This window comes from Vitis vinifera, chromosome 10 (genome assembly GCF_030704535.1).
Source record: "Vitis vinifera cultivar Pinot Noir 40024 chromosome 10, ASM3070453v1".
Classification (NCBI taxonomy): domain Eukaryota; kingdom Viridiplantae; phylum Streptophyta; class Magnoliopsida; order Vitales; family Vitaceae; genus Vitis; species Vitis vinifera.
Genome location: NC_081814.1, coordinates 19,015,887 through 19,077,808, shown reverse-complemented (window position 1 = coordinate 19,077,808; position 61,922 = coordinate 19,015,887). Strand labels below are relative to the sequence as shown.

Sequence of the window (61,922 nt, the reverse complement as noted above, 5' to 3'; positions counted from 1 at the left end):
AAAAGCCGTAAAGGTGTTGATGGATTATAAGTCCAACAATCCTCTTTTTTCTTTCTTCTCTTCCCCTCTTCCTTTTTCCCTTTTTCTCTTATCTTCCATCAAACTTCTTATCAGAGCCTGCCATCAATTTCTAGAGGCTTCTAACCTCGTCTGTACATGCTTATATTACTATTATAAAGATGCTAAAAATTTTGAAATCTTGTGTAAGAATTGTTAAGGGAGTTCAAATTTGAAGTTTCAGTCCTTTGAGGACAACTCATCCTTCTTGCACTTTATGATTCATGATTGAATGAATTGTTGTTTGTGCCAATTAAAAAAAAACCAAGTAAATAAATAAATAGATAAATAAAATCAAAAGTCAATAAAATTTCATAAAGTGAAAGTAGCAATGAATTCAGTAGAACACCTGACTACTTATATCGGATAAAAGGTGTATAAGCCAACTCACAACCTCTGTTGCTACATCATATTAGTACACTAATCAGTCTTATTATTATCTTTTAAAATATCTTTGAGAATTAACCTGTTATGAGACTGCAATTGGTTTTTCCAAAGATAAGCAATTTCTTCCTTTTAATCAAGTATGAAAAAAGTTTAATGTAAATTTGCTGAATTTCCAATTTTTTTTTAGGATGAAAAGAAAACAAATTATGATATTTTCCTATAGAAGCTTTACAAACACAATTGTCCAAAAACTGAATCCACTTTTTTAGTTTTGTATCACCTCCCAACTGATTTTTATAATATTTGAGATCAATTATGATCAACTGATACCACCACAGCACTATAAATGTGGCCTTTTAATGTTATAATGTTGTTAATTAGGAATACATATTTAAAACTGGTCATTTCATTGTGCAGGTACAATAGCTGCCCCTTATATTGTAGTTGAGACGGTGAATGCTCCATTCAAAGTCTATTGGTGCAGAATTTTTCCTAACTCCTATTGTCCACCATTGCTGAAAAGAGTCAATCAAAAGAAGCACTCCATTTAAGAAAATCATGGACACCACACAAAGGAAATGAAAAAACCATGTGCCACCAAGATATGTTCCGATAAAATATTAGAAAATCCTTTAACGTCTTTTTAAAACTATTGAACTTTAGGCATAAATCAGATATTGTGACATATTTGTAATATTTTTTCTTGATTTCATGTTGTAGGCTAAGTTACCGAAATCCTGCTGCTTAGGGAAAAAATATCAATCAGTCATAGAGACACTCCTAGCAGAGGAAAAAATGTCATCATGGATATGGGATTCGGGGGATTGTTGCAGCTGGGTTGTAAAGAGTTGCGTTATGAGCTAATAACGTGGATAATAGCCAATTACGATATTGGCTACCACCGCTTATGTATGCATACAAATGTTGTTGTCCTAGTGACTCCCCAATATGTTAGAGAGGTGCTAGGCATCCCGAACAATGGCATGGACATTCTCATTTACAATAGGCGCAACACACCCAACCGCACATACGACATTCAAATATTAGAAGATAATATGCGTAATCTACTAGTTGGCGAAGAATTAAGAAGTCCTTCCTCATTTTTTCCTGTGCCACTATCCTTGCCCCCAACTCAAAACAAAAAGGTATGCATGACTTGTGGGACACAATTTGGGACAGTGATGTGGGTGTCCGCAAAAATTGGGCTAAGTTTGTTCTACAATATGTAGAGGATGGAATAAGGGACTATCGTAATAGTCACCTGACATATATTAGAGATTGTGTGTTGTTTCTTCAGGTATTGTGTTATCACCATCTACACATTAATGTGATAAGCATCTTTCATATTAATTTGTTATGTTGTTGATCTTCAAATAGCTTCTCTAACTCACTTATATTTTCTTCCCACTACACAGTTTTTCTATATGACCAAGTTCTACATGACGTATGTTCAAGTTGAAGTGCGAACTTCACTATGTGCTTCATGGATAGATGACCAAATCAAGCGGCGTTTAGCAGCCGAAATTCAAACTTATGGCAAGTATGGTCATGTCCAGGTATGGTCAAGCTACTCCATAAATGTAGATTGGTTTTATCATTATTTTATGTTTCAAACGTAATCATCAATGTTTGTTTGATGTATGAGCAGGTTATACAAGGAAAAGAACCAGTTGTACGTAATAATGCACCTCCATACGAGGCCACAAGCTCACATTCCGATGACCCCACCAAGGTACACCATGGCAACACGACTTTATAAATTCACAAACAAACTAGAGCACCATGATTATTATAGTTGACCTTGCTAATTGATACTCCATGTGCCTATCACTAGACCATTGAAGCACGGGTGATTCGAAAATCAGAACAACTTCTAAGCCTCGCTTCATTTTTGGCACAAGACATTGCCACACTACGTTCAAGGTTCAGTGGAGGATAAAGTGGTTGTGCAGTTCCCCCACCAGATGCAACAATAAATGTGGAAAGAAACAAAGAGGAGACAAACAACGACGTGCATCCTTGTAGTGATCAAGTTTTGGGAAAAGGAATCGGTGCAGCAAGAACACATTCTGCGCAGCTAAGGGGCACCACTACAATAGTATATGATGGTCCATTTATTGGCCCACAGTCATGTCCACCTTCCAAAAAGGGTGTTGAATTTGATTCACCTAAAGGAGTAAAAATTGGTGTTCAAGAAGGCAGTGGCAGCAACCCAGTTATACTTACCTCTAGGCGGAGATATAAACATACAGTGAAAAGGCTTGTCAAGCTTGTAACCATTTGCAAATTCTCCTTCGTCTCTCAATGTCTTAGACTATTTCTTAAAATCAACCATCAAGAAAGGTTGGTTGCTGATTATGCATTGATGGAAGACGATGAGTCGAGCTACTTCACATGAGTTCACCATATATTGTTAATGCGAACATTATTTTTGCAGCTTTCGGCTATTGACTTAACACATTTTTTACATTGCAGTGAGATATTGTTATATCCATGGAGCATACATCACATGGGATGAGCTTTCTTCACACAATGGAGGTCGTTGGGTTAACAGTGTGGTATGTGTTAAATGTTTCGACTTGGTCCATGGTGGTTAAATAAGAATCACATTATTCTATTTTTTTCTAATTAACATGTGCACATATTCAGATTATAGGAGTGGTGTGCCGCATGTTGAATGTAGAATAAGCAATACCACCACGAGCACACAACTTTGACCCATCATTCTCGATGAGGCCTTAATCAGAATTCTTTAATGTGTTTCTCTATTATTTTTAATTGGAGACTATGTGTTGAGCCGTAAAAACAAATGGACAGGTGGTGATGGGCAGCTTTACTAACAAGGCAAAAAACACATGAAATAAGAGACTGGTGTTGAATGTTTCTTGATGCTGAAAATATGGGACATGATTTCTCAACTTGTGAGCTGGTATAAAAAAACTTGTTACAATGGAATTAGAGGCAATTATCTTTTTCATTTATTTAAAATATGATTTTGCCCTACTGACTTATTAATGGAAATGTCCTCAATCCTCATGCAGCTTTTTGTTCTAGTATGTGACAACAACCCTTGGCACGTCCACGTGATCAATATTCCAACAACGAGAGTCGAAATATTATATTCGTTGCCTTTACGAAGGGGTAACGAGATAAGTGTCGTATCAAGAAGAGGTGATTGATAAAGCATTTCATGCTCAGGGAATGCACAGGCAATTGGAAGTCTCAAAATTTATGCATGTGCAATCCCAGATTGTGTAGCAACTAAATGGGTAGATTACTTTCATCGTTATAATTTTGCGTATCATGAACTATGTGGTAGTGATGTATTTGTATTTTCTCTTTGATGTATGCATATGATTGGTGTAATGCAATTGGTGGTATAGATATGATTGTGGGATGTTCGCAATCAAATACATGCAATATTGGAACGGGGCTGCACTAGCACATTCAATCGCAGAGGTAAGCATAACCAATACATTATTGTTTGGTTTTGTCGAAGTTATTCCAAACCAACCTATGATTTTGGTGTGTGTTGTACAAGACAAGATGCATCTATATAGATTGAGACTAGTCGTGAACTTGCTTACCAATGTGGCTAACAATGCTAGAGAAAAGGTCATGAAGGCATGTCCAATGTGACGTATGAGGGTTGTGCCACTTTTGTTGGTTGCAATTTATAATAAACTAAAGGTTGCCTATAAAAGACAATGTCAAAGAGAATGGAAAGACAACGTGTTTGTATATAATCATGGTTTGTTTTATTTGTTTATATTAGTGTCTGCCACAGTGCACCAATTTATGCTAATGCAATTATGCACGTTGGGACAACAGTGGATACATTTGTTAGGGAGAATTTGGTGGGATTTGTTGAACTTCTAACCCTCCCTTTGTCTTTTATTCCATGATGCTCCATTAACTTTATTGTTCATGCTTATTGTATTCTATTTTACAGGAATGGCTAAGTAGAGCCACAAATTCGATTATGTTCAGTGCAACAGTAGGGCTAGGTATGATTCATAAAGACCACCTGCAATAGGGAAGGTCACTGACACTATAAGAAATAGGATTTTTGGTAACCGTCACCAAATCTTATATATCTGTAAGGGTCTCCAACAGGCCGGGCCGGGACGGCCAGCCCGGAGAAGTAAGGCCCATGGCCCAGCCCGGGGCGGGCCACTGAGCCCGTTGACTGGTCAACGGGTCGGGCCCTTGGTAAATCTAAGGCCCGTGGCCCAACTTGTGGGCCCTCAAGTTGGGCGGGCCTTGGCTAGGCGGGTTGGACGGGCTTTGGGTAAAAATTAAAATACTTTTGAGTTTTGAAGGGAAGGGGATTTGAATCCCTTCCCTTATGGATCCATAAGCATTCAAGGAGAGTTAGGCACCAACTGAGCTGACCCTCTTTTGTGTAACTATTTTGCATTAGTTATATATTTATTAGAAATGTTGTATGATTTTTGAAAAAAAATAAAAGTGAGTTGGTTGTTCAACGGTCACATGACCATTGAACATGCCACTCATAATTCATAAATATCAAATATATGACCGTTGAACGGTCTTGACATTTAAAAAAATAAAATTAAATCCTAATATTTAAATCCCTATAAATATTAAATACCCTCAATTTTTTTCTATTCTCTCAACTCTTAAGCTCTCTCCCATTCCACAATATTTCTAATTATTGCATTTTGTCTCAAATTATTCAATATTATTGATGGTGAAAAACAAGCATTGGTGGTTCAAAAAGTTCAAATTTGAAGGAATTTCTGCTTTGGTTCTCCAATTTAGTAACATACTTCACTTTTTCTTTTATTTGTTACATTTTAATTTTACATTTATTATTTTTAGCATAATATTTTATCAATAATTATAATTATGGCAAGTGGTTCTTGTTTTTCATCTAATGCATGTGATAGCAAAAAATTTACTTCAAATATATGGAATTTTTTTGATAGAATAGAAATAAATTTAGAAAATAATAAAAAAGAAATAAAAGCAAAATGTAAAATTTGTAACAAACTTCTTAGTGGTGGCTTAAATGCAGGTACAAGTCATTTAAAAAGGCATCATGAAAATTGTAAAACTAAAAATAATGTAGATATTAAAAATTATATGCAATTAGGTAAAGATGAAAGTGGAAATTTAAAAACATTTTCTTATGATGAATCTTATTGTCGTGAAGAAATGATTGGTTATATAATAAGAGCAGAACAACCTTTCAATTTCATGGAAACTCATGATTATACGAGAACAATGCAACGAGTTGTTAATCCTCAGTTTCAAGGTTGCTCTAGAAATACAGTTAAAAGAATTCTTATAAAAAATTTTGAAACACAAAAAGAAAATTAAAATTTTTTTTTTGCAAATTTTGAAGGAAAAATTTGTTTAACATCTGATATTTGGACATCTTTAACTCACAGTGGTTTTTTATGTATAATTGCTCATTATATTGATAATGAATGGAAATTAAATAAAAGAATTATTTCATTTAAAATAATAAATGCTCCACATAATGGTAAAAATATAGCATCTTTAATAAATGATGAAATTATAAATTTTGGCATTCGTGATAAAATATTTATAATAACATTAGATAATGCTTCTAATAATGATGCAGTAGTATCTAGATTAAAACAATATTGGCAAATAAAAGAAGATCAATGTAAAATATTTCATGTGCGTTGTTGTGCACATATTTTAAATTTAATTGTAAAAGATGGATTAAAACATGTTGATGATACATTATAAAAAATTAGAGGCATTGCTGCGGGTCTTAATAGTTCTCAAGCAAAACATGAATTATTGTTGTTGCAAAATGTTAAATATGAAAAAAAGAAATATAAATTTGGATATGCCTACTAGATGGAATTCCACTTATAAACTTTTACAAACTATTATAAAATATAGAAAAGTAGTAGAACTATATGAAATACAATTAATTAGCAATGATTCTGAAGCAGATATTGATGTATTAAATGATTATGATTGACATATTGCAGATCTTTTAAGAGATCTTTTTGAAGTATTTGATACTTCAACAAAAAAATTTTTGTGGTGTATATTATCCATCTTCAAACCGAGTTGTCATGCAAATAACTAATATTTTTATTGTACTTCAAAAATATTTAAATTTGGATATATTTAATGATGCAATATTTGCAATGATAGAAAAATTTAGAAAATATTGGGGAGAAATACCTTTAATTTTTCATCTTGGTTTAATTGTGGATCCTAGATTGAAATTTGAAGCTTTGGATGAATGGTTAACAATTATTTATTTTAATGACCAAATAAAAATTGAAGAAATTAAAAATGAAGTAAATTCCTTATTATATAATTTATATAACTATTATAAAGAAAAATATGGTGATGATATTAGTTCTATTAAATTACCACCTACATCTACAAGCTCTTCATCTTTTTATAAAGGAGCTCTAGAAATGTTAAAAAGTTGAAAGAAGGCAACAAATAGTTCTCCAAACAACACAACTGATTTAGATAGATATCTTAATATTGATTTAATTTTATTTGAAGATGATGAAGATTTTGATATTTTAATATGGTGGAAATCACAACAACACAAATATCATGTGCTTTCTATCATTGCTCGTGATGTACTAACAGTTCCTGTGAGTACAGTTGCATCAGAAGCTGCTTTTAGTGCAGGTGGAAGAGTAGTTAGTGATAAACGATGCAGCTTAGCGCCGGATTCTATTGAAGCAAATATATGTGTGAAAGACTGGGCAATAGTAGATAAAAGGATATTTGATTCTATTCAAGAAGAAAATATGCTTGTCGATATGGAAAAACTAAAATCATCAAGATCTTCATGGATTTGCGATAGTTCGCCATCACTGTCAAGAGATAATGATTAAAATATTTTACTAAATGTATGTCATATTTTTATTTTTATTTTTGTGGTTGAAAAGTACAAATGATTGACAAATAAGTAGGTGTCAACCTAGTTGGGATGTATTTATTTTGTAGTGATGTAAACTTTTCCCACATTTTCAAATGTAATGTATACATTCAATGAATAAAATAGTTAGTAATGAATATTTTTATTAATGTAGCCTTTTCTATTTCTTGAATATATTTTTTTTATATATATATTTTTTTTAAGTGGCGGGCCTACGGGCGGGCCAGCCCGCCGGGCCGGGCCGGGCCATGGGCCGCGGGCTTTTTGGAGACCTTTATATATCCGTGACCAAAACCTATTGTCACGGTCTTATGAAACCGTGACTGAGCTTCACAGTACGAGGTGTAGCTAAAAGTATTGGTCACGGTTTTCTAAGTGATCGCGACCATATGATTTCCTTTTTTGTGACGGTCAGACAAAAGCTGTGAACAAAAGTTAAGAATACTTTGCTATTTATTAAGTTGATTTAGTCACGGTCAATGCCTTAATTGTGACTAAATGTAATGTTATGGTCACAATCAAATGCCCTAACCGTGACTAAATGTAATCTTATGGTCACGGTCAATTCCCTAACCGTGATTAAATATAATCTTATGGTCACGGTCAATGCCTTAACCGTGACTAAATGTAATCTTATGGTCATGGTCAAATGCCCTAACCGTGACTAAATGTAATCTTATGGTCACGGTCAATGCCTTAACCGTGACTAAATGTAATCTTATGGTCACGGTCAATGCCTTAACCGTGACTAAATGTAATCTTATGGTCACGGTCAATGCCCTAACCGTGACTAAATATAGGTATATGGTCACGACAATTAAGTGACTGTGACTAATTATTAGGCCTATTATCACACAATGTACACTTATGGTCACGACTATTAATGACCGTGACTGAAATTAATCAATGGATGGTCGTCCTATCCCCAAATTTTGGTGACGGTTCATTATTGATCGTGACTAAAATTTGTTATATTTGGAAATTGATTTTTTATAAATTCAAATTTCCTAAACCTGTTATAAACCCAAACAAACCCATTTTAAACCTGTATATGCAATTAAGCAATTAAAACAATTTCAATATATTACAATCAATTATCCCAAGCTAGTTAAAAACTTATATATCAATACAAGTCATTAAATAAAAAAAACATAACATAACAAAAAAAAAAAAAAAAAAACCAAACAAACAAATAATAAAAAGATTCAAATTTAGTTTCACATTCTAACATAATATAACAAATCAACCAACCAAACATCACATAATAGTCATCGAAAGCAAAAAAAGTTAGGAGAATCTATCATATAAATAAGTAGCATAATCTTCAAAAAAAGTTAAGAGAATCTATCCTATAAAGATGTAGTAAAATCTTCAAATTTCTACTGCTTTTGCTGAAATTGTTTCATCATTTGCATCATCTGTTCTTGAATTTGTGCTTGCATTTGTGTTTGCATTTTTCTTTGCATTTCCATCATTTTTTCTTCAAACTCTTCTTTCACTTCTTCCCGTGTCTTCCTTTGAACTTCTATCAACCTCTCTTCAAATGTTTCTTTCACATGTGAGAGTTCCTTTTTCACATTTGAGAGTTCTTCAGTTGCAGTTGTAAACTTTTGTTCTGCAACTATTAGCATCTCTTGGGCGTTTTCAATTTGGGTTGAAAGAATAACTCATGATCGCCTTCTACTAGTAGAACCAAAGATTGAGGTAGGAGTAGGACCAAATCCATACCCTCGAACACGACCATGCCTCTCTGGACCCATGACTTGAGTATATATCTCATCTACATATGTAAATGCTACAGATGTAGATGCTCCAGATGATGCGGAAGTAGAAGAAGATGTCCCCTCAGGTTGGGATAGTAATTGCTGAAATTGATCCTGGAATTATAAAAAAAAAAATTAAAAAAATTGTTAGACTTTTAAAATAATTTAGTATGTGGCTATGATTGAAATACAAGTATATAAATTTATTTACTTCATTACCATAATCTCCTTAGAATGATCATCAACAGGCGTCCCATCTTTTCTTATGTGTGTCAGGGCAAACATCTCAATTCTATTGGGCTCACTTTGATTCTCCTTCTTTTGTGCCTATTCTTACAAGTAAAAAAATTGAGTTATTTATGATGAATTATTTATGTACAAACAAATCACATTAATAATAAATTTTCAACCTGTTCATATCGAATTTGAGCATAACTTTTTGATCTCGATGTATGCTTTATCACTTGTTTTGCCTTATTTGCCTTGTTTTTGTCTGAGATATCCTACATCAATTAAAAAATAGCAAGTCACCTATATAGATAATAGAATTATAATAAAAGTTATATACATGAAGTATTAGGTTAGATATAACTAATAAATATCATTTTATGTGAATATGAGTATCATAAGATACATTATCAAGAAAAGATCATTATCTTTACCTTAGCCTCCAGTGTACCCCAAAAGTGGATGAGCCACCTCCAATCATCATCTAATAAGTGTGGAGGTCGATGGCACAATCTCTCCTCATCTGTATTATAAGGGTTATAATACTTGGCCTTCATTTTACTTCTATAGCTTCTAAACAAATTTCCACAACATTGAAGAATGTAGCTCTTACATGTTTCTTCTAGTTCATATTTTTCCTGTATTGCATTAAAATGTCATGTATAAATAAGAGGTATCATTTTTAAACAATAACATTACAATTTAGATTGAACAGTAACTAGCATATACCAATACTAAGGCCCAAATCTTTTCCTTCACATCTTCACTAACATGATTCCAATCTTGAACTTGGATGGGTACATTGTGTTGAGATCGCACCAATGTTCCCATATAGCTTGACAATCTTTCCCATTTTCCATCATAAACAACTTGCCCTCTGGTATTGAATCGTGTAGTTTTTTTTTTCCCCAGGTTTCATACTAAGTAAATCTAAGTTACGCGTTAGGCCACGTGCCCTCTTTTTGCTAGAGGATGAACCTATTAAGAGTAATAATGAAATTAAAAGAAAGATAATTTACTTATCTTATATAAAATTAAACATTAAAAACCTATCATTCAAGAAATTAAACACATGTAAATTTATTATATGTAAAGTTAAAGTAAATTTATTATATGTAAAGTTAAATATAATCTTCTTAATCATACCAACAACAGAAGGATTTGAAGAATCAGAAGGATTAGAACTACTAGGAGTAGTAGTTGCAGCAGGTTGTATGTTTGAGAGTTGTTGTAGATTGTCCAACTCATCTTCTAGAGACACTATTTGTACTCTTCCTCTTCGATGTGACATTTCCTACATGATAAAGTAAATTAGAAAAAGTAATACAAAATAAGTTACATAAATAATATGAAATAAATTACAATTTGTATATCTGGTAAGTATATATTTATGTACTTACCAATATTATTAGCTACACATCATCTATATCATCATCATGAATAAATTCATTATCTCTTTCAACAATGTTTTCTTGTCGTGATAGTAGAACATCCGTTTGGATAGTTTCTCCTGCAATATCATTTCTATCCCAATTGATTAAATCATTCTCGACCAACTCATGCACATCACGTTGACTATGAAGTGTTATAAGTTGTTGATATGGCTCTGGATCATTAGTAGATATTTTCTGATTCATATCATAAATCCCTCGAGTTTGTATCTCTACAATGGTGTGCCAATTTTTCTCATTTGAATTTTGAACATAAAAGACTTGTTTTGCTTGAGATGCAAACACAAATAGTTCATTTGTGCATATGGTACGTTCAAAATTCAAACATGTGAACCCATATTCATCCTTTTTTATTCCCCTTCCACTATTGATTACATCCCACCAGTCACACTTGAATAAAATAACTCTATTCCCACCAAAGTAATGTAACTCAATTACATCAGTTAGCATACCATAGTAAGAAACATGACCAAGAATTGGGTTCTTATCTCTTGTGCTTGCAAAGCTTAATACCTCTGCGGTCACAACAACTCCACTATTTTGAGTTTTTTTTTTTCCTTTTTCTCGCTCTCTTATGTGAAATCTGAACCCATTAATGATGTATCCTTTATAACGTGTAACTAATGTACTTGGTCCACGAGACAATGATAGTATGTGTTAAGAAATTGGACCTTCATGTCGCATTTGTATAATATATAGATTCAAATATAAGATGTTAATACATACATGTGTATTAGATAATAGAACAATTTATATGGTGAATGAACTTACACGTTCTTCAAACCAACTAATGAATTCTCTTGTGTGAATCAAATCTACATCTTGTGTGTGAATACGAGGCTTAACCCTTATAGATTGCTTATGCTCTCTAATAAAAAAGAAAAAATTAATTATAATGCTCACAAAGACCAAAATTAGATTTTTGTATGAGAAGTAGTATAAAGTTTTATTCAAATAAGTGTCTTACTCAATAAATGACGTCACTTCCTCACAATTAGTCAACACATATAAATGTGCTAAGAACACGAGATGTTGACTTTCCTATTGTACGTCCCATGCATTTGAAAATGGTTAACCCTCCACTATTTGTTATGTTATTTTCAATGACATAATTTCTTTTCACGGTCATGCTTCATTTCAACATCATGCAAATATCTTGAACAAAAGGTTGTACATTCTTTTTCTATGTACCCCTCTGCAATAAAACTTTATGGACGACTCTTATTACGAACATAAGACTTTAATGTACGCAAATACCTATCATTTCACAACATGATAGATTTGTTTCATGAACTATACGAAACCTAATATACATAAGATTAATTGAATGAGAACATACCGCTCGATATGATACATCCATCGATATTGCACTGGTCCAATGACCTTTGCCTCACTTGCAAGATGAATAGGTAAATGCACCATAACATCAAAGAATGATGGAGGAAATATTCTTTCTAATTTGCGAAGTGTAACTATTATGTCATTCTCAAGGTGCTCTAATTGATCAATCTTTAACACTTTAGAACACAACTGTTTGAAGAAACTACATAGTTCAACTATAACAACACAAACATCCTTATGTAGAACTCCTCGAATTGCAAGTGGAAGGAGTTGTTGCATGAGAACATGACAATCATGAGACTTCAACCCAAATATCTTTCTTTCATTCACTTGTACACACCGAGAGATGTTAGAAGCATAACCATCTGGAACCTTTACTTCTTTCAAAATTTTATAGAATTCCTTTTTTTCATTTGAAGTTAGTGAATAGCATGCAACAGGCAATATAACCCTATTCCTTCTTTGTATGGGGTGAAGTTGATCTCTGATACCCATAGCTTGCAAGTCAAGACGACTATTGAAGTTATCCTTCGATTTACCATTGATACTCAACAAGGTGCCAACTATACTATCACATATATTCTTTTCAATATGCATTACATTCAAATTGTGACGCAAAATGAGGGTTTTCCAATATGGCAATTGGAAAAAAATGTTTTTTTTTTCCAAGTGTGCTCAAGTTCAACATGTTCTCTTTTTATTTTTGCTGACATCTTATTTTTTTTATGTCTTCCCTAAAGTAATATGTTTCATTCCATCTAATTCATGCAAAACATCTTCCCCAGACAATTGTTTAGGTACTGCTCTATGCTCTTCATTTCCATCAAAGGACTTTTTATCACGTCGAAATCTATGATCAATTGGCAAAAATCAACGATGACCCATGTAACACCATTTCCGTCCATTTTGTAATCGAAATGAAGAACAATCCTTATTACAAATAGGACAAACAAATTTCCCTTTAGTACTCCAACTTGAAAGATTTGCATATGTGGGAAAATCATTGGTGGTCCATAATATAGCTGCACACATACAAAAATTTTGTTTTGTTGAAGCATCATATGTTTCAACTCCAACGTCCCATAAGTCATTCAACTCATCTATCAATGGTTGTAAGTATATGTCAATGTCATTCCCAGGTGTAGTTGGACTAGGAATAAGTAGTGACAACATGAAGAGTGTCTGTTTCATACACATCCAAGGTGGTAAGTTATATGGAATAAGAACTACAGGCCACATGCTATATGAAATTGACATATTCCCAAAAGGATTGAACCCATCACTTGCTAAACCGAGCTTAACATTTCGAGGTTCTAGTGCAAATGAAGGGTGTACGATATCAAAGTTTTTCTAAGCCAAAGAGTCCACTGGATGCCTCATCATCTCACGTTCCATGCGACCATCAATATGCCATTTCATGTGAGAAGGTGTCTTAGATGACATATACAACCTTTGAAGCCTTGGTTTTAAGGGAAAATAACGCAAGACCTTAGCAGGAATTTTCTTTTTCTTTACTGAATTAGTGAACTCATCTGTAGAATGATCATCACTTGATTCCCATCTAGAGACATCACAAACAACACACTCATTTACATTTGCATGCTCTTTTGAATACAACATGCAATTTGAGGGGCATGCATCAATCTTGATATAATGAAGGCCAAGGTCATGAAGTATTTTTTTTGCTTCATAATAGTTGCTTGGCAATGTCTCACCCTCAGGAAATGCCTCCTTCAACAATTCAAGCAACATTGTAAAGGACTTACTGCTCCATCCATTAAGACACTTCATATGAAATAATCTTATGATAAAAGACAACTTTGTGAATTTTTTACACCCTGGATATAGTTTCTACTCTACTTCTCTTAACAAATTATAAAATTTGTTTGCATCCTCATTTGGTTTTTCAAACTCCTCATGCACATGTGGACTTCTTTCAGATTCCTCATTTGGTATTGGCATTCTAAATGCATCATTTAACATTTCTTGCATCTCATCATGCATAATAGACTCATTAGTGCTAGTATTTGTAGGTTTGCAAAACCCATATTCCCCATGCATCAACCATTGCACATAATTTCTAGCTATCCCATTGTCCAACAAATGTTCATACATGATTTCTCGCTTCTGCATATGACAATTATTGCAACGAATGCAAGGACATGGGAGCATTTCTTTTCCAGGTGCATTGCTAAAGGCAAAGTCTAAGAACTCCAAAACTCCTTTATGATATTCACTACTTACTCTTGACTTCTGCATCCAACTCTTATCTATTGGCATTTTTCTCGTACTTCCGGAAATTAAACCCTTCAATCACATAACAATGAATCTTCATATCAACTTATAATGAATGTGATATGTTTTTTATCATCTCAAATTCCTATATTTGGTAGTGGTTCCTATCCCATTTAGAAATACATAATCCCTATGAATCAATCACTAACATGCTTAGTTTCATTTTGATAAAATTTCGACAGCATTTCCTCATAGTTCTCCAAGTACATGAATTGGCTAAGGTATAAACAAACCTTCTCCAAATATGCACCCAGAGAACAAGGGGAATCACTGTCAAAACTTATCAATATGCTAAAGCATAGGTGTTTGATTTCATAGATATTATGTATTTCCAAACGGACAATTCAAGCATCATTTGCAGACAATTCTACCAATCATATACAAAACATATAGGTTGAAAACTTGAATATGACCACAATAAATAATCATATCCACAATTCTACAACTTATATGTCTTTAATATATGATAAAAGAGACATTTGTCAAGCAAGGATACTTGAACGGGAATTCTAGGGTTTTCTAAAATGAAAATGAGTAAATGATAAAATTAATGACAAATAATATTAGAAAAGAAATAGATAAAAACACACAATGAGACTAACACATTCGATAATTTATAGAAATGAATTACTAATATTTCTATTGCATAAAATCAACGAGGTTAGTTCACAGATAACAATAATAAAATATAAAATCATAGATAAGGCCTCACAATAGATGCAACATATGCATATCTTAGATCATGAAGTAACGAAAGGGTAAGGTATGAATAAGATGAAACAAAATACAATAAACATGCTTAAAAATTCATAAGTGGCTAACAAGTATGCAGTATAAAAAATTAGTCTAAATAAAATACCAAACAAGAAATTATAATCCTAAGTGTGAACAAAATTAAAATTTGTAACTAAAAATCCTAACCTTTATTACACCCCGAGTAATGTTAGGAATCAAGATTATATTTTGGTATTATTCTCTTTTATTTTTTTCAATAATTTTGATTTAAAATCGAATTGTAAAAAGTGTACAAAGTTATAAATATTTTCAAATTTTCAATATGCACAAACTTGTAAGTATTTGGAAATTTCATAATTTTCTAATTTGGGTACAAAACAAAAATTTTCTAAATATTCCTATTCTTTTTCTAGAATAGGTTTGATATTGTTTTTTTTTAATAACAATAAAAAATGGTTTTTGTTGAGAAGTTGTTTTAGAAGTAGGATATTATTTGAGAGTATATTTAATTAAAAATATAATATAAGTTTACTATCTTTAAACTTTAAAAACTAATTACTTTATTTTTAAATAAAAAAAAACACAACTTATAAATTAAATCATAAAAAGAAAGATATAAATTTGAGAATAGATTTTACTTGTATTACTTTTAAAATTTTTATTTTTTATTTTTTACTATTGACAATAATTAAAAATGTAAATATTTCACAAAAGTCAAGCATGGTTTAATTAATAGTTCTTAAATTATATTTGGGAATTCAAAGATAAAAAAAAAAAATTATTTTCTCCATCTATTTTCATGAAGGTACATACAATATAATTAATAGTTCTTAAATTATAATTTTTTATATATATATTTTCTATTTTTTTATCTACTTAAAATATCATGAATTTTAGATTATAATATATATGTAGATTTAGGGCCTATATCCAACTCAGCATTAGTGGGTGTAACGTGTAGCTCATGTGGAATGGGGGTCTGGTTGATTGCCAACTCAAACTCTATCCAAAAAAAACAATTATATATATGTATATATTAAAGGAATTTGGAATCAATGAAAATTAAATGTATTTGGTCAAAATTTTAATAAATCACGTATAGGAAGTCTTACTTTGGTATTTGAATCATTTGATCATATTCTCTCTCTCTCTCTCTCTCTCTCTCTCTCTCTCTCTCTCTCTATATATATATATATATATATATATATATATATATATATATATATTTAATAGAAATCGTTTTAGATTTCATATAAATAAATAAATACATGGGTAGAAAGTCTTACTTTGGTATACATCCAGTCATGAGGTGTACTTATATATTAATTTTATATTTAAATATTATAGAGTATAATTTTATATTTAATTAATTTTGCATTTAAATAATATATGATAAAGATATAAGTTTTATATTTAAATAATATAAGATGGTAATAAGATAAAAATGAATGTTTTTATGGTTATAGGAATAAAGAAAAATAAAATAAAAAAGATTTCAATTACTTAATCAATAGTAATCCTAATTTAATTCCAATTAATATTAATCTTATTTATATCTTTCCTTTCTTGAATATACCACAAAAAGATTTAAGTAGTAAATAAATACATGGGTAGAAAGTCTTACTTTGGGATACATCCAGTCATGAGGTGTACCTATATATTAATTTTATATTTAAATATTATAGAATATAATTTTATATTTAATTAATTTTGTATTTAAATAATATATGATAAAGATATTAGTTTTATATTTAAATAATATAAGATGGTAATGAGATAAAAATGAATGTTTTTATGGTTATAGGAATAAAGAAAAATAAAATAAAAAAGATTTCAATTACTGAATCAATAGTAATCCTAATTTAATTCCAATTAATATTAATCTTATTTATATCTTTCCTTTCTTGAATATACCATAAAAAGATTTAAGTAGTAAATAAATACATGGGTAGAAAGTCTTACTTTGGGATACATCCAGTCATGAAGTGTACCTATATATTAATTTTATATTTAAATATTATAGAATATAATTTTATATTTAATTAATTTTGTATTTAAATAATATATGATAAAGATATTAGTTTTATATTTAAATAATATAAGATGGTAATGAGATAAAAATGAATGTTTTATGGTTATAGGAATAAAGAAAAATAAAATAAAAAAGATTTCAATTACTAAATCAATAGTAATCCTAATTTAATTCCAATTAATATTAATCTTATTTATATCTTTCCTTTCTTGAATATACATAAAAAGATTTAAGTAGTAATTTGGGATAGATATTAATTTTATATTTAAGAAATATAGGATATACTGTAGAGAATAGAGATACACAAACAAATTTTATATTTAAGTAGTAATCTCCATGAGCTTTACACAAACAAAAAACTTAGATGTTTACATCATCTAGAAGCCCCACTCTGCCTCTCTCTCAACCCTCAGCCCTTAACCCTTAGGCTTAAGAAGTTGTGTGTCATGAGAAACCTAACACAAACCTTTCTTATAATTTTTGTTCATAGTCATAGCTATCAAGAATTCCAAGTTAGGAAGAAAAAAAGAATCATAAATACAGCAAAAAGAACTTCCACTACATGCGGCAGCAGGGGTACCAAATTAGGGAAATTAAGAAGTAAACCATGCCCAATCGATTGCTGGGAAATATTATTTGGATATTAGATTAGGGAAGCTATTAAGTGTGGTTTTTGTAGTGTTAAATCAGAGAGAAATTTAATTATATTATGAATTTAAAATTTAATTATTCTAAGAACAATGAATTACTCTAATAGAATTTAATGTATAAAAACATTTCAAACACTCACAACATATATCATTTTCAATTTTTCCAAAAGCACCAAAACCCTATAATAATGAAAATAAACCCAATAACAATGGAAATAAACCTAATAACAACGGAATCTCAAACCTAATCACAAACATTTCCAAAATACCAACTAACAAAACCCAAAAATAAATAAATTCCCAAAACTCACCAAAACCTAGAGAGAAATGATTTTCACGGGAGTTTCTTGGAGGTGGCTTTAGCTTTACCGACCATAGCTTCCATGGGGCTTATTCAGCATGGCTTCCATAAGCTTTTTCCGGCAATAGCTTCCTCCAAGCAATGGGGGTTGTGGGTAGGTTTTATGGGTTTTATGGCCGTGGGTTTTGGAGAGGAAGAGAAAATGGGTAGGTTAGTTGGCAGGAGAGAGAAAGAAAGGCTTTATATTCAATTAGGAAAGTGATGTGGTCGTGGGTTATACCCACATGGTTAAAAGAAAGATATTTTTCAATTAGAAAAAAATGTCTCATGTCTTTTTTTTCACTATAGAGTTTTTTTTATAAAAAATTTGATGTCTTGATTTTTTTTTTGTTTTGTCTTTTTATTTTATCCAATTTATCTCTTGGATATTTTATAATTATCACATGTGTATTTAATCACACAAAAAAGAAAAAAAATTAATTTAATTTTATTGTTATTGTTCTGTGTTCAGAACTATTAATTTTAAAAGTTTTTCAAGTTTTAAAATTATCAAGTTTTTAAAATTTACAATTATTTTAAAATTTTAAATTTACAATTATTTTTAAATTTTAAAATTTAAAATTTAAAATTAATTTTGAAAGTTCAATGTTTTACTCAAATTGATATTTTAAAAATTTTATTAAGTTTTATCAAGTTGTTTAAGTTTTAAAATTATCAAGTTTAAAATTTAAAAATTTTATATAAATACAAAGAATAATTAAAAATAAAATATAACATATAAAAGTTATTTTTTAAAACATATTTAAAAACATAAAAAATATATATTAAGAATATTTTAGGTTTCTAAATCAACTTTTATTTTAAAATACATCGACAAACAAATTTTTAAAAATGTTTTAAAAAACTGTTTTTTGTATAACTGCTTATGAAAATGTCAAAATACTTCACAACTAAACCAGTTCGAGTCCCCTCAGGGCCATTGGAGGTTTACCTGATCGTTAACTTCAGGGCCTTGTGGGATTAGTCGAGGTGCGCTTAAGCTAGCCCGGACATCCACGGTTATAAAAAAAATAAATAAAATAAATAAATAAATAAAAAATACTTCACAAATAAAACTATAATTTATTGGTATTTTTGTGGGCCTTAGGTGCTAGGAAATATTACATGTGCATCCTATTCCTACTCTGTCTTCATTATTTTCAGTCACGTGTCCCTTTATATCTTATATCAATCTATTATTATTTTATCATATGGTACAATGGCATGACTAAAAGTCACAAAATATCTATTTAGTGACAGTTTCACAAAAACCTGTGACTAAAACATCTTTTCATTACACTTTTTGTCACAAATGATAAAATAACCGTGACTAAAGTTATTGGCGCCAAAATTTCCCTCCATAAATTTACAAATAGTCATGGTTTTAAATAAATCCGTGACCAAAATACCTCTTATCAATCCTTTTGGTGACAGTTGATAAAATCATTGTGACTAAACATGTTTTTTTTTTTTTCCCAAATTTGATTAACACATATAGTCACAGCCTTATCCTGGCCATGACAAAATAATATCTTTGGTCACGATATTTGTGGCCGTGACTAAAGATTCGTCATTAAAAATCTATTTTTGTGTAGTGTGGTGGCACCTTACTTACCTCAGAGTGGGGCTGGTGGTGGCAGCAATCCATAATTAAAAGGTGGAGGCCTCTATGCTATTGGTCTGATTCATGCCAACCACGGAGAGGGACTCAAGCAATTCTTTTGTGATAGCTTGCGTAGTAGCAATTTGAGGTGTTTACTTGTATAATACAGTTCTAGCCTTTTTAGAGCAATCTACAAGTCAATATTGAATCTAAATTGGTCAAATATTTTGTTTGTTCAGGTTTTATAGCATGATGCAGGCTTGGGTCTTGGTTGAGCTGCTCTTGGGACTGCTAATGAAGATATCTATGATGATATAAAAAACATGCTCTATACAAACAATGTTGTTGCTGGTAAAGTGGCTGACTTCAATATCGGTTTACTAATGGTTAGTACTACAAGTGAGAAGGCAATTGAGATGCTTGCTTAAGCACATGAGAAACATCATGGGAAGATTATTAGGTAAAATTTTATGCAGTTTGGGTGTTGTACTGGTGCTTTGCTTTATTTATTTTCTCATCTTGTTTTTATGGTTGCTTTGTGTTACAGGGGTAATGCATTGAGAATAGCCTTTACGGTGTATGGGAGACAAGAAGAAGCTGACATATTAATTGAGCAAATGACTAGGGATCAGGATCCTATACTACGTTATGGTGGTATGTATGCATTGGCCTTGGCCTACCAAGAAACAGCAAACAACAAACCCATTCACTAACTGTTGCACTTTGTTGTATCAGATGTGAGTGATGATGTCAGAAGAATTGTTGTTCTAGCAATTGGGTTTGTCCTATACTCTGAACCAGAGCAGGTTAGGGTTTAAATGTCTTCCCAAATTTTCTTTATGCTTCCTACTTTTCTCTATTGAAATTGTCATTTGGATATTCTGTCAATTTTTTCTTTGTATGATGAATTGCATGATCCCATGGTGTTGTTCAATTGTAGACTCCTCGAATTGTCTCCTTGTTATCTGAGTCCTACAACCCACATATTCGATATGGTGCTGCTATTGCAATCAAAATATCCTATGTTAATACTGTCTTGAGCGAGGTAATACCTTTGCTAGAGCCTCTGACATCAGATGGTGTTGATTTTGTTCATCAAGGTGCCCTTATTGCAATGGCTAAGGTTATGGTCAAGATCAATGCAAGTAGTGATTCCCGTGTTGGAACTTTCAAGTATTGCACCTATTTTGTTTGACATTTTATGTTCTTTTTTAGTTGTTGCTTGTTATTTTATTATTTTATGTATATTTCTTGTGATGTTCATATTAGATTCAGGTTGCAATAATATTATCTACAATTTTTTGTTTGTTTTTTAAAGAACTCCTTTTTAGCTCATTGTCACCTTCTTTTCCCTTCTTTTTATTCTCATTATTCTTAATTGCAGGCAACAATTGGAAAAAATAATTCTTGACAAGCATGAAGACGTATGAAGACACCATGAGCAAGATGGGAGCAATTTTCCGGAATCCTGGCTACTGGTGGAAGGAATGTGACCATAAGACTTTCTCATCATCACTCATACTTGATAATATAACTGTTCTTATTTTGCATTTGGTTTGTAAATTTAGGCATGCCCATTTCCAAAGCTCTCTAAAAACTATCTAGATACATCATAATTGGTGTTTTAGAGCAAGTTGTAAGAAATAGTTATAATAAGGTGCTAGCATACTCTTGGTAAAGTTTCTAGTGTGTACTAGAGATTTGAGATTGACCCCTGCTTGCATTAGGAATTTGCGGTTTGGACATGTACACAGCTCTCAATCATGGATCTTCTAACTGTCATTGAATTATTATAATTTGATCTTGTTACTACCATCTAATTATTATAATGTGATATTGTGTTTTTTCTCTTATAGGTTCATTGTAACACATAATGGATCTGATCATAATGTAGCTGGTTTGAGGTAAAAGCACTTGCACTATCTAAGAGCATCAGTCTTATCATGTCTCATTTTCATTTTAGGTTAAAGAATATGACTGCTTTAGCAATTCACTCCTTGACCTCTCAATTTGAGCTATAGTGAGGAGTAAAAGGAGAAAAATACATTTAACAATCCCACTCTCTCATCCCTCTCTCTCATGAGAGAAATGAACATGTTTGAAAACCTAATCTATTTGTGAAAGGAATGTATTTAGAGACTATGAAAAAAAAATGGAAAACATCTTTCTCTTCCTCTTATTTTTCTTCTTTCCATGAGTGTGCTAGTAATCGCATAGCAACAGTAGTTAATCTATTTTTGTCTGGCCAGGTACAAGGAGTATCAGCTTCAAGATTACAGTTCATGGTTTCTAAAATAGGTGACCGCATTTTTATCAGCATTATAGAGTATCATTATCAGATTATCAACTCTAGAGTACTCAATTTTACTCTTTAATTTCAACGGAACAATACATGTAACTGGAAACACTTGAAAAGTTGTCTCATGAAATTTGAAGACTGCAATAACCTGTCAAAAAAATATAAGGTCCACTTTTCAACTAGAAGTTGTGACCGCCCAGTTGTTTTCTTTGACTCCAATTATTGTGTATTCACTCATTCCATGCAGAATCTTAAGCAATATAAGATTGCAAAATTAACCCCCATTGAGGCTGGTTACTGTCGAGCACCATCTGAGTAGGTTCCTTTTTTTTTTTTATGGTCCATTTGCATGTGTATCTGTTACTGTGTGGGTGTATGTGTGTGTTTGTCCTATTCAAACAAAAAAATCTGATTAAGTTGGCTATCAATGAGCATTTGTATATGATATTTTTTCTGGGATGCAACATATTCTTTAGATGTGGATATCTAGATGTCAATGCTTCATACTATGACTTGAGTTTTCAACCCATCAGCTCCAACAAAGACTGAAACTCAACAAGATTTTCCTAGCAATCAGGTGCTAAAATTGTCATTCTTGCAAGTAAACGCCATCATCTTCATGTTCTCTGTTTCTGTGTTTTCCTCTTACAAAAGGATTGTCATTGTTGTTTGCTTTTCTTGTATCACATTTCTAGGGCTAGAGTTGCATAATACATGAAAACTGAATGGACAGTGGTTGCTATCTTTAATGTGATTCTCTTGGTTGTCTTGGTAAGATAACCGCTCTCATCCATATTATGACAATGAGAGAGAACTGATGAAAAACTATAAAATCCAAAGTTTCTTTTCACACTTAATTTTGGGGATTATGTCTTGTTAAGTTTTTTCATTTATTATCCTTTCTTGATTGAAAAAATGAAAAATTTATAAGAAAAGGGTATCTTATAATAGTAAAAGGGTTGAAATTTGATAAAAGTGCTTCTAGTTTTATATGATGAGTTAAACATTTACTAATATTTTGGTAGCAATCTGTCTTTTCGATATCCCTCTAATTATTTTTCACCTCACTTTTGTTTGTTATGCAATCCTAGTCAATGGTCTACTTGGTGAGATGCTATGCAAGCCAAACTGCTACAAGCAGCCGCTCTACAGCTTGAAGATTGTCAGTATATCTTTAGAAATCTTTCCTGATACATGTACAAGACCATGTTGTTAGATTGATTGTTCAATTTGTAACTGGGAATTCTTTTCATTTATCAAATGAAACAGGAAAAAAGAAAGTAGGTTTTATTGGGTCATGTGTAAATAACATTGGAAAGCCATCATGTAAAAATTTGTCCATGGACACCAGCACCCTTATTCAGTCTGAGGAAGAATGAAGAGAAGGGAAAATCCTGTGCTGAGTAGGATGGAGACTCTATGTAGGTAAATATGACATACCATCTGTTTCGACTGTATCAATGCATGCACTACATCATTCTCTTACATGGGAACTTTGGGTGTGTTCTTTTTTTTTTTTTCCTTTTCCCAGTTGGAATTGATATAATTTAATTGGTAAATAATTATATTTTATTGACTCAGCAGTGACTCAGCTCCAGAAACACGTCCTGGGGCATACGTTAAGCAAGCCGAATTGACAAACCCTATTTGTAGATCATCCTTGATCAATGGAGAGTTGTGCAGAGATCGAGAATGGGCCAGTCAGTGATGTGGAAAACACGATTTTTGTGGTGGTTGGTAAGAGGGCGGAGAAGAGCAAAATGACGCTATTTTGGGTTGTGAAGAACTTTTCAGGGAAGAGAGTATGTGTACTTCATGTTCATCAACCTGAGAAAACATACGCGTCCAGTAAGTTTGTTGTTTTTTGTTTTTTGTATTGAGAATTGATCTACTTGGTGTTAATATTTGTTGAAAATGCTACGTTTGGTTACCGGGAAACTGAACAGAATGGAGAGGAATTAGAATTTGAGGGGCTTATGGTTGCAATTGGTAAGTTTTTGAGTTGAAAATGATATTTGATCTCAGCATTCATAATTTGTCGAGACCCTGTATGCACATCGAGAAAGTGGGAGGAAAATAAATGGAACGAAAATTTTGAGAATTATGTTTTATGTTGTTTATGTTGCTATAAGGATCAAGTTAAGCAAGCAACATATGTTTGGATTCGAAAGTTTAGTTAAAGTAATCTAACTAACATTGGGAATTCCAATTATTTTCTTTTTCCTACATTTTTCTCAGAAACCAAGTAGAAAATAAAAAGATATGCCATTGAATTGATTAATTTTTATTTTAAAATTGTCTTGTATTTTGAGTATAGTCTTATTCAGTTGGTTGTTTGATTGAATTGGTGACCAATCCTTTTACCAAAATCCATTTTTTCCTTGTGGGGATGGTATGTCTCATTATTGACACCTTCGTGAATGGTTGGATTAAGTAGTATCTTCATAAGATCTTACTGTCTTGAACTCTCTATGAGATTTGATTTTAAACTATGGTTTTACCTTAATAGTTTTGACAGAGCTTCGAATCATAGACATAAATTCATTCAGTTTTCCCATTTTTATTATTTATTTGCTTTACAACTATTCTCATACAATAATGTAAACAAGGGAGGGAATGTTACGAAAATCTTAGTTGAATAAAAGGTAAAAGAATATTTATCAATATTTAATGTCACAAAGTGGAATGAATATCTTTGGGTTCAACTGTAAGGGAGTGAGTGTCTCTATACTGAACATATTCGTGTCGATATTTTAGCATATCTTCGTAATACAATTCTTTACATTATTTAGCAAAAAAAGTTGAATGACTATCGAAACTGTATATAGGGATATATCACAAATAACATCAGAAGTTTCGGGATTTGCTATTCCACTAGTTTTTTTTTTTGTTTTTTATTTTTTATTTTTTATTTTTTATGATCAAACAAGCTAATACATTAATATAATTCCAATTAATTTACTTGAGTGAGACTGGTTGTTTTGGCATGCAATACATGATAAGTTTTTGCTAAAAAATCTTTAGTTTTTGTAGATTTTATTACATAGGTCTTATTTGGTAGATTTCTTAGTACTTTTAAGATAATAACTATTATTTTTTCTTTTATTTGTAGTGAACTAAAAGGTTTGAGCTAACAAATGGAAACAATAGGCAAGCAAGGCTTCCTACGAACATGAAAGGCAAAATATGTTGAAACTTCTCAATCAATACCTTCTTATTCTTGCCCAAATGAGGGTATTATTTCTTCTCATTATTTTCCTTGTTATAGGGATTACAATTCTAATCTGTCCAAAAGAAAAACAGTGGAAAGTTCAAAATTCTAAACCATGTTTACTTCATCTTGGAGATCCTTCTAGAAGACTAATTTTCACCCAAATGATTAGATGTTGTTAAATATAATTTGACTGTGTGGCAAATTTCTACAGGTGCGGGCTTATAAACTGTGGATTGAAATGGAAAATATTGAGAAAGGGATTGTGGAAATCATTGCTCAGAAGAATATAAAATGGCTTGTTATGGGAGATGCAACAGATAAATATTATTCAAAGTATTAACCATCTATTACAAGTTCTTATTGTTGATTGCATTGATTTATTTGATATTGTTGTAGAATTACTCGAGGCTTCCACTTTAGGCATTTGGGATTAAAGTTTTGTTGAATTTTGTGGAATTTCTTGAAGTTTCTACAAGAATTATCCAATATTAGTGCACAAGTATTGTTGCTCTGTAGGAGGCCTCTTGATGTAGCCTAGTCGGTTTTAAATTGCTATGAAACTTATTGGTGTTAGAATTATATAATCTTATTGTGAACCTTTTATATCACTGCCTTCTAACTAGATAACTTCATCCTCTTAGTTATTTAATATTTTAGAAGTATGAATTCTGGAAAAGAATTTGAAGAATGGAGCCTGTAACAGCATGAATGAGAATGAAAATTCCAGCAAAAGGAAGAAAATGTTTATTTAAAGTCAAGTCGCTTGTTAGCGTGCTTTTAACTCAAGGCATCAGCTTTGGTATGTGCCTATCCAATTAATTATAATTAAGGTATTTTTTTTAGGTTGATAACATTAAAATGCCTTGATAACCTTAAAATGTGCAAATATCAAACAAGCTAAAACTTATACCAATTTAATTGAACTTGCATTTGCTTTCAGTTTCTAAATTTACTGATCCAGAATCATGAAGATTGTAGGAAAATGGTTGAGCTCAAGTCCTTCAGAGAAGAAGCCGGAGCCTGAGGCATCTTTTGAAATTTTGACCAACCTAGTGAGGGTGGTTCCTGCTCAGGAGAAGTTCATTAAATTTCTGGAAGAAAGCAGATATGTCCCAGGGGTAAAACTCAGAAAGAAAAAAAAAATTTGCATTTGTGTTGAGCTAGTACAACATGATTAGATTCTGTAACTCTTTTATATTAGTGAACTATGTTTAGTTTTTCACTTACCTTACCATCCCCTCTCCACATTTCTCAGAATCCAAATAATGCTCTGAAATCTCTCCATCATTGTAACTGTGTAAATGTGGATCTAATGGAAATTGGTCTTGTTTGTTTCAATCCAGTAGCTTGAGTTTTCTTTGGGTTTTTTATGATGGATTTGAATGATGCTTATATGATAGAGTGTGAAGCAAATAATTTTGTGTTCACAATTGGGGATAAATAGTTTTCATTGAAAACAAATCTCTATTGCCAAGTGCTTTAAAGTTTTACCTTATCCCTTAACTTTTTCAATTTGTAAAAAAAGTGTTAAAATCTTATCTGGGTTTTTTTAACATATTTCATCCAGTAATCTCTTTTTATGGAGTTTCATATTCCTTGGATGGAAACTCCCCCATAGTTCCCTTTATTCCCCATTTTTAATACCTCATCCCAAGGCAATTGGCTTCTAGATCTAAGCTAAGGGACTGAAGTTACAAGATGTGATAGATATTGTTTTCAATCCTCTCCCATGAAAACAAAAACAAAAACCAAAACCTTTTTTTTCATTTCTTTCACTTTGCTGAGAAATTACTGTTTGGGATTCTCTTGGTTGTGTGTGTCTATGTGGAGAACTAAACATTACATGGGTACCTCTCTGGAAGACAACAACTTTAGATAATCTTTTTGGTTCCCAATCACACACCACCACAAGAACAGAATCTCATATAAGAGATAATGAAATTTTAAGCAATTTTGTATTTTGGTCTGGCCAATAGGAATATCTCTGATGGTATTGATAGGGAAAAAAAATATATGCGGTTTTCAAATAGGAAGTTCAAAACAAAGCACAATGGTTATTTGAGATAGACATATATGTATAAACAGTAATCCCCAACAACATGACAAGGGACACAAAGGTTCCTTTTTGGGTTGGAACTCAACTTCTCCATGCTTATCTCTTCATCTTCTTAGGTTCTTTGTTTCTTGCTTTTTCAATCTTTCCCTCTTTCTTATTCTCTATATGCAATAAATGTCCTTTATGACTACCTTGAAGTTAATGATTCCCTACACATCGCTCTCTCTCTCTTTCCCCCTAATTGATTAAGCAGGTGTCTTTGTTGATTGCCAAAGCGATATGTAGGGAAATTATCAGGGTTGAGAGGGTTGTGCTTGTAATTTTTGTGGCAGTATGGTGAGCAAACAAATTTATTTCCCAAATGGAACAGACAAATTAAAATGAAGCCATAAAGGGTGAAACTTAGTAATCCAAGGATAGAGAGTGCAACATGTTTCCCATAATTAGCACCTACTCATCATCGTACCACCCATCATACAATTGCTATGTTATTTGGAATATGGTACGCTTAGAAACTTGAACTAAAATTGCCATGAACCATTTCTCAACTGCTCTAACTAGATTTAATGGAAATCGGGAAATTCATGGCACATCTAGCATTACATGTTAGCCTAATTTCAAATTTGGAAAATGCTAATATTTAATTTGGAAAGTGTTAAAATTTAATTTCTATAGATATAGTTGTTAGCTTTACATTTCAAATAAAATAGATTCCAAAGCTTATCATGTGTCTAAAATGTGAAATTTCTCTAATGGTATGACCTTTAATGAACAAATTGTCTTATGCTCAAAACGGTTGAGTGAGCATTTTTAGTTTAACAAAGCTAATAATAATAATCACAGAGGTCCTTGTTCACACTACGACAAATACATTACTACACATTGATATTCATAACACATTTCCAGAACCCATGTTAAGCTAGATATTACAATAAGCAAAACACATGCTACAAAGAAGCCAACAAAGAAAGTGATTAGATATGGATATGAAATAATTTGGAAGGAATGTTGATCATCAACTGGAAGTTCAATCTTTGGTTCGCCAGCTGCTGAACTTTCATCACTTCTCTTCCATCTTGGTGCATAGAACACCCAAGCTCGGACAACTTCCTCTCTAGAAGTATGTGATTTGTAAACACTCCCCTTATAAAGAAGGACATTCTTTTGACATTCAGCCCATGAATTGTACACTCCATGTCTACGACTGACAAACACTACATAGTATGTTTGATTGTTTGTCATTTGATGACATAATTGCTGTTGGTTAATTTTTGATAATAAAAAAAGTAATAAATATTGAAAAATATAGTGAAACGTATATAATTCACATATGTGTACCACATTCTAGGATAATAACAGTCATAATAAACTACAAAATTTAAAATATAACAAATTATGTTCGGGAAAGGTAGAACCCAACTTTAGCTAAGGTAGTACCTACGGTCCCTTAAGGTAGCACCTAAGGGCTATTAAGGTAGTACCCAAAGGCTATTAAAGTAGTACCTAAGGTACATTCCCAAAAAACCAAAGGTTAACCACCATATCACACAAGAGAATCACATAATGGCAAGGTTTAAGGGTCATAAAGGAAGGTCTAAGGCTTGGGAAAGGTAGAGCCCAACTTTAGCTAAGGTAGTACCTAAGGTCCCTTAAGGTAGTACCTAAGGGCTATTAAAGTAGTACCTAAAGGCTATTAAGGTAATACCTAAGATATAGTCCTAAAAAACCAAAGGTTAACCACTTGATCACACAAGAGAATCACATAATGGCATGGTCTAAGGGTCATAAAGGAAGGTTTGAGGCTTGGGAAAAATAGAGCCCAACTTTAGCTAAGGCAGTACCTAAGGTCCCTTAAGGTAGTACCTAAGGTACAGTCCCAAAAAATCAAAGGTTAACCAATTGTTCACACAACAGAATCACATAATGGTATGGTCTAAGATCACAAAGGAAAGTATGAGGCTTGGGAAAGGTATAGCCTAACTTTAGCTAAGGTAGTACCTAAGGTCCCTTAAGGTAGTAACTAAGGTCACCTAAGGTAGTACCTAAGGTGCATTAAGGTAGTACCTAAGGGCTATTAAGGTAGTACCTAAGGTACAGTACCAAAAAACCAAATGTTAACCACTTGATCACATAAGAGAATCACATAATGGCATGGTCTAAGGGTCACAAAGGAAGGTCCGAGGCTTGGGAATGGTAGAACCCAACTTTAGCTAAGGTAGTACCTAAGGTCCCTTAAGGTAGTTCCTAAGGTACATTAAGGTAGTACCTAAGGGCTATTAAGGTAATACCTAAGGTACAGTCCCAAAAAACCAAAGGTTAATCACTTGATCATACAAGAGAATCACATAATGGCATGGTCTAAGGGTCACAAAGGAAGGTCTGAGGCTTGGGAAAGGTAGAGCCCAATTTTAGCTAAGGTAGTACCTAAGGTCCCTTAAGGTAGTACCTAAGGTCCCTTAAGGTAGTACCTAAGGTACATTAAGGTAGTATCTAAGGTACAGTCCAAAAAAACCAAAGGTTAACCACTTCATCACACAAAAGAATCACATAATGGCATGGTATAAGGGTCATAAAGAAAAGTTAGAGGCTTGGGAAGGGTAGAGCCTAACTTTAGCTAAGGTAGTACCTAAGGTCCCTTAAGGTAGTACCTAAGGTACATTAAGGTAGTACCTAAGGGCTCTTAAGGTAGTACCTAAGGTACAGTCCCAAAAAACCAAAGGTTAACCACTTAATCACACAAAAGAATCACATAATGACATGGTCTAAGGGTCACAAAGGAAGGCTCGAGGCATAGAAAGGTAAAGCCCAACTTTAGCTAAGGTAGTACCTAAGGTCCCTTAAGGTAGTACCTAAGGTCCCTTAAGGTAGTACCTAAGGTCCCTTAAGGTAGTACCAAAGGTACATTAAGGTAGTACCTAAAGGCTCTTAATGTAGTACCTAAGGTACAGTCCTAAAAAACCAAAGGCTAACCACTTGATCACACAAGAGAATCACATAATGGAATGGTCTAAGGGTCACAAAGGAAGGTCCGAGGCTTGGAAAAGGTAGAACCCAACTTTAGCTAAGGTAGTACCTAATGTCCCTTAAGATAGTACCTAAGGTACATTAAGGTAGTACCTAAGGGCTCTTAAGGTAGTACCTAAGGCACAGTCCCAAAAAACCAAAGGTGAACCACTTGACCATACAAGAGAATCACATAATGGCATGGTCTAAGGGTCATAAAGGAAGGTTTGAGGCTTGGGAAAGGTAGAACCCAACTTTAGCTAAGGTAGTACCTAAGGTCCCTTAAGGTAGTACCTAAGGGCTCTTAAGGTAATACCTAAGGTACAGTCCTAAAAAAACCAAAGGTTAACCACTTGATCACATAAGAGAATCACATAATGGCATGGTCTAAGGGTCACAAAGAAAGGTCCGAGGCTTGGGAAAGGTAGAACCCAACTTTAGCTAAGGTAGTACCTAAGGGCTATTAAGGTAGTACCTAAAGTACAGTCCCAAAAAACCAATGGTTAACCACTTGATTACATAAGAGAATCACATAATGGCATGGTCTAAGGGTCACAAAGGAATGTTTAAGGCTTGGGAAAGGTTGACCCCAACTTTAGCTAAGGTAGTGCCTAAGGTCCCTTAAGGTAGTGCCTAAGGTCCCTTAAGGTAGTACCTAAGGCACATTAAGGTAATACTTAAGGGCTATTAAGGTAACACCAAAGGTACAGTCTAAAAAACCAAAGTTTAACCACTTGACCACATAAGAGAATCACATAAATGGCATGGTCTAAGTGTTATAAAGGAAGGTCCGAGACTTAGGAAAGGTAGATCCCAACTTTAACTAAGGTAGTACCTAAGGTACATTAAGGTAGTACCTAAGTGATATTAAGGTAGTACATAAGTTACAGTCCCAAAAAACCAAAGGTGCTTCACTTGAGCACATAAGAGAATCACATAATGACATGGTCTAAGGGTCATAAAGGAAGGTTCGAGGCTTGGGAAAGGTATACCCCAACTTTAACTCAGGTAGTACTTAAGGTCCCTTAAGGTAGTACCTAAGGTACATTAAGGTAGTACCTAAGGTACATTAAGGTAGTACCTAAGGGCTATTAAGATAGTACCTAAGGTATAGTCCCAAAAAACCAAAGGTGCATCATTTGACGACACAAGAGAATCACATAATGGCATGGTCTAAGGGTCACAAAGGAATGTTAGAGGCTTGGGAAAAGAAGACCCCAATTTTAACTAAGGTAGTACCTAAGGTCTCTTAAGGTAGTACCTAAGGTACATTAAGATAGTACCTAAGGGCTATTAAGGTAGTACCTAAGGTACAGTACCAAAAAACCAAAGGTGAACAACTTGATCACACAAGAGAATCACATAATGGCATGGTCTAAGGGTCACAAAGGAATGATCGAGGCTTGGGAAAGGTAGAACCCAACTTTAACTAAGATAATACCTAAGGTCCCTTAAGGTAGTACCTAAGGTACAATAAGGTAGTACCTAAGGGCTATTAAGGTAGTACCTAAGGTACAGTCCGCAAAATAACAATGCCACTTACATTATTTTGCACTTGTTAGAGCTCACTAAGTCCATTGATGTCCAAGGCTCTTTCAAAAACCTACGGTTGAGTATGCTTTGACATGCCACCCTTTTTCTATATTCAAACTTTGCCATGTTAAGGCTCTCTTACTCTTGGTTAATAAATCTTATACTCTAAAGAAACAATAGCTATTGGAAGTGGAAGTTTTTGATGCTTAGGCCTAAACCCAAAATAAAATTATTCAACATGGTAAGAAGAAATTGTAGATTTGAGACTAGACGTTGATTCTAGCCGCTCATATACATCGATTTATCTCAATAATTCAAGCCAGAATGAATGGTTCCGAGAGACTCATAGTTATACCTCTTCAACCCGGCTAGTTACTAGTGTTCTTACGATGAAGTGCTTCGTTTGGTTGCTGAAACAATGGAGATAAATTGGACGTTTTATGGTTTCTTTTACAAAAATCAGAGAAGCAAAATTTGGTGTTTGGGAAATTTTATGTTCTCAGGTCGGGCATGAGAAGATGTAAGCCAACATCTTTAATTTTTACATTTTTGTGTTTTTTTCAATTTCAGATGTATCCTGCTAACATGGAGACATTAAATGTTGCTGACATGGAGACTGTAAAAGGGTACTCTGGGAAGATAAAAGGGACTAAGCATAGAGTGCACAAGAATAATAATAGTTTTCCCATTCACGGTCAAATCCCATATTCCACAATCTTTGGGTTTGATTTCCATATTACCTTCAAATGGGCGGCTCCAAAATCAAATAATGCAAACTATCTCAATTAATCAATGCAACATTCAATATCATATTCAATCCAACAAAAAATTGGATCCAATATTTAATATTAAGTTTATTTTAGAAATCAAGTATAAAATGAAAATCACAACACTTTATTTCCTTTCCTTAATACTAGAACAAAGCTGTAAAATTATCAGCTTATTAAAAAGACCATTTAAGCCACAAATGAAGAGAGCAAATATGCAAAGAACTAAGAAAATGAAAATCAACCATATGAAGTAAAACTCATTCACCCATCACAGGAAAATCAAGCTTACAATTCTAAATTATAAAGAAATAACTTAACTAGCAAATCTCATTCACCATAATAATTTTTAATATGAAACAAGTAAACATAGAAGCCAAAAAAAAAAAAAACAAACCAAGCAATCAATCAATAACAAGAAAATAAATAAAAAATACTTTTTTCCCATAACAGTCTTTAGCTAAAGAATGAATGCAAAATACAAAACAAAAATAATATAGAAAAATGCACTTAAGCAAACCCATCTCACACATACTAGTTTAAGCTACTAAACAAATGCAGAAATGCAGAGAACAAAAGGTAAAAATAAGAGAGAGAGAGAGTAACCAAGAACAACCATTTCAACCAAGAATGAAAAACATTTTCACCAAAAAAAAAAAAAACCACACACACACGACAAGAAGGAAATGACCCGGATAAACAGAAACCCCATTTATTACCCACAAACACAGAGTCCACAATCTCTCAAATTATACAGCCAAAATAAACAAACAAATAAGCGGAAATTCAATAAAAAAAATTTCAAAAACCCCGCCATAGAGTACGAACAAGTGAACAAAGAAACGTGTTTCAGCTTTGAGAATGACCAAAAGTGAGAGAAAGATTCCCTACTTTTGATTCTCGGGTCGGGTTTCTTTGTGTTTTAGCTTTGAGAATGAGTTCAAGTTTCAAATTATTCTGCTGACATGGGGAGGATTTGCTGATGACATGGAGAAATTTAGAGGCAATCTAGGAAGAGGAAAAGTAAACAAGACATAGTGCACGTTTTGGATATTATTTTACCTATTAATAGTTGGATCTCATATTTTGTATATTTGGGTTTTCACCACATCAACAGCTTAAAACCTAACTTTCCCCGGTATTTTTATATTTATTTTTAAAATAAATTATTTTAATAATAATTTTTTAAAATAAAATTTTTATTAAAAAAAAAATCCCACCAAGACTAGTTTTTATAAAAAAAATGTTATATTTTATGATTTAAAAGAGTGACCAAAACGGCATCTTTTCACCATGAATAAACCGGCCCGACAACGATACGGTTTTGCTCGTACTCACTCCCGTGTCATAAATACGACGCCGTTTTGCTTCGTGGTATTCTGCTTGGGCTTAGGTTAGGGTTTATCTTGGAAGACACAGAAGATTTATTGATCGAAGCAAGGATCTCCCAAGCATATGGATATTCAACAAGTTTTGGGGAGTAATCGACTTGAAGATGTCAATTGGCTATGTTCTCTTGCAGAGTCTGAGCTTGTGAGTTCAAATTCCACTTGTTTGGTTGCTGAGAAACTCCGGGGAAGCAAAAGGGAAATTTGTGGCCCCTTTGTCCTCCATTCTTTTGCTCCGCTCCAATAAATCAATTAAGCATTGCACAATAGTTCAACTTGACGTTCCTAAACAGTGAAAGAACAAAAAGGGAATTTTTTTTTTCTTATTTTGATTTAATTTTCGAGGCAACCAAACTAGGAATAATCAATTAAGCAATTAAGAGTTAGATCATAGTTGAGTTCGGTGTTTTCAAAGAACGAAACAACAGGAAGGGAAATTATTTTTTACTTTTGATTGTTTATTTTGATTCAATTTTCTCGGCAACCAAACATGGTGCAGTAATTTTTTATTTTTTTTTATAAATTTTACCAATTTCTACTTGGAAGTTATACAATACTGTTTGACAAGTTGGTGTTAGAGGTGACCTCTTAACAATGAGTGCTTGGCTTCTGTTTTGTTTTTGTTGGGCCAGAATATATTTCTAAGTGGCATGGCGTGGGTGTAGAAAAAGAAAATAAATAAATAAATAAATAAAAGCTTCTGTTGTCAATGCAGTTGGGTTTTCTGCATGCAGAAAAGCTATTTAAATTCAAATGACAGAGATTAAGCATTTTGGCAGGACATGCTGATTAGCTTAAAAATGATGGTACTCCGACGTGCAAAAGTAATTGGTCATGAAGATCTTGCTGAGAAGTTTGATTTGAAGATGCTTCGAGCCCTTGGTATGTTCTCTATTCCATGTTCTTGTGTGCAATAATTTCATTTAGTGGTCACGCTTGATGGGTTTATCTTTCCTTTTCACTGACCATATTCAGTTTTAGATATGAGCACTCATACTACAATGCGATTTCTATGTGTTGCCCCATTTGTTAACTTGTTTCCATGGTGTTGAGCAAATCTAGGACATGCTTGTCAATTTTCTTTGAGAACTCAAAACCTGCTTTTCTTTGGTAGGCAAGTACCTTTTTGCTTTTATTTTTTATTTTTTATAGGAAACAACAATGAATTATATTGAAAAAGGATTTAAGAAGTACAAAAGAAGGATGGGGAATCCCCCCACAAAAGAGAGCTAAACACATTGAATACCAAAAGCAAAAAGCTATTTAGTAATTACATAAAGTAATTTCTCCTTACTAGTCCACACCCTTGGAGCTACACACCGCTAGCCAATCTAGTTGAACCACATTAAGGGGAATGCCCTTAAAAATTGTGGTGCAAGAAGCCCAAAAAGAAGCAAGGAAGTGAATGGTATCCCATAGAACCTCTGAATTCCTTGTCTTATCCTCAAATATCTTAGCATTTCTTTCCCGCCACATAGCCCAAATTAAAGCAATACACGTTGTTTGCCACAATACTAGGCCTCTCTTGGATCTTCCCAAACCCTTATTTGCTTAAGTCTGCATCAAGCTTCTGATCAACCTTAAGACCCGCAACAAGCTTGTTTGGCCCACATGAACACACTATTCACATACTTTCCAAGCATGCTAAGAGAAGCATAACTCACTGTTAGCGCTAAATTGTGCCCACTGAGGCATGAGTCCCATGAGAGTGGCCAAATCACCTAGGGAGGACGTAAGGCACATGAAACCTTTGACATGCTTTGATATCTCATATCCATCCGAAGCAACCAAGATGGAACATATTCCCTTGTAGGATAGTCTCCAAGATGGGAGCCCTAATCAGTGCCAGCCTAATGCTTTTCATGGCATTGTTCATGGGTCTTTGGCACCCATGGTGTGAGATTGCCCGTGCTAGTTTGCCAATTCTATACCTATGCTTTTATTTTTTATGTAGTGAGGTAGACCAGGTTAGTACACTTGTGGGTCCGTTGCCCCTACATCTTCCATGATCATTGTGGCCTTGTTGGTACCTCTTACTTGGTCTAGGCATGGGGCTAATGTACTTACCAACACAACCTTGGTGATTCTATTCTTAGTTTTAAAGAATTGTGTGGTTTGCTGTTAGTTTCAGTTTTCATATTGGGAGAGGTAAAACCTATCAAAAAGAAAAAAATAAAAAAAATATTGGGAGAGGTAATCTGGATTTGTTTAATATTTGAAATTGCATAAAAGTTGGTATATGTTTATTAACCATAGAAATCTCATTCCATAGCTTAATGGTAATTTGCTTTAAGGCTTTTCTTCACCATTAGAGCAACCATAACTATTAGACTGGTTAATCCATTATATATTTCTTTATTTCAATCTTTTGGTTATTTTCACATAAACTTGTCATGAAATTTCTGTTTATACTAGTTGGTTTACTATTTATTGCCTGTTCATAAAAGTTCTAGTATCAATGCTAGTTTTTGTTTATCTAGAAGACTTGAACATCTACAAAATATTTTGGCCAATGGTTGATAGAAATGGTCTTCTACAAGTTTTGGACCAAAAAGTAGCTGTCCTAATGCTATAGTTTTTGTATTGTTCAAGGAGCAATCTAATAATGGTTGCATGCCATTTGAGAATTGGCTATTGTCCATTGAATGGTGACCAACAATTTGAAATTGTTGACAGCATAGAGTCGCTTGATGATGATGTTATGTAGGAGATGATAGATGAAATCTATTGCACTGTGAGAGATGATCTTAGGCTTGATTCTCAGGTTCAGTAAGTTAAGTTCCTTGTTGCTGAGGCCAACAAGAGCAAGAGATTTAATGGAGTAAAGGTTGGATGGTGCTTTATTGTCGTACTTTTACTTGGAATATCTTAAGATTAGTTGTTAATCAGTCTCTGGAATTTTTGAAGTGGAAGACCATGCTAAAAGAGTGATTATTTTATGGGTTATATGGACACATGGATCAAAATAACTATCAAATTGCAAAAAAGACATCTCCCTTTAATTTTGCTAAGAGATGACTCTCTTTGGATACTTTTACTCCACTTAATTTCGTTTCCTCAAAAAACAGCATTTTTCCACTTATTTTTCTATCTCATATATCTCTTCAATTCACTTCTTTTTTCCCTAATTCTCCACCTCACTCTTGCACACCATGACCTCATATTTAAGTGTGACCTTTAACTTAGTTTTTCTTTCTTGCCTTCTCTTGAACTTGCTCTCTTTCTTTCTCAGTTGATGAGACTTTATGAAAACTATATTTTATCTCATGATGCCCTGCCCCATTTTCTTATCTCTCAAACAACTCATTCTCATTCCAAATGTTCATCTAAACTATATTGGGATTAAACTTTATTTGTTACGAATTTCACAAAGGTTAAATTCTCATTAAGGATGTTCAGGTGAACTACACTGGGGTTAAGTTTGGTTTGCAAAAAACTTAACTAGGATTAAGTTCTCAATCATAATGATAATTTTAACTACACTATGGTTAAGTTTCATTTACAAAAAACTTGACTACGATTAAATTTTGTTTCATCTACATAGAACTTGATTATGGTCACTTGAATTGTATTATGGTTAAATTTCATTTAAAAAGAACTTAATTATGGTTAAGTTTCTGTTTCTTATACAAAGAACTTGATAGTGTTGTTAAAAGCAAAAGACAATCTCAAGGCAATAGGAGTCCTTTTAACTTAGGGCGAAAGGCAAAAAACAAGGCAATGGCCTTAATATAGTAAGGTGATAAAAAATATAAATATATGTACCTATTCAATACTTGACCAAAATGAGAGTCGCCTTCAACAATCAATACTAATAATTTTTCATCCCTCATGGCATTTTATAAGATCGACAAAATAGTAATAATTATTCAAAGTGTTAAATATGATACCCTACATCATAAGAAACATTATATTGTTAGAGAAATCCATCTTATCCAAATGCATATTCTAATTTTTCGAACATTTAAAAAGCGGAATAAAAAATAAAATAAGAGAATGAACATCTTAGAGAATCTTTGGGCATCATCATCATAGTCATCACTTCCACCAAGGCTAGATTGATAGTCCTTCATTTTATTATCACTATGATTGATAACAAAGTTTTAAAAGGCGCTTCTCAGGTGCGCCTTGAAGCGCGCCTCAGGGCGAGGTGGGGCGTAAATGCCTTGAGGCGTAAGAAATAAAATGCAACGCCTGAAAGGCGTACGCTTTTTCTAGTGAGGCGTGACTGAGGTGCACTTTGATCGCGCCTTTTACGCTCCAAGAAGAAGACGTACGCTTTGTGGGAGCTGATGTGGCCATGAGCAGAAATTAAAAAAAAAAAACCCTAAGTAATCCCTGAAACCCAAGTCCCGATTGAAAACTTTGGCAAACACAAATTGGGAGAAAAACTCAACGAAACCCTACCTCAAGCGGCAACGGAGTGCTCAACCTCAGGCGGTGACCAACCACAGTGCATCTTCTCCGGCGGCGATTCCTCTCGTTCATCTCCAGGTATGTCGCGAACTCACGATCTCCCTTTCTTCGTCTCCCATGCTTTCCCCTCTCTTCATCTCTTCATCTCTTCATCTCTTTCCCTCTCTCGGCTTCATCTCCCATGGATTTCTCCCTCTTCCATGGTTTCTCCCTCTTCGTCTCTCTAGGCAGTCGCCATAGGCTTCTCTCTCTCAGTCGACTTTTCAACAATTTTTTTTTTTTATCAAATCAACTGTGCCTCTTCATCCTATATATATGTATATATATTTAAACCCTCTACTAGTAAGCCGTTTCTCCCTTCATCCATTTTTATTTTTTAAATATTCTAATTTTAATTAACAGTTTGGTTAGGGAAGATGAGAAGCTTTTGTTAAGAAGATTTTTTTTTTTGAAGTTTTTTTGTTATTTTTAATATGTTTGCTTCTAGGAAATCATTCAGAAAGGAAAAAAAATTTAAAAAATTATTTTTAATGTTTATCATAAAATAAAGTATTAACAAACAGATATAATTAAAATTATATAATAATTATTTTTGAATTTTTATTTTTTAATTTCTGGTTTAATTTTAATTTTCACCTAAATTTTCTTTATTTCATTATTAAATTCCAATTAAAATTTATGTGTATAATTTTTAAATTCCTCTAAAAAATATTGGTTTTTTTTAAATTTAAACCAATTAAATTTTGTATTTCATTTTTAAATTCCTTTCAATTATGTCTTGTTATTATTTTTTAGTCAATTATATTGTTATATGGAAATTTGAATATTATTATTGGTGGTTTTTTTTAGAATTGAGTTCCTCCGATTCAAGAAATTCAAAAAAAGATTTTGTGTGAAATTATGTTATTGAAGTTTTCAGGGAGCAATATTTAAGATGTAAATTTTGCAATCAAAGATGCACGAGAGGGGTGAATAGACTAAAGCATCACTTAGCCGGAACTCATTATGGTATGAAACCATGCAACAAAGTAAGTGAAGATGTTAGATTGGAATGCAAAGAGACATTGACCAATTTTAAGGATAAAAAAATGAAAAGAAATGAATTGCTCTAAGAAATTGGTATGGGTCCAACTTCAATGCATGAGAGTGTCATGTATAAAACAATAAGGACATTAGGGAGTGGGAGTGGGAGTGTAAGTGGGAGTGGGGAACCTATTCCTAGGGGACCCATGGATAAATTTACCACTTCACAACCTAGACAAAGTACTTTGAATTCAAAGTGGAAGCAAGAAGAAAGGAAGGAAGTATGTAGAAAAATTGGTAGGTTTATGTATTCAAAAGGTCTCTCATTCAACACTGTGAATGATCCTTATTGGTTTCCTATGATAGATGTTGTTGGAAATTTTGGGCCCGAGTTTGAGCCTCCATCTATGCACAAATTGAGGACATCGATTCTTAAAGAAGAGGTGAATGACCTAAGTATCATTATGGAAGATCATAAAAAAGTTTGGAAACAATATGGATGTTCAATTATGTCAGATGGTTGGACAGATGGAAAAAGTAGGTGTCTTATCAATTTTTTGGTGAATAGTCCTACTGGCACTTGGTTTATGAAATCAATTGATGCTTCTGATACAATAAAAAAATAGGGAATTGATGTTCAAATATCTTGATGAGGTGGTTGAAGAAATTTGAGAGGAGAATGTCGTGCAAATCATCATTGATAATGCCTCTAATTATGTGAATGCTGGAATGAGGGTTATGGAAAAAATGAGAAGATTGTGGTGGACTCCTTATGCTGCTCATTGCATTGATTTGATGTTGGAGGATATTGGAAAGCTAAATGTTCATGCTACTACACTTTCTCGAGCTAGGCAAGTAGTGAAGTTTATATATGGGCATACTTGGGTTCTTAGCTTGATGAGAACATTTACAAAAAATCATGAACTTCTTCGTCCAGCAATTACATGGTTTGCTATTGCATTTCTTACTCTCCAAAGTCTTTATAAGCAAAAGCAAGCTCTTATAGCAATGTTCTCCTCAGAAAAATGGTGTTTAAGCACATGGGCTAAAGAGGTAGAAGGTGTGAAAACTCGAAGTACAGTGTTGTTCGATCCAAATTTTTGGCCTCATGTTGCTTTTTGCATAAAGACCACTATTCCTTTAGTTAGTGTCTTGAGAGAGGTTGATTAAGAGGAAAGACCAGCCATGGGTTATATTTATGAGTTGATGAATTCAGCTAAGGAGAAGATTGCATTTAATTTTCGGGGCGTGGAGAGAAAATATGGCCCAATTTGGAGAAAAATTGATGCAAGATGGACTCCACAACTTCATCGACCTTTACATGTAGCAGGTTATTATCTTAAGCCTCAATTGCGGTATGGAGATAAGTTGTCTAATGTTGATGAGGTGAGGAAGGGATTATTTGAATGCATGGATAGGATGTTGAATTATCAAGAACGTTTAAAAGCTGACATTCAGTTGGACTCATATGACCAAGCAATGGGTGAATTTGGAAGTCATATTGCAATTGATTCTCGAACATTAAGAAGTCCTACAAGTTGGTGGATGCGTTTTGGGGGTTCAACACCGGAGTTGCAAAAGTTTGTTATTCGAGTCCTTAGCCTTACTTGTAGTGCTTAATGTGAAAGAAATTGGAGCACATTTGAATCGGTAATACTTCTATTTTTGTAAATTTTTATACATATATTTCTATTTCAATGTTAGAGAACTTTATTTCATTTTAACACATAAATTTGTTTCTTTTATTATTTGTAGATCCATACAAAAAAAGGAAATAGACTTGAACATCAAAGGTTGAATGCTCTAGTATGTAAGGTGCAACACTAGATTGAGAGAGCAAAGTCTACAAAGGAAACAAAATGTTGATCCAATTTTGGTAGAGGAGATTGATTCGGATGATGAATGGATTGCAGAGAAAGAAGATCCCCTCCTCCCCCTTGATCTTTGTTGGCTTCAAGATAATGAGTTATTTAGTGTTGATGCTATTAGAGTTGTGTCATCCAACTCCCAAGAGACTCAAGCATCATCGAATCACATGGTTTCTTCACATTCCTACAAAAGGAAACATAATGAAGTACCAAGTAAGTACTCAAAAATTGAAGTCATAAATTTGATTAAATTTAATAAAAAAACTTATAATATTTACACCTAATTAATACTTTGTGCTAGGTACAAGTGGAGGCAAAGGCAAAGAGAAGGAATTGAATTTGACACCAATTGATGAAGATGAAGATTTATATGAAATGAGAATACATGATAGTAGACATTTTCCTACTATTGATACATTGGATGAGGATGATGATGACCTTGGAGAGGAGCATTTAAGTTGAAACAATTTACTTTAGTTGTTCTTTCATGACTTAGTTATGGATTTTTTGTAAAAGTTTAGAACTATTATTATGGTTGACTCTATTTTCTATTTCATGACTTAGTTATGGCTTTTTGTTAAAGTTTGAAACTATTAGTATAGTTGAATCTAGAATCTATTTTATGACTTTGTTATTGTTTTTTGTGAAAGTAGGGAACTAGTATGCTTTTTTTTTTTTTAATGATTCTAATGAATTGTTTTCATGTTTTTATTTATGCTATTTTATTTTAAATATTTTAAAATATTAATTAATTGTATAATGTGAGGCTCAAAAAGCTTACGCCTCAACGCCTCACCTCACGAACACAAAAACGCCTCGTCTTACGCTTTTGCCTTTAAAAACTTTTATTGATAATATATTATTTCATCTTATACTTTGTTTAATCTAATGTTAGATTGAATTAAATTATAATCTAAGTATATTTAATCTAAGCCCATGGTCAAAGGTGAGACCCTCTATGCCTTTCACTTTATCCCAAGGCAACCGTCTAAGCATTGCCTCTTTGAAGCCACCTTGCCTAGGTCTTCAAGAGGTGAATTTTATCTTCCCCGCCTAACTTGGTGGCCTAGGCGACCCATGCGATTGCCTTTGATAACACTGGAACTCGATTAAAATTAAATTCTTAATTAGAGTGTTCATTTAGACTTAAATACGAGATCATAGATATTGACAAAAACATAGTTGGATCAGAGATTTAGCTATCGACAACTTTCTATCCAATTTCATCTGACATTGTAGAAGTTCAAATGAAACTACTAAAAACCTCAACCAAAAATGACTACGAAAAACCTCACCAAAAAACAACTGCAAAAAACCCTAATAAAAATAAAGAGAAAGATGGAGAGTGTGAATGATTATGGAGAAGAAAGAAATAAAAGAGAACTTCGCTCAATGATTTTTGAAATAGAGAAGAAAACTTTGCTCTATGTTTTTTGAAATGGATAAAGCTATGATCTTTTTTATCCATTAATCTCTATTATAAAGGTTTGGACTTCACTAGAAAAAGAGAGAACATGAACATATAGAGAGGAAGAGAGCTAGGCATCAGAACTGGGAGGAAATGAGTTTGAACTGGGAGGAAATGAGTTTGGAATGGGAGGAAATGGCATTTTTGGAAGAAATAAAGAAGGGTAAAAATGCCCAAAATGGGCCGTTTCTCTAAAGAATGAGCAAGGAAGGTCATTTTTCTGATTTCAAGTGTATTTCAGTCCTTTTTAACCAAATATCCTTATTTTATAGCAAAGAGCTTGAGAGAGTCCACTCTGATTTGGTGGCAGCAGTTACTGAAAGCCAATGCCCCTGCATCGTAAAGTCATAAAGTTGAACATGGAAGCATCTGAAGAAGAGAAGTTGAAGGAGCAGTTTGTATAACCACTGGGCAAACTCACCCTTTTTGAGATTCATAAAAATTTCTGCCAAAGTGGACTACTCAATATAAAGGGAACATGAATAAGTTTTACAACTTAGAATTACATGATATGCTGGTTGTGTTAAGAGGAATTTCTTTTTATCAGAAGTTAAGGGGAACCTTTTTTTTCATCTGAAGAGAATTTAAGCAGAGATTATTCTCTCTACATATTGTTTGGGTCTGAAATTCTTAATTAGAGAGCATCCAATGATATATTTTATCCAACGTATATAATATAAGTTGTGAATAAGGTGAAGCTGTTGCGCACACAAGGTGTTCACGATCTTTGTTTGCAGTAAGGGCAAGGGCTCTGTCTCTCGATCAGTGATAATGACGGTGGATCTTTGCTGGCACAAGGAGATCAAGGGTGATGGCACGACCTTTCCAGCAGTGTGAGAAGGAGACGTCTGCGGTGCAAGGAGGAGACAACGGCAGTGTGAGGTGGAGGTGAGTGCGGCACGATCTGTGCTTCCAACTGTGGCACGGTTCAGATAAGAGAGACACCCTTAAAAGTCGACAATAAAGGTTGACATTGAACTTGGAACTTTGGCGATTAAGGCCACAAACAAAGGTTCTCTTCTTGATTCCCAAGTTTACAAGCCTAGGGTTCTGATACCATGTAGAATGAAGTACTTGAAAGTGAGAGAATAAATTTCTTCCTTTTAATCTGGATCTGTAGATACCCACATATTTATACAAATATTCCTAGTACAAAGAATAGAAACTTTCCCAACCTAATTCTATCAAATCCCCTTGATTACAGGCTTGTCCTAATCCTTTCCTTAATTACAAAAATATACAGCTATAATTTTTCCTAATTATATCCTTACACACAATACAACATCAATCATCATGTATTGCATCTAATTCAAACTGTCTTTTTTGCATCAATTTTCATTCTTTCTTTTCTTTTTTAAAATGTTTTGTTTCTTTTATTTTTATTTTTTATTTTATTTTTTTTAAATGAAGATACTTTAAAAGAATGACCTTTGTCAAGCCATTAAGGTTGGCTTAAGTGGTAAAGGGTTGGGAGGGCTTGTGGAAGGTTCCAAGTTCAAGTCCCAATGGGGAAAAAAATTTAACTATAAATATATATATATATATAAAGGATTACATGTGACGAATATAGTCCAAAAACCTTTGATGCCTTTGATTCTTCAAACTCGAGGCAGGCATTTTGGTTCCAGAGTGGCTTTTTGGTCAAAGCCTTGACCAAAGGCACTTTGAACAGGGGTTCTGAATTGATTGTTCAAAATGATTTTGAAAACCAAAATCCAATTAGGTGAGGTGCTCTTAATAGTTCTCTCTCAATGTACTCTAATGAAAAGATCCAAAGTTCATGCTGTAGGTGGAGATGCAAAGTGAATAAGTAAAACAGGTACTAACTTTGCAAAAGTGAATTCATCAAGTGATTTTTGCCCTTTTTCATCTGCATGACTTGTAAAGATCTGCTCTATCTTAGGCATTTATTGTTTAGCATGCAGAACATACAGTTGCACAAACTCTATTACTTTTTTGGGTGAATAAAGTTTGTTTTTACATGTTACTCAAATAATTGAAATGTATTAATTTTATCAAGTTTCTATTTGTGATATACTCTTTCTGAAGCTTAATCAGTCTTATGGTTTTTACTGGAGTCATTTTGATGTGGAGTTGCAATTTATAATTTTGTTTGCTGATTAGTTTTTCCCTGTGGGAACTTGTGCAGGGTTCATTTTGATGGAATATCTTAGAGGACAGGTTAAGGATTTGTCAACTATTCCAGGCTTGGCGGGGTTGGACAGGTTTTTTAATGAATGCAATTTATTAAAGTGTAGTCTAAAGGATCCTATGAGCACTGAAGAACAAAAGGCATGCATTTCCACCAATTCAAAAAGGAGAACAGCTAAAAGGTAAATTAAATATCTGTGGCCTGTTGGAACTTCACACTATCTTGGGTCATGAATAAATCATGATTCATTTAGTTGTTCTGGTTATAAAAGATGTTTCAACTGTTTTTGGCCCCTGAAGCGGGTTGACAAGGGGTGGATTAGGGATAACGTAGGTGTCAGGTTCAATTCCATGTACAGAATAAACAAAAAATAAATAACTAAAATAAAAAATAAAAAAGGACTATAAAAACAGATGCCTCTAGCTTTTTTTGGTCCAACAATCCTAGCATGCAAAGTTTTATTAGAATCCATTTCTTCATTGAAGTCTCCCTTGAATTCTCCTTTTGGTTCTATCTTTCAAGCAACTCTATCATCCATTTAAGCAATTCAGGTTTAAAATTTGAAACATCTTTCATGAGTGTAGTCTGCATTTTTCAATAAATTGATTGACAAGTTGGGAACCTCATGTATCTCATGCTCGTGCCTGTGCCTGTGCATTTCTGGTGCTAGGAACACCATAGTTATTTTTCCTTTCTTTTTCTACAGGCTGAAGTATATGTTTAGGGATTGTCACTGTTAGGTTCAGACAATAAGCTTGAATGCATAATTTTTGTCATTTCTATGAACTTGCATGCATAGTTAATCATTTCTCATGTGAAAATTTGCATTTAAATTCATGTAAAAGAATCACTCAAAACCTCATTCAGTTTTGTTAAATCATAATTATATTACACCTTTCTTTGATCCTAACTTATCCTGATATAGAATTAGTTAAGCTCTAGAATGCATTACTAACACTCCCCCTCAAGCTGGGGCATAAATGTCCATCATGTGAAGCTTGTCACTCAATCTAGTGAAGTCATCCTTCTTAAGGGCCTTGGTGAACATATCAGCAACCTGGTCCTTTGAAGGTGTAAATGGAGTACAAATCTTTTTACTGGTGACAACATTTCTTGCAAAGTGACAATCAACTTCAATATGCTTTGTCTGTTCGTGGAAGACAAAATTACTCGCAATATGAATTGCTGCTTGATTATCACAATGCATAGGAATAAGATCTGTATATGTGATACTGAAATGTTCAAGAAGTGCCTTCAACCATATCAGTTCACATGTGGTATGAGCCATGGCACGATATTCAGCTTCAGCACTAGACTTAGACACAACTGTCTGCTTCTTGCTCTTCCAAGTTACTAGATTACCTCTTACAAAAGTACAATAACCTGATGTGGATTTTCTATCCCCTTTGTCACCAACGTAATTGGCATTTGAAAAACCAACTAAATTCATATGTTTGTTCTTTTTGAACCACAACCCTTTTCCTAGATATTTTTTTTTAATATATCTCAAAATATTATAAGTAGCCTCCCAATGACACTTCTTAGGTTTTTCCATAAACTGGCTAATTAGTCCCACGACATGCACAATATCTGGTCTAGTCACTATTAGATAAATAAGCTTCCCAACAAGTTGTCCGTACTGTGCATTGTCCTCAAAGTCTTCATTCTCCTTCCACAAGTCTAGGATAGGTTCCATTGGAACATTTGCTAGTTTTGCCCCTAATAGGCTTGTTTCTTGTAGAAGATCAGTCGCATACTTTCTTTGAGATAGCACTACACCCTGTTTACCACGAGCAACCTCAGTACCAAGAAAATACCTCAAATTACCAAGGTCTTTTGTAACAAATTTTTGTTGTAAGTATTTCTTGGTTTCTTCAATGCTAGTCACATCACTACTTAACAAGAGTATTTCATTAACATACACAATAAGTACCACAATGCCAGATGAGCTATGTCGCACAAAGACTGAATGATCAGCTTGACTTCGCATAAATCCTGCCACAAAAACTACTTGGCTGAATTTGTCAAACCAAGCTCTAAGACTCTGCTTCAAACCATAAATAGCCTTCTTTAGTTTACACACCAAATGAGTCTCCCCCTGAGCAACAAATCCAGGTGGTTGCTCCATATAAACCTCCTCAGTCAGATCTCCATAAAGAAATGCGTTTTTTTATATCTAGTTGATACATCGGCCAATCTTCATTGACTGCCACAGATATAAGTACACGAACAGAACTTAGCCGAGCAACAGGAGAGAAAGTTTCAAAAAAGTCAATACCCTGTGTTTGTGTGTACCCTTTGGCAACCAACCATGCTTTATACCTCTCAATAGAACCATTGGGACTCTACATGCAACTGAATGAACCCCCTCAAGTAATGGCACCAAATCCCATGTGCCTCTAATAAGAAGAGCTGACATCTCCTCATCCATAGCCTTTTTCCAATTATGATTCTAAATAATATCTTGGTAATACTTAGGAATAGATATAGATGACAAAGACAAAGCAAAACGACAAAAAGAAGAACTAAGATGATCAAAGGAAACAACACTAGCAATGGAATGCTGAGTACAAGAGCGTTTACCTTTTCGAAGAGCAATTGGCAAATCAGTAGAATCACCAGTAGAATACATTGGAGAAGGAGATGGCTCTGGAGCACAAGGGGTTTGCAAAGCTTTTCGCCTAGTGTAAACCTATAAGGGTTTTGAAGGTGGAAGAGATGTATACATAGGAGTAGGAAGAGGGAAAGACATTTTGTTAGTAGAAACTTTGAAAAACGATTCAGACTCAAAGAAGGTGACATCTGCAGAAACAAGTCTCTTTTTAGCCACCAGATCATAACACTTGTACCCTTTTTGAGTTTGAGAATACCCTAAGAAAATACATCGAATACCTCTAGGAGAAATCTTATTCATACCAGTCTCAAAAAGATGAGCAAAGCACACACACCCAAAAATATGAGGAAGAGGAAAAAGCGGAGGGTCAGGAAAAAGACATTTAAAAGGAATGTCACCTCCAAGAGTAGAAGATGGCATCCTATTAATAAGAAATCCTACAGTGAGTACAACATCATGCCAAAAAGATTTGGGCACAGTCATTTGAGGCATAATGGTGCGAGCAACCTCAAGAAGATGTCTGTTTTTACGCTCTGCCAGATTTCATATATTCTAAAGCATTATCAGATCTTCACACAAATATTAGAAGAAAATTGAGTCTTTATTTCACTATGAAAGGTTTGAAATACATCAAGAACAGATGATCTATCTTTTAACAAGTAAATCCATGTCATCCTAGAATGATCATCCACAAAGGTAATAAAATACCTATAACCTGACATGGTAGAATAATGACAAGGATCCCACACATCTGAATGCACTAAATCAAAAGGATGTAAACTTCGACTTTCTTTAGAAGGAAAAGACACTGTGATGTTTTCCTTATTGACACACATCACAATTTATTTCAGAAACACTCACTAAAAGACAACTTGTTTTTAGAGAAAGGTTAGGATGACCCAACTGACAATGCCAATAATAAGGAGACACACCCCCAGCAGCAGTAGCAACAAACAAAGAATCATGAGTAAGGTATTAGACTCCCCCTAACTCAGAGTCATGTCCAATCACTGTATTCGTATGGAGACCCTGAAAAATACAATGAGTAGGAAAGAAAGTCATGGAACAATTCAAAGATTTTGTAATTTGATTAACAGAAAGAAGATTAAATGACAATTTTGGGACATGTAAGACTTGGTTAAGTTCAAGAGATGAAGTATGAATAGTACCAAAACCAGACACATTAGAAACAAAACCATCAGCAACAGTAATAGGTGAAAGAGACTGACAAGGTGTAAAGTTGTTGAATTGATGCTGGTCGCCAGTCACATGATTTGATGCACCTGAATCTATTAACCAAGAATTATGAGAGAAGGCAACAAGTGCCCCAGTACCTAACTGGAGGGCATGGGAGGCAATAGAACTTGGTTGAGAGTGAAGCAACCTATCGTACTCCTCCTTAGAGATCTGAATAACATCCTCAGGAACAACTGGAGAAGAAGTAGATCCATTAGAAGCAATTGTAACAGCTACTGCTTTAGGGATATTGGACAACATAGCACCTTTGGAAGCCCAATCGGGCTTACCATGCTTATCCCAACATCAATCCACAGTGTGCCCTTGTTTACCACAAAACTCACATAACCTATCACGATTTTTGCTCCTTCCAGTGTCACCCACACGGCCACATGCAGCCATGGCAGAATGCTCAAGATCCACACCAGGGGAGGACAAGGTTAGAGAAACAGATTGTAGGCGAGAGAAAGCAGACTGAAGAGTAGACATGGTACTGTCCCCAAGCAATTGACTCCTATGAGTGTTACACTGCTCATTTAGATTCATTAAAAAACCACATACGAATAGGTTTTCCCATTGATGCTTCTGAGTCTCTAAATCTGTAGAAAGAGGTAGAAGCTTGCGAAATTCATTGATAATCCCTCTATAGGCAGCAAAGAATTCTGGAAGGGACCTCTCACCTTGTTTATTATCAACAAGTTGTTGAAACAAAGAGAATGTATGAGAATTATTACCATCATTAGAAAACATCTCTTTGATCGCATCCCACATCTCTTTAGCAGTTGATGCCAGACCAACAGAGGCAGCAATCTCAGGTTCCAAGGAATTCAACATCCATGTCTTCACTGCACAGTCAGATTGATGCCATGCTGCATACTTGGAATCCTTAGGATCCAACATTTTATCAACAAGATGATGGTCACGACCTTGGGAACCCAGGAAAGTACAAAATGCTTGGGACCAAAGAGCATAATTTCTTCCATTAAACTTCATTGTTGTACCAATAGAAACTCACAGATCTGAAGTAGACATGTTATCCATCATCTTGAATCACAAATACAATTACCACAAGGCACACAACCTCAAACACAGAGGCACAAAGTGATCAATCACACAAGAGGGCATTGATCTACCCTCACAACAAACAAACTAGGAGTGAAAAAGGAAAAGAAAGGATCACCAAGACAAAGAGGTGGCTAGGGTTGGAGTTGAACCTTCTCTGATACCATGTTTAGAATAGTGAAACACAACAGAAAATTTACTCATATATTCTGTTGGTTATCATTTTAGGTTACATCCTAGCTGATATATACATGTACAAGAGTCCTATATTAGGAGGTTAACTATACAAAGATAATTACTATAAATCAGCCTATAAAGAAAGCACTAATACTGCAAGCCTAACATATCCTGATATAGAATTAGTTAAGCTCTAGAATTCATTACTAATAGATGTGTTCTCCCCACCCGGTCTTCTCAGCCTCCTATTGGATTGGTCTTTAGAGAGAAACGAGAAGCCATCGCATTTTCTACATAAAATCTGAAGCTTTAAAATTCTCATCTTAATACATATTGACATTGTATTTAATGTGATTATAGTTAGAAGTAAAAGCTTGTGAGATTAGGGTTTAGACTAGGAAAAGGAAGAGGATAAAGAAGTGTAAAATGGTTTAGGTTTGTCCAACTTGACTAGACTTTTCCTTCTCACCTATTTATGTTATTAATAGAATTACAAAAATACCTCAAATAACTAATACCTAATAAATATCTCTTAACAAAACATAACAAGATAAAATAAACTCTTAACACTTCCCCTTAAGTAGGAGCTTAGAAATTAAACATGCCTCGCTTGGAACACAATCTATGAAAGGTATTACGAGTGAATCACAGTTGGTCATCCAATTGAATATATGTGAGTGAATGACAGTTTATCATCTGATTGAATATAAGGAGTAATGATTTGCTATTGCATTAACACAACTCAAATGAAATGACAATCAACTTCTTTATGCTTTGGTACACTTGTGAAAGAGGATTATTTGCAGTAAAGATAGTAGCTTGGTTGGATCTTGTTGACAACAGTGGTGGAAGTCTTCAACAGTAAAGTGAACTAAATAGCATACTCCAGCACAAAGCTCTTTCTCTCTCTCATTGTATTGAGACAGGGTTCCCACTTTGTTAGGATTGGAGAGAAACCAGTCCTTGACCAGGAGTTAGTTCGCCGCCAACCAATCACATTCAAAAAGTTGTTCCCAAACACGAACACTAGCATGTTACATATTTGTATCAAGGTCTTGCTGTGTGCTATTGTAGATATGTCTACTCTCTCTGTGTGTGCTAGGATGGTCCTTGACTTGGAGTTGGTAAATCAGTCCTTGACCAGGAGTTAGTTCCCTGACAACCAACCACATGCAAAAAATTGTATGCTAGATACATTTATCAAGGTCTTGCTGTGTGCTATTGAGTATATGGCCAGAGGCTTACCATTTATTATTGTTGTTTTCATTTTATTTACATGGTCATGTTCACCAATTTTCCCTATTTTTAGCAAATCTAGTGGAAAGTGGGTGTGGTGCCATTTTTCAAGTGATGAGATGACATGATAGAGTTAATTCTGTAAATTCATAATTAGAGAACATGATGAGATGACATGCTACGGGGTTAGTGTTTGGATTTGGACTCTTATCTTTCGTTTATTTGTTAATTTCTTTCATTGTGTATATAGATCATGTGAAGAGATGGCTCCTAATCCAAAGAAACAGAAAACTGAAACCAGAGGAAGTGACTCAGATCAAACTGAATAAGGTTGAAACTAGAAGATGTTGCAGCAAACTGAAACCTGAAACCAGAGGAAGATGTGGCTCTAATCACAAGAACCAGAATACTGAAGCCAGATGAACAGATGGGTCCAAACAGAAAATTGAGAGTGAAAAATTCTCAAAAACCAATGAAGTCCCGTGATTGGCTTGGATGATGGTGTAAAGGTCTCAAGAATGTATTTGTTAGCCTGGCCTATTTTGCATCGCCATCCCCGGGTTTGATGCCTTATTAATTTTTTATTTTTTAAAAAATTTACAAGGAAGGTGTAAATGAGTCAGTGAGTTCCAAAGTAGGATATAGCTGAAGCCAAGTCCATTTTCTTAAAGAGTGCTCAGGAGTTGCAGTGAGATGAAGAGCAGGCAGCTGAGCTTGGTTCATTTGTTACACATTTGATCTCAATCGAACCTATAATATACAGCTGAGCTGAGTGGATTGGTTTCATTTACATCTCATTTGGAATGATTTGAGTTCATTTTTTGTCCTTTGTTCTTGTCGTTCTCTTTAAGGGCCGAGCAAGAAGTGCATAGTCCATTGGGAATGCTTATGACAGGCTCAGGTCAACCTAGGCACATAAGTGAAAATGTTTTCATCAAACTGCTAAAAAAATAATCATTTTTCTTGGATATCTGTCTGGAGAAGAGTTGGATAGTGTGGGTTATGATTCTATCGTCCTGAGTGTGCAGAGCATTGGGCAAGAGAAAAGAAAGAAAACAAACCAAAAACGATTTTTGACTTAGAAAAGAGTTTTTATAGCATATGTAGCAGACTTAAAACCATTTTAAAATAGAAGTCATTGGGTGAGAATTCCTTGAATAAAATAGTTTACCACATGGGGCTGCATAGATTTTATAATAAACAGAATTCATTTATTTACATCTTCTTTTGAAAGAAGTTCACTAAAAGTTGTAATAGGGCAGGGAGGGAAGTGGTTGATGGGTCCAAGGCAGAAAGAAAAGAAAATTATTAGGAGCAAGGTTTATGACTGTCTTTTTTTTTTTTTTTTATTGGGATGGTTTTTGCGGGCATGGATGGCTTGGTGAAGGGAAACCCCATAATGGGGTTCATGGGATTCTTAGAGGGATGGGGGGGACAAAGTGTAGAGGCGATGGTTGAAGGATCAATGACTTAAAAAGAGATGACACAGCTTTTTGGGGGGAAGTTGAATTTTGTATGATTCTATTGTTGGCCATGCTTGTTTGTTTGTTCTACAAACCCCTGGCAGTAAAGCTCACAAGGGCCCCTCACAATTTTCAAATTAGAATCATCCAAAGAGGTGTTGTCATTTCTCCTTTTCATTCACTACTCTCTCTCTCTCTCTCTCTACATAATCAAATATACCTTGCTTCAACATTTGTTAAAGATAATGGCACTTTTTGGAAGAATTGAGTCCACTAAACAATACACATTTTCTCCACAAAGTCAAACTCATCATCTCCATTATCAAGCTTTGTAACCTCCAAAGGATGTGCAGAAACATTAAAGCAAGCATACTTCAAAAAGTTGTGATTAGGCCCCAAATAATCATTAAAGGTGCTCTAAATTGTCCCCTATCCCTCTCCACCCATATGCACACGTACCTCCAAATCAATCCGAGTCTAACCCGCACAACTATAGTATCCTACATGTCTAGGAACACCAACAACATATGTTCATTGGGGCAGACACCCTGTGACAATCTTGACTTAGATCAGATGATGCTGCTGCTTCATGCACACGACAATGAGTTCAAAAGTAGCTAGGTCTACCATGGCCTGCTCCAGAATCTTATCGTATCATAACCATGCTTAAGTTTATAAGCCCATGTCGGTTGCTACGAATTAAACAAATCAAACTCTAATTGCTTTTAATTAGTGCATAATGGGACATTTGTACTAAAAGTTTTTTTGCTTAAGCATCAAGCCTCTCACTCTCACTCTCACTCTCAATGATGTTAGCTTCAAACCAATATTTTCTCCTCAATGAGATCACCAAACATTGAGATTTGTCTGAAAGCCCAGATAAAAGACTTCCACCAATGAGAGTTTCAACTTTTGCAACCACAGATTCAATTATTATACGATCCATTGCTGTTATTGACTATGGATTTATTTTCAATGTTAAAGAGCTTTCAGGGTCAGTGTCATCACATCAGTCGTTGATTTTGTTCATGTCCAGCTCCAGGCAAGATCTCTCATTCATAATCAACACAAAATCTTTGGTGAACATCATAATCTCTATTCATTTAAATAAATAAACCCCAATTACATCACATCCTTTAATTATTATTTCTTCTTTCACTATGCCTCACTGATTGATCTTCAATGCCATTCCCTGCCTCATTCAAGAGAACATCACCCAATGATATCGTCACCCGCTATTAGGGTAGTTGCACAATTTTAAATCATACCAAAATTTTTAGTTTAACTGTTATCGGGTCCGTCATTTCCTAAGGTTATGTTTGGTTATAAGAAAATTTGAGGGAAAATATAAGGAAAGAAATAGAGAGGAGAAAAATGTAAAAAATAAAAAATTCAAAATCAATAATTACTTTTGTATGTTTTTTCAAACATGTTTCATTTACTTTCCTTCATTATATAAAGATTAAATCATTTTAAAATTCATAAATTTATAATTAATTTTAATTATGTTTTTTTTTTTCATATTTTTCATATTGAAACCAAATATAAGAAAACCATTTTTCTTAATACTTTCAAGGAACCAAACATAACCTAAAAATTTGGGTTTGAAATATGACAATGAAGTGATATTTATTTATTTACTCAAATAATAATCAATTTTAAAGAAGTAGATCAAATTGTTAATCATGACTCTTAATTTAATTATTAAATAGAATTCAATGCAATAATTAATTTATTATAAATATAGATTTGTTATTATGTAAAAAAAAAAAAAAAAAAGATTGTAATAAAATCTTATTTTAGAAAAATATTATCAATATTCTCCAACAAAATTATTTCAAAAATATAAATATAATTTCAATGAAATAAATTTTTTATTTTCAAATTAATGTTCTTCTAGGTTTTTAATATCATTAATTTTGATATGTCAATTTGTTCAATAAAACACCCTTAATTATTTTTATTTTTATTTTTTATCATTTTTTGAAAATTTCCCCATATTTTTTTGAGTTTCGATTAATTTTGTCTCATTAATATTTTGTATCAAAATATCCATTGATATTGCCCAATATATCTGTAAAATCAAGCGAGTTACTGTTACATATGTAAAAACTGATTTTTTATCCTTGATAATAACATATGTATTAATTTGTTATCTAATTTAGAATTGACTTGTCATTGAATTGAAAATTTTATTGATTCATGGTTCAGTTGTCGAATTGGTAGTTGAGCTACAATTGAACCAGTGATGCCATAAATATATAATTTATATTTTATTAAATTAAAAATATTTATAAAAAATTAAAAAAATATATATTAAGAACTAGTAGTATTTAATTATCATTTTTTATATTATCAAATTAAATAAATTTCATTCATTAATCCCTTGGGACCATAGGATGAATAAAACAACCTTGCAAAATAAAGTTAACATACCCTAAAAAGATTCTAAGGCTTTAATACCATTGTAGGGAATACCTAGATCACTCCATTCCCTTCCTTGGATCGATAGGATACATGCAAAAACTTTTAAGCCTCTTTAGATCTAATCACAATAGAAGCAATAACATTAAAACCTTTAGATCTAGAGAGAAGGAGTGCTTTACCCGTGATCTAGATATTCACATATCAATTCAAATTTGATGAAGAAACTCTATAGACATCGTCTCATAAACCTGACAATCCTTTGCCTGATACTTTTTTTTCTTGGATCAAGGCATTAGAGGTAGTGGAATCTTCTTTAGAGGAGATGAAGACAAGGGTTCCTCTTTGGAGTTTGATAGTAAGAGCACAGAAAGAAGTCCTAAACCCTTAAAGGGGTTTATATAGGCTTTCCTATGGGCTTAAATGACTTGAGCCCATCTTGGGCTTAGGTCGCTTAATTTAGCCCACTTAGGTCCAAATTAATTAATTAACCCTATTGGGTTCCAATTAATTAATCAACCCAATCCAAAAAGGTCATTCATAAGATTCAATGCAACTTTACATTTTTACCAAACACCCTTACACACATGAATTAGGAACTTAAAAATCCCTCAACGAAAGTACTACCATGAAATATGAGTTCAAGCAAGACCTTTGGGACCTATAGGAAAATATTGGCTCCCTTAAAATTCAATTCTTGAGTTGACCTAATATCCCACTATAAATAGTTAATTGTACTCTAGTATCCTATGATATTAGAACGGGACAAAACTTGGGTTAGTGACCTACTATCCAGCACATGCAAACTCTCTATAAACTAGTGTTTGTAATCAAATGATGTACGTGCTATCAACCTCTCAAGATTACATTTCCAATCCTTGAGTTATAGATCCTTTTATTTTATAATCAACCAATATTCTCTAGCTCACAAAGAACATATGTCAAAATTCCAATCAAGGAATTACTACGGTCATAGTTTTGTTGACCACATGCCCTTACGATTACCTAAGGGGATACATTGTCTCAAGCTCATGAGATATCATAGTGTCTCTATCAAGTATCCCCGTTGCTACTTACCTAGATCAATAGTGACCCAATCCGTAAAGTATATATCGTTGGAAACTCGAGATTACTTCATTCTCTAGCCTTGGATTTCGTAAGGTGCATGTTATCTATCTTTAAGTTCTTTAGATCTAACACAACATAAACTATGGCTATAAAAATCAAAATAAATATTATATATAGATGTTAGAGCATATATCTATGATTTAAATGTTCCCAAATCGTTTCTAAGTTGATGAAGATGTTGAAAAGCGTCGTAAAACTTGTCTTCCCAGTGTTTTTCTAGATCTCTCCTCACATGGGTTTAAGCATGAGAAAAGTGTGGACTTTTCTCTTTTTCCTTGAGGGTGGCTAAAGTTTCTCTTTGATAGTTCTCTGGAAGACAAAAAAATGGTAAAAGTTTAAACCCTAAATCCCTAAGAGGGTTTATATAATGCTTCTTATAGACTTAAGTGACTTGAATCCAAATTGAACTAAAGTTAATTACTTAATCCAACCCAGTTGCGTTCTAGTTAAGTAATTAGTTCTATTAGGCTCCAATTAATTAATTATCTCAATCCCAAAAGTCAATTCATAAGATCTAGCATAATGTTATATTTTTACCAAAATGCCCTTATGCACACTTATAAACCAAATCCCTCAAATAAAATGTGTCTACATGAATTATGAGCGCAATCTTAGAGACTATGGGCTTGTTAGTGACCCTTTCCCACTTAATATTTTGGAATAAGAGACTTCAATTTAATTTTGACAGTTTTTTAAAATAAATTTTCTATCATAAGAATTTTCATATTAATTTATTTTTCTAAATTAGAATCTTATGCTCATAAGGAAAATCCTTTTTCAAATATTTGAAATTAAGAGGACTTTCCCAAAATTAAAAATTTTTATCCTTAAAGATCTTAAATTTTGAAAAAAAATCTCTTTAGGATATTTTCAAAAGGAAAGTAAATCCCAAAAACTTTTCATAAAATTTCCTTATTTCAATAAGCATATTTAAAAATGGATAAATATTTTATTTTGAAATTATCCTCTCATGAAAATTTAAATTTCATAAGAAAATCCAAAATTGCCTTTAATTATTTTTAAGCACATTACAATTTCCAAGAATACATAAATATGCATAAAAAAGAAATACAATAAATATGGGAAAAAAATAATTTTTTTTCCCATGGGTCTTAGGGATCCTACTATATAATTTTGGTAAGTCCAGAATTTGGATTTTCCAAAAATCTAATTTATCAAAAATACCACTACAACATAAATATGGTTAGAAATTACAAAAAAAAAAAAAAAAAAAAAAACCCCTAAAATACTCTCTTCTACAACTAGATGTAGTGCTTGAGCATTGGAAGTCTGCTTAAGTAGTCAATGGTTGCTTAAGTGCTAATCTAACCACTCAAGTGCCCCATTGTAATTGTAGATCCAAGTGCAAGAGATCTCCTTTTCCGATCACCTCTCAATCAGAAAATCTTACCATTTTCCATCATAAACTGCACTATGGATGTGTTGTTATGGTCCGAATTGCTCCCATCCATCTCAAGGGTTACATAGAATGGATAAAATTTAAACTTTTACATTGAAAATGAAAAATCCCTATACCCCTTGAAAACGAAGTTTACATCCAATTTATGAAATCAAAAAACTAATTTTTATATTTAAACAAAAATCATATACCCCTTATAGGGTGTACAACAACAAACACATTTAGTAACAAGTAATCAATAACACATCTAAATGATCATACATTCATCCTTGGGGCTATGGGATGAATACACAACTTTACAAACTAGAGTTATCACATCATATAAAGGGTCCTAATTGTTAGGATAGAGCTCTTAAAAGTAAAACATGATGTAATAAATTTGGAATTCGTTATTTATTTAATGATGTTCCAATTTCACTTTTATCTATCCTTATTCCATGTATTATACTTTATAAGCATTCTTGTCTGCATCTTTTGCATTATATGTGACTTAGGTGCATTAGGAGTTGCATAGAAGATTTAAGTCATGGATTCCTTGCAAATAGATGACTTGTTCCCAATCGGTTCATGGGTCTAGGCAACCTATTAGAGGATGTAGTGCACCACCTCCTAATTGGAGGGAAGGTTGGTCTTGGCTATCGGGATGAATTTCCCATGGTGAGTGCACTAGTATGTATGGTTACACATTGGACAGAACCTACGGTGAGTCATGACTTAAGGTTTTCAAGTAGTCGTGACCTCACCAAGCTGCTTTTTTATGTTGTTTCTCAACCTTGAGAGAATATTGAGCTTGTGTTAAAGTTAGTAGTGGCTTTGACTTACAGGTAAGATTGTAAGTTGATCATGTATTCCCTATGGATTAGGTCACTATTGATGGAAGTTGGTAGCAATAGGTATTCTCAATATAGGCACTATGATATTTCATGGGATTGAGACAATGTGTCTTCTTGGGTGATCCTAAAGAGGTGTGTTCATGGAAACTGAGGTCATAGTAGTTCCTTAAGGGGAACTTTCCATAGGCTCTTTAAGAGCTAAGGCATGTCAATTGAATACACAATCGGAGGATCTGTAATTCAAGGATGGTAGAGGTAGTCTTGAAAGGTTGATAGTTTTCACCTTATTAAACTATGGACACTAATTCATGGGAAGATTGAACACAATGGATAGTAGGTCACGGAACCAAGCACATAGTGTCTTGTTGTTATTTACATAGGATGTTGGAATTCAGTTAATTCTTTGTAGTGGGGTGTTGAATCAACTTCAGAATTGGATTCTGAGAGAGCCAGTACTCCTATAGGTTCCAATGGTCCCCGCTTTGAACTCATATACCTTGTTGGCATGGATTATGATGGTCGGATTAGCTCTAGGTTCACTTTTGTGCATAAAAGTGTTTTGGTAATTACGTAAGATTGCGTAGGGGTAAGTGAACAAGGTCTCTAGATTAGGCTAATTGATTAATTAGTAGACCATATTGGGTTAATTAATCAATTAGGACCCATTTTGTACTAGATTAAGTTACCCAAGCCCATGTGGGTTCAAGTCACTTAAGCCCAATTAGGAACCTTATAAATACCCTATAGAGGTTTAGGTTTCCATAACTTTTGTTTTCCACCATCCATAGAGAAAGAGTCATAGCCTCCACCCTCCTTTCCTCTCCATCAGAAGTGTGCCAAGAACAAGGTTGAGTCATCGAGCGGAAGATCATGGGTTTACGAAACTTCCAACAACTTTAAAGTCGTCTTCAACACTTGGAATTTGAGGCTTGGGAACATCCAAACCTAAAAGTTAGTACTTTAACCCTAAAAGATCAATTTTTTTTTATAAAAAAAAATTGGTATTTCATCCATTGCTTAGATCTAAGGTGACAACACTAACATGCTCAAACCTTAACCTATGACTCTGATACTAGTTGCAAGGGATTCTTGGATTACTTCAGTCTCATCCTTGGACCAGTTAAGGTACATGCTATTCTTCCTAAGCCTCTAGATCCCAACAATCCTTACCTCATATCTGGATATTCCTCAGTAAAGAGTGCCAAATGCATAGATGATATCATAGACTCAACAATCTTCCACTCAATGGTTTTTTTCAAATCCTAACTAGAAATTTTTTTCATATTTTTCAGTTATGAGGTAAAGAAAATAAAATTGTAACAATACAAATAAATACCATTTTTTATATATCTTTTAAAATTAGAGTGCTTGAATAAGGTAAGATAGCATACCTTTCGGTATATGATTGAGTGTTTCATGTAAGCAAAAATGCTTGTGAATGAACTCCTTTCTTCTTTTTCCAAGTAGAGTGTTGTGTTGCCAATGTGTCATAAAATAAAAAAATTTGAGAGGAGAAATATAGAGAAAGTAAATTTTGAAGTTATCTATTTCTAGTAATTTTGGCCCTATTTATAGAGTTTTAGTCATAGGGACTATAATAGATACTTTTTCGATAATTATAAAATATTTTTTGATAATAAAAAGTTTGTTTGGGAAAATGATGACAATGATGTAGATATGACAAGATAGTTGAGGGTCGTACTATATATTGTTATTTTAAGAAATAATAAATCAAGCATCAAGGATTAAAATATATTATCTGACAAGATAGTTGAGGATCGTTCTTATGCTATGTATTGTTATTTTAAGAAATAATAAATCAAGCATAGGGATTAAAATATATCATGATAAACATGGGGTGGTCAATGCTTTGTTTTTGCAGTTGAAGGGACTCGAACTACAAACAAAAGGTTTGACATCAAACTTAGCCCACCATTGGGGCAAGCTTACCCCTTGGTAAATGTTTTTGCACCAAATATATATATATATATTAAAAGTTATCATATAAACAAAATATTAAAAGAATACTTTAAAGAACAAATTAATTATAATTATTTTATAATTAAATGAAAAAATTTATTTAATGATTAACAAAAATATAAAAATTATCATGATAATTTTCTTTATAATGCTTTTAATATCATTAATATATTAATTAAATATTTAAAAACTATACATTTATCATCATTTATTTTATATCATTTAATACAACTGAATTAAATATATCATAATTTTAACATTAAATATATTTTAAAAGTAGACATATTATAATCAAATATCATAATATTATTATCGAATAATATTTTATGTAATTTAATAATCAATATACACTTATATAATTTATATTTTTTATCGACTCATACAACATTATTATAAAATATTATAAATTATATATATACAGATCAATTTCTTTAACAAAACAACTTTAAAATATTTATTATATTTCTATTTTCATTTCTAAGAGTTTTTTTTTACATTTTTATAAGTTCTGATCAATTTTAGGTCTACTGATATTTTATATCAAAATATCTGTCGATATACCTATAAAATCGAAGTACCGATATATCCATAATTACCAATATATATATAAAAGCATATAGTAGTTAACGAGGGTACCACAAATTTTAAAAAAGGTGTGAACTTCCTAAAAAGGGAAAACTTTTGATGAAAGAGGCGGAGAAAGGAAGCCAACCATGGAACATTCCAAATTATCATTATTGTATTTCAATTTCATATGTGGGGTGTGTCTGATTCATGGGATGTGAATGAATGTGGATCTAAATGGGAAATCAAAGTGAGATTTGATTTTCATATTAATGAATGTTATTTTATTTTTTCATTTAAAAAAATCAATTTAAACACATAAATGAATGAAAATCATATTGATTTTTTATTTTCCATACTTATAAAATAATGTATTTTAATCATTTGCATTAATGGCCAATCAAAAGTGAAAAAATGTTTTCTTGAAGTCTCATAAATTCTTCTTTTAACAAGCAATGTTAAAAGGAAGCATTTGTTAAGAAACTAATAATCACCAATTTTTTAGGTTCAATTTTAATAATTTTTCTTAGTTTTTTAAAATTAATTTTTAATTGATAAAATATATATATGACTAACTATTAATTAAAGAAGATATTTAATTCTTACTTGTTTATGCAAATTACTTTTTAAGTTTATTAAAAACATCTCTACATATTTATATAATTATATTAATGAAGATTTGATTCAAAATAAAGCTAAATATAAAAGTTAGAAAAATATTATTTTTCATTAATTTTTTTTTTCAAATAAAATAATTTATTTTATATTTAATAAAATTTTAGTAATATTAAAGCTACCCT

General features: G+C 33.1%; 2 protein-coding genes, 1 long non-coding RNA gene and 1 pseudogene across 5 annotated transcripts; 3 read left to right on the top strand and 1 right to left on the bottom strand.

The window, feature by feature from the left end:
• Positions 1 to 1,247: 1,247 nt before the first annotated feature.
• LOC100249554 (26S proteasome non-ATPase regulatory subunit 1 homolog B-like) lies at positions 1,248 to 21,332 on the top strand (annotated as a pseudogene).
• Positions 8,563 to 18,381, bottom strand: LOC104878006 (uncharacterized). Its single transcript, XM_010647670.3, has 7 exons — positions 18,167 to 18,381; positions 10,498 to 10,645; positions 10,081 to 10,329; positions 9,786 to 9,989; positions 9,534 to 9,626; positions 9,343 to 9,450; positions 8,563 to 9,237 (listed from the first exon to the last, which is right to left on the bottom strand). The coding sequence occupies exons 3-7, from the start codon at positions 10,180 to 10,182 to the stop codon at positions 9,028 to 9,030; spliced, it is 717 nt and encodes a 238-aa protein (XP_010645972.1). The 5' UTR covers positions 10,183 to 10,329; positions 10,498 to 10,645; positions 18,167 to 18,381; the 3' UTR covers positions 8,563 to 9,027.
• A 12,641-nt stretch (positions 21,333 to 33,973) lies between the features above and the next one.
• On the top strand, positions 33,974 to 52,136 carry LOC104877354 (uncharacterized). 2 transcript variants are annotated; one of them, XM_010647669.3, is made up of 4 exons: positions 33,974 to 34,203; positions 34,838 to 34,940; positions 44,983 to 45,166; positions 51,561 to 52,136. In XM_010647669.3, exons 1-4 carry the CDS (start codon positions 34,126 to 34,128, stop codon positions 51,637 to 51,639), a joined length of 444 nt encoding a protein of 147 aa, XP_010645971.1. In that variant the 5' UTR covers positions 33,974 to 34,125; the 3' UTR covers positions 51,640 to 52,136. The 2 variants fall into 2 exon arrangements, with proteins under 2 accessions (XP_010645971.1, XP_019073481.1); XM_019217936.2 differs by having other exon boundaries at positions 34,107 to 34,203; positions 34,774 to 34,940.
• Positions 34,947 to 41,999, top strand: LOC109121985 (uncharacterized). Of its 2 annotated transcripts, XR_009466820.1 has the most exons (4): positions 34,947 to 38,552; positions 39,324 to 41,147; positions 41,253 to 41,578; positions 41,667 to 41,999. It is a non-coding gene; the product is annotated as an uncharacterized LOC109121985 (long non-coding RNA). The 2 variants fall into 2 exon arrangements; XR_002029312.2 differs by having other exon boundaries at positions 34,947 to 41,147.
• Positions 52,137 to 61,922: the final 9,786 nt, after the last annotated feature.

Excerpts from the sequence above, each read along its gene's own strand:
- LOC104878006 (XM_010647670.3), bottom strand. The coding sequence starts at position 10,182 with ATGGGAACATTGGTGCGATCTCAACACAATGTACCCATCCAAGTTCAA. Across the intron at positions 9,990-10,080 it reads AGATTTGGGCCTTAGTATTG|GAAAAATATGAACTAGAAGA; the intron begins GTATATGCTAGT and ends AATGCAATACAG. Across the intron at positions 9,627-9,785 it reads GGGGTACACTGGAGGCTAAG|GATATCTCAGACAAAAACAA; the intron begins GTAAAGATAATG and ends TAATTGATGTAG.
- LOC104877354 (XM_010647669.3), top strand. The coding sequence starts at position 34,126 with ATGGATATTCAACAAGTTTTGGGGAGTAATCGACTTGAAGATGTCAAT. Across the intron at positions 34,204-34,837 it reads CTCTTGCAGAGTCTGAGCTT|GACATGCTGATTAGCTTAAA; the intron begins GTGAGTTCAAAT and ends GCATTTTGGCAG. Across the intron at positions 34,941-44,982 it reads GAAGATGCTTCGAGCCCTTG|GGTTCATTTTGATGGAATAT; the intron begins GTATGTTCTCTA and ends GAACTTGTGCAG.